The 72,089-nt window shown below is 40.9% G+C and overlaps 1 protein-coding gene across 1 annotated transcript; it reads right to left on the bottom strand.

The window, feature by feature from the left end:
• Positions 1–22,318: 22,318 nt before the first annotated feature.
• On the bottom strand, positions 22,319–55,885 carry triqk (triple QxxK/R motif containing). The gene is made up of 4 exons (XM_033636351.2): positions 55,689–55,885; positions 48,824–48,898; positions 34,912–34,997; positions 22,319–24,816 (listed from the first exon to the last, which is right to left on the bottom strand). Exons 2-4 carry the CDS (start codon positions 48,882–48,884, stop codon positions 24,709–24,711), a joined length of 255 nt encoding a protein of 84 aa, XP_033492242.1. The 5' UTR covers positions 48,885–48,898; positions 55,689–55,885; the 3' UTR covers positions 22,319–24,708.
• Between the last annotated feature and the right edge of the window lie 16,204 nt (positions 55,886–72,089).

Below are 72,089 nucleotides of genomic sequence, written 5' to 3' on the forward strand. Positions count from 1 at the left end.
CTGTCCTCCTGTTACACTATATTTGTCTCATCAAATACAGGCAAAAAGCCCCAAAATATCTTAAATTAACAGTTTGTTTACTGCATTCAAATCATTAAAAAACGACATGTTCAGATGCTGATTTAATGCTTCACACAAAGAGGAATACAACTGATTTGCTACAGCCTTCAGCTGCATACAGGCTTGTGCAACTGGCAAACACCGGCAAAGAATTACGTCAGCATGTATTGTGCTTTCATGAAAAGCGTGGTTCCTGTCCACATTTTTTCATGAAGTTTAGCATTGCAGCCCCCTGGCAGACAGGGAGGATCTCTTGGCATGGCTCTGCACCACTCTCAGTCTCCCCTCTCTTGTTTACAGTACAAACACATCTGCCTTTCACGCATAAGTGGCTCCTCAGAGTTGTGCAATGGTAAACGATATCCCCCTGCTCCCAGATAGAGGGGTGTGTATATCGCAGAATAATGTCCCCAAAGCTGAGAGGACTTGGCAAAAACACACAGGTTGTTTTAATGAGCTGCTTATCATTGGGCGGGTGCCTGGTGTGCGTGTGTGTGTGTGTGTGTGTGTGTCCAATAGACATAAACTGTCACACAAATGCAGGCAAGACTTTTAGCGTATGTGGCTTCCGTGACTGGACGTTTTTTTAAACCAGGTGTCTACAATCAGCTAATTCTATTAACATCTGATTTTAGCTATTTTCAGTGTAAACAATAAACTACAAGGTCAGATTAAATAAATGATGCAAAAACTTAATTTAATAAAATGATGAAAACTGAGAAAATACCTCAGTTGGTGACAGAAATGGACTTTAAAATGCCAACAATATCAGTGATGTGAAAGTGAGACAAAGGCTCCGAATGTGTGATATATCGTCACTGCCCAGTGAAAATCACGCATCACCTAGTTTTGTGATTTTGAATTTTTCCATGAACTGAAAACACATTCCCACTTTAAACTCATCAAATACTGAGGCTTGGTCAGCTGCCCTAAACGTTAAACTATGATGCTCTGGGTGCCCTTCTACGTTGATTTTTGAAGTGCAGGGACAGCACGTGAATTTATGCTCATTACATGCATTGTGTGTTTTCAAAATATTTTTTTTTAACTATATTTTTCACAGGATATATTATAAATCTTATACACACAGACACACTGACAGTACATACATAGTGTTTGCAGAAACATTAATTCCATACAAACCAGGCATTTATCTCCTGAATCACTGCTGATGCACAGTGCACACACAACACTGCCTGTAACCTTTGTGAAACTTCTTGCTGCCCAGACTCTCATTAGAGCTGAATCAGTATGCCACAGAATGGGACACCTCTGAGAGAAATCTTGATGAGGGAAATTATGTGCCATTACCAGGCAAATGCCTTTTGCGTAATTATTACGTGCTGGACGTGGTTACAAGCCATTATATAAATGCCCCATTCATACTGTGCATGCATATTGATGCAGCTATACAGGCTGCATCAATATGCTGCAACATTTCACTTTGTTGTTGACGGGCAGGTGGCCGCACTTTAAGTTGTTTTCTGTTGGGAAAATACTGACTAAATGCAGCATGCACTATATAGTATAGTTATACTGCGTACTGTACATACATGATGTGAAGTCCTGCAAAGATGTCAGATAATTACAGCAAAATGTCTGGGTCATAGCTACATAATTAAACAGTTTAACACTTCAACTGAAGATGACTGGAGACTGTACCCAATGAACCACTGTAGATACTGAGCAGGCCATGCTATTTCTGCTTAACTGCAATATGCCTTTATTAGGAATAGAGAAATAAAATCAGAACTTGGTCCTATAAATGCACCAGTCCTCAGTATTCTGTGAAATTGATTCTCAGTTTTCGTATGCGTCTCTTTAGTAAGTTCTACAACCAGAATTCTTGATCAGCTATATGTCCAAATTACATCTGAACAGTCTGCTCTCTTACACCAAGCTGTGACCCCCAGCTACGCCCTCCTCCTCTAACTCACCTCGCTGTGAACCTCACTTTGGTCCAATGCACCAGAATCTGTCCACAGTGTGTGTGATCAAAGCCTTTAAGTTTTTCCAGGGTTTACTGATGGTAAAAAGTTATGCTATAGCCAAGTTTTCTTATCTGACAGGCTACAAGCTGCTCACAGTGTGCAGGCACTTTCAATTTATGAACCTAAATGCATTAAAGTACCCTCCCACCATATGCAATAAGTATTATTTAATAAGCACATGAACTCCTTTAACCCATTGCACTTATTCATTGCAACATTTCTGTTCATCAAGAAAAATAACCAGGGCAACAATATTTCATATGCTTCGACCATTTTCAAACAAATGCATTTAACTCAGTCTGCACAGTACAACAACAACTAAAGAGCATCACTCTCAAGTTACACATCTCTTTAATTTGCCTGAACACTGGCATGCTGGGAAACTGGGTTTGAGGTTTTGATGGTCGGACCAGATACAAAAACTCTTTCTCCTCCTCTTTCCTAAACTCCCTGTCACTCCCTTCCTCTCCGTTAAGTGCCTCAATGCGTGGCATGAGCTGAGCTGGCCAGAGGCATGTAGAGAACACAGCCAAACTGTAAGGCAACTCCCCAACAATCCAACTAACCAGATAGTCAGTCAAGTAGCGGACCTCGGAGCCAACCAGCCAGCCAGCCAGCCAGCCAATGCAGCCGAGTGCCTCCTTCACGCTGCCAGCTCTTCGTTTCCTCCCAGTAGCTACAATGTGGGATTGTTTACAGCTCTTTTTATAGTCCAGTGAATAAGCCCTTATTTTCTCCCAATCTACCCCTGCTGGGAGAGCCAGGCCCGACAGTGGGAAGTGGCCCTGGAAAGTCGTAATTATATTTGGCAATGTGTGCAATGCCGCACACACAAACACACACACACACACACACACACACACACACACACACGCACACACACACACACACACACACACACACACACACACACACACACAGAGCAGTTTTCAAACACCATCACTTGCACTTATGCAAAGATACATGTGAAGAAAAGGTGTACCTACACAGTACTGAATGCTTGTCTGCAGTTAATGCACATCATACAATCACATTCAATTTCACTCTTGTAAGAACAGCACACACAGAAGGCACAACACCACACACACCCCCGCAGAAAAGCCAACATGCACATCCATAAATGACCGGAGACTTTCTCTTGAACTTGCTTCACGTCTGCCTGAAACATATGTTTAACAAGCACTCTCGCTCATTTGGCTGACTCTCTCCAAGGCATGAAGGGACAGTGGAAGATCATGGGATGCATGATGGCTATATATGCACTGCCTGATTTGGCGTGTTGCCTTTGCATCAACTAAACTGCTTCACAACAAAACACACCACAGATGACAGTCAGTGCTTTGAAAACAGAGACTTTCTGAAGCTGCCTGCACAGTCCAGTAAAACACACCTGATGTTTTTGGAATACACAGTAAAATGGTGTATGTTGTGCACTTCCCTGCTCGCATGCTGAGATAATGTCATGTTTTAAGGACAATAAATGTAACGTAGGGAAGTGTATTTGTTTCTGATCTGCCATTTCTTTGGGGAGCAACAATGTACATGTGAATACAATTAATAGTTAAGTGGCGATGGCAGCATCTGCATATATGCTCCCACAGAATCTATGTTACCATGACTGCAGATTAAACTGATTTGTAAGAAGTAATCTGGGTGCCAAGCGAGGGTCATAGCGAAATAATGGGAACAGTGGGTGTAATTGTTTTGCCTTTTCCTCCAGCAGCAGTTCCAGGGGTCCTCTTAAGTGCTCTTTGCGTCTGTGCAACATGTGTGAATATGTCCTAATCCATCCCTTTTCACAAATGCAATTCAGCCTTTCAGCGTAACAACATTAAATGAGATGAATAAGCCGTCAATTGTGCCACAGAAAAATTGCAGCGGAGGGCAACACATGGCTCCAGTTGAAAATTGTACTGAACTTCAACTGGTTTATATTCTCCTACATCTCACCTTCCCTTGTTTGCACTTGTATTTTTTTAACAAAGAGGCTATGGTTAATGCTAAGCCATTGTAAATAAAATGCTGGAAGCTACAAATTCAAAGAATCTTTTCATATTCCGCTGATGCTTTGACAACACAATCGGTATGGGCGGAGGATGAATTGGATCATAGCTCTGCAAAGAAACCACTGGAGCGCTATGGGAATCCCATTTATCTATGTGTGGTACTCAGATTTTGTTATCAAAGCAATGGCTTTCTCTGCAAATCTGAACAACCGAGGTTTATTTATTGTTTTTTTACACTGTCAGTGCTTCAACAACAGGTCACGGTGCAGAGGAGGAAAAAAAGCAGCATTAGAAGCTACTTTTCCAAATGCAGTATGCTGGTTAAGGTGGACGCTTTAATACGTACATCCGTACATCCACAGATCACTTAATAGTACTTGTGGTGGATTGCAAAGAGTATTTATGCAGCTGTGTATGCATGAAGCTTAGGTTTCTGTGTGGTGTTTACCTCGTTATAAGTAACATATCCTTTAAAATAATGAATATAAGTAACATTGAGACTTTTACATTGGAATGCCAATAAACTGGCTTAATCCAGACAGATATCCATGAAAGGCAAGCATGAAAACACCCACTGTCTGCTCTGTTTGCATCCCCTCCACTGTTGCCAAGATTGCCAGTTACCATCAATCAGAGCAACAAAGGGTCAAGCTAATTGGTGTCCTATCTGTGTTAATTGATTATTTCCTGATTTCAGTGTGATGGGGATAGATTTCACATGACATGCTCAGCTTGGTAGCTCCTGTAGATCTCTATCCTGCTACTATGTGACTGAAGCAATGATCTAAAGACATGCTGTACCGTATTACTTAGTTTCTGTTTGAGTTTCAAATATTATTTTGCTTAAAACAAGTGCAAAAAATGCTAAGTCAGATCAGTCTGTCCTGTTTTCATTCCAGGTCATCAAATACAGATGAATTTTCACAACCCTCAGAGTCTCATAGTGCCACACAGGCTGCACAGCTGAAACACACTCTAACACTTTTAGGCGATAAAATACTTGGTTTGGTTTAGAAAAAATGTTTTGGGTTAAAAAAGGTACATTTGTTATGTAAGGTTATGTGACGCAACTTAAATATGCCATGTGAGTGACATCAGTGCACAACGATCGTGTCTAAATGGCTTAACTTTATGTTAAAACATCACTGACTTCTGGTTTCACACTGGACACAAACTGCGGTCTCCTGGATGACAGTCCTGTTTTTGTTTGACCAAACCATCATCATCTTATGCAGACTTTCTAGCGCTTTAAACCAAGACAGTTACTCTCAGCGTCAAGCATCACCACGGATGGGTTTACTTCAGAGTTACTTGAAAGCATGGTGCATCTCAAGTGACAGTACTTGACACCCTGGGAATGAGAATGGGTCGGTCTACAGTATTTATCTTTCTACAAATCTCTGTCGGGCAAGCTGGAAATTGGTCAAGATATTTGTATTTATGAAAAATATTTTTTTAAGACCAAATACAGAGCTGTGTAAAATGGGGTTTATTTTCCAATTTACTGGACATTAAACAGCTTTGACTGTTCCCTTTATTAATGCATTACTATGGGCTAATTCTAATTACAAGACAATGAGGCACAGACCTTAGCTCTGACACATATTTGTGATGAGTTTATGAATGAAGTGTATTCATTTTTTTCTTCATTTCATTGGGCAAGAGCAGAATATTTTATCCTTTGAAGAAATATGTAAGAGCAGGGTGACACTGCAAAGATGGCAATCATAAGAAAAGGGGTTGAACCAGGAAATTTGTTGCAGTTTTGCATCCTGTTGTTATTTAGAAAAAAATATGAAAAACTTAAAAGCAAGAAAAAAAGATTTAGGTCATACCAAAGCTAACAAAGAGTGTGGTGTGATGACAGAACACCAACAAAATGACTGAAAGCAAAGACAGTAAAAAGACTAACAATAAGTAAAAGGAAAGAGAGGAGAGACACTCAAAGGTAACAAAGATGAGTGAGCGAGGAGGGCAGGGTGCGTGGGAGATGGGGATGGGGGAGCTGGATGAGCTCACCCCTGGCTCGCGGGTGAGTCAGGGGGCAAGTATGCAGGGGATGCTCCCTGATTCACCCTGGTACTGGCTAGTGTCGAGGTCTGGGATCCGTCTGGCTCACCCCCATTTTACACTATCTGTGGTTGAGGGAGGAGAGGTTGGGTCAAGGCTAGGTGTGTGTGTGTGTGTGCGTTGAAGGCAGTTTGTGTTATGACTAAGGGGTGTGGAGGTGGGGAAAGCTTGGAAGTGAGAGGGAATATAATGGCAAATAGTTTGTATGTGCAGGTTTAGAGGGGCGGGGCAGAGGCAGGAGAGATGACCTGGGAAACTCGGACTGAAGCAACAGAAAAAAAAAACCACAAGCTTGTGCTTTAGTAAGTCACAGGTGGCAGAAATGCATGTACACACACCAGCCAAGTCTATTTAGACACCAGGCTGGCACCTGTGAATGATTTACAGGGACCTCTCCATTCCTTATTTTTCTCTGGTCAAGGTGATAGGATAATGAAGAGAAGGTGTGATGAAGGTCATTCTTTAGCTACAGCTTATACTTCTATATTGTTCAGATGGTGAAAGCTTACTGCGGGAGACATTTCATGTTAAATCTGAAAACACCAGTTGGCTTTCACTTGAACATAGTGATTTATAAGGCTCCGAGCAGCTTTGTTTATTTTCGGGAAGGAGAGTGGAGGGGTGACAATAAAAACAAGCTGTGAGCTGGTCTGGAGGAAAATATTTTGAATGCTCTGCTTCAGCCTGCTAAGCTGCAATAAGCACTTTTGATGCAATATCAATAAATATATGGTTATTCTACCGAATTCAAGGAAAAGTGTGTTGGATTTAGTGGCATCAAGCAGTAGGGATTGCCGAGTGTAACCAGCTGAAACTTCTTCCATGTGCCAAGTGTGAACTCTTAGTAGGGATTCTCTCAGTGGAGTTTTTACCGGGAGCCGAATTATCTGCAGAGTTCTCCTCCTCTGCAAAACAATCTGTTTATTCCAGTAAAAACATTGAATAAAGCAGTTACACGTTTTATGTTTCTCCAACTATGTTCGACTCAACACGAAGAGGCTGCTAACTAAGGTTGCCAACACAAAAACAAAAAATCCTGAAGCCCTATTTAAAGCCAGTATTTGGTTTGTCCTTTCTGGGCTACTGTAGAAACATGGCAATGCAACACAGGACGCATTCACACTGGCACTTTTTGGTCTGCTTTAAACGAACCCTGGTCCGCTTCCACAGATAGTTCAGTTCATTTGGAGTGGTGTGAACACTCGTTCGAACTCTGGTGCAGACCAAACGAGCGAACCCTGGTCCGCTTGTAAACTGGGGGTCACGGTTCACTTGCAAGTGAACCCTGGTGCGGTTCGTTTACAGTGGGAAATGCAAACTCACTATCCAGTGAACCAAAGAGAGGAAGTGAACCAAAGCGAGGAAGTGACGTCGTGTGTAGCGCAGAGCAACATGCTGGATAGCTCGCTGCCTTGCCTGCTGCTCATACTGGGCAGCTTCTTGTGAAAAAACAATTAAGTTTGAACACCATAGTAAAAACAGAAACCCCAAGACTGCATAAATTTGGTGTTGCTCCATTGTGTTTGTGGCGACCCAGCCAGCTGAGGGGGATAGATTTCCGTTCTCGGTCCTGGCCAATCGATGAGCCGGGTTTTCTTCTTCCTCATGCTTTTTTTCTTCCTGGTCAGTGGTCGTTTCGGGCAATACCGCCCCCAAACAAGCAGCTGTTGTAACTGCGTGACGTTGTCCAGGCGGTTTGGTCCGCTCTAAAAAGTGCAGTGTGAAAGTGAACCGAACCAAATGAAGGTGTGAAATTTTTTGGCATTCCCTGCCCAATCGAACCGAGTCCCATGGACTACCCTGGTGTGAATGCGCCCCTAGTGATCTCCATCGACGAGGACCCGCTCCCTATAAAGATATATAAAGATAAGCTACTCATTCTGAAGTAACAAAGAGAAAGAGAAATAAGATTCTTATATTTGGGGATCATACACTAAAGAAAACATTACATTTTATTCCATTTCTACCAAAATATCTCCCTAAATCCAACACACTGGACCTTTAAGTATTGTTGCAAAGCCTGTTGTAACAGTTTGCAGTAATCTCCTAAATGATTAAACCTGATGAGTAAAGATTTTTTTGACAATATATTAAAAAATGTAGTATGCAACTTTATGCACAATGAAGTGAATTAACAGGAAATGCTTGTGATGGACACTGTCACTTTGTTTGTCCTGGTTTGCCTGCAATTTTCGACACACACAGGGAATATTCCTATAAACACAGGTTAGCAGCAACAATGCTAAATTTCAAATAACAAAAGTAGCTAAAGGGCAGCACGGTGGTGTGGTGGTTAGCACTCTCGCCTCACAGCAAGAGGGTTGCCGGTTTGATCCCGGGCGTGGGAGCCCTTCTGTGCGGAGTTTGCATGTTCTCCCCATGTCAGCGTGGGTTCTCTCCGGGCACTCCGGCTTCCTCCCACAGTCCAAAGACATGCAGATTGGGGACTAGGTTAATTGGTAACTCTAAATTGTCCATAGGTGTGAATGTGAGTGTGAATGGTTGTTTGTCTCTATGTGTCAGCCCTGCGATAGTCTGGCGACCTGTCCAGGGTGTACCCTGCCTCTCGCCCGATGTCAGCTGGGATAGGCTCCAGCCCCCCCGCGACCCTCAAGAGGATGAAGCGGTTAGAAGATGAATGAATGAATGAAAAGTAGCTAAAGCTAAAAAGATAAACTGTTGTAGGCTGATGACAGATTTCACTATTTGTAAATTCCGTCTGTGTTGAAATTATTTGGATTTGTATTCTGCTAAAACTGGAGGAAGGTATGTTTTGTTGTTTTGTTCTACTTTGTTTTTTATTGTTGACAATCCCAATGTTTGGATATTGATGCATTAAAGAATATAATAACAGTATAACAACAACTGTCAAACAAAAAGCTTTAATTCATGCAGCTGTCAAACCCACATTTTCCTTTTAATGACATTCACGCTGGCTCATTGTTTGTCATCTGAAATGGATTGTTATTATTGTTGCGGTTTGACAACAACAATAAAAAGAGATATATTCACTACTTTGCTCAAGGAAGTTCTATTTCTCATGCCGGATGATTTTCATAGCATATTTAAATAATGGAAACCATCGGCTGCTGCGAAAATGTGGTTTCAATCTGAAAATCACAGGAGATGTGATTTGCAGTGGACTGTAACTTTCCTTAGAGGCTTTCATTTTCAAACAATTATTATCAGATTTGGGAGCAACAAATATTTATATAAAGTACATTATTTGTCCTCGACAGAATGCCATATTGGGATCCAGGAACATTCTCAGTCTTTTCTGAGGGTTTGTTATGGAAGCCAGCTGCGTTATTCTTGGTAGACGGATAATTAAGATGAGTGAAGTGTTTGGGAGCAAACCAGACTGAGAGGGAGGGAGACATGCTGTAGCTGCACATTGTAGTTTTAAAAGGAAGCATCCAAACATACAGCGTGTGCTTGTACATATGTGACGGTGAGCAACAATTCTGTGGCAGCAGACAAGCATAAGTCAGGTGGGGGTAGGGCTGAAAAAAACAATATGATACCAGTACCAGTACTTTTAAAGTGATACTGATACAAATACAGTACTTCATTTCATACCTTTTTTCCCCACTTCATTCGACACCCATACTGTGAATGGTTTTGTGTGTAGTATGGTCATTTCACATGTGTTAGTGGCATCTCAACTTGCTAAACTGCCAACTCCATCAAATACACTGTGCTCAACTTCACCACACCACAAACTGTATGGGCTGTAGCCGCTGTGTGAGCTCTGTGCCTGGGACAGTTGTGAGAGTCTGCCCAGTGATAGGGTTAAATACGGTGGCCGAGAGAGGTCACACCACACGCAAACTCCACAACACCCACAAATCCACACAACACACGCACATTAAGAAAACACCCCCACATTCATCGATTTCGCGACACATACGCTGCAAATCCTCACAACACAAGCAAATGAGATAACGCGATGCAAATGCTCACAACACAGGCAAGAAGCTGTACACTCTGCAAAAATGAAAACACGCGAAAATGAAGACGACAACAGAAATGTTTCCGGGAGGGGGGGGGGCGGTAATCAGTGATGAACTTACTGGTTGCTGACATTTCCAGACTTTCCTCAAGACGCTGGTCGAATTTTAACATTTGTTTTAGCTGGAAGAGTGCAAATAACTTGATCCTCTATAATGTTAGCATTAATAAACAGTTACCTGTTGGAGCACATCAACATGTCGTCGATTCTGGTCCGAGCATCTAAGTTGTTTTTGGCGGCCAAAAGCAGGTCCGTGAGTGGTTACGGTCCCCCTGGAAACATTTCCGTTGTCATCTTCAATTTGGCGTGTGTTTTCATTTTTGCGGAGCGTTCAGCTTCTTGCTTGTGTTGTGAGGATTTGCAGCGTATGTGTTGCGAAATCGATTAGTCTGTTTTCTGAATTTTTTCTTAATGTGCGGGTGTTGTGGAGTTTGCATGTGTTGTGACCTCTCTTGGCCACCGTAGCTAAAGGTTAGAATCACACGGCTAACGTTACCTAACAGCTATTAACAGGTTTAATGACAGAGTCAAGCTGTTGGTGTTGGTGTGAGTTTGTTGTGAACGGCTCCATGTTGGATGTTAGCTGCTGCTGTGTTAGCTCGCGTTAACCAAGCAGATTTTGAACTGACCTTTCGCCGTAGGAGAGCGGCTCTGGAGACGGCAGCAACAGAAAGTTTGTTTATACGGCAGCAAGTCGGGACGGTGTGAGATCAGACCCCGACTTCAAAAACTGTTGAATGTTATTTCAGTCAATACCTTAAAGGTATCGAGTAAAGATACACAGCCCTAGCTGGGGGTGAGGATGGACATTATGGAGGCAAACACAGGATCCGCTCAATGTGTGTGTGTGTGTGTGTGTGTGTGTGTGTGTGTGTTTCTGTGTGTGGGGGAAAATAATGAGAAGGCCACAGGTGAGTATTATCTAATCCCATCATTAAAAACTGGTCTAGTACAGAAAGGTGTCACACACACACACACACACACACACACACAGTGCCCTCTGATGTGTATTAAATTTAATGGCACATACCCATGTGGTGCTGCAGTTGTCCTTCAGAAAGGTATTGGTATTAGACCTGTCTGTGTAAATTTCACTTTAGCCCCAAGGCCTGTCAGCTCGCTGTCTCTCTCTCTCTCACTCACTGATAGTGTGTGTGTGTGTGTGTGTCTGTGTGTGTTTTTTGGACGAGGATATTTAGAAGTCAAATGCAAATATCACAGGAAGTTTTTTTCTCCCAGAGAGTGGACACCTGTGTAAACTGCCATGTCACTCGCTGTGACACTGTGTGTGCAGACAGCCCAGACAGCCGCTTGTCAGGTGATGCTGATTCTGTGATAACTTTGAGCTTTTTGTAAACAATCACTTCAAGGCACATCTTGATGACATAAGCAGCTCGGCTTTGTAGGGTTTAACCTTACTGGGGCTTTAAGTGTCCCGCCAGTAACAATTCAGAATTTATAATCTCTAAAGGACGACCATAAACTATTTACCACTATAATAATAATTTTGCTCCACTGAAGCTCGTATGAAGTTGTTGTTTTTTTTTTTTGCTGGGGTTGTTAAAGCATCACAAAAGTGCCTTGAAAATCACAAATCAACATAACAAGTTCTTAGAGTGTGCTTTCAGAACAGTGCTTTCACTGTCTGTTCACATAAAGAAGAAATCAGCTGGACCTGAGTAAGTAGGGGTGTCACAATACCAGAATTTGGACTTCTTTACGACACTAGCATAAAAAAACAAGACTTGATGCCTCTTTCGATACCACAACAAAAAGAAAAAAAAGAAAGATATTTTTAAAATTAACAACCTGCACACAGTGCTGATGCAGAACAAGTCACTGAACACATGCCTCCAGTCATGTGGGGGTTCGTTGCATTTCATCTGTGCAGCCTTGAGTTAAACATCTGATTGTAGATCTGTTTTTTTAACTACCGTGGTTTCAGTTCTATTAAATGTATAATTAACAGAGATCTATTGTTTTTAACACGTGGCATCGAAAAAGTATCTAAGAATCAATACTTATGACAACGTTAGAAGAGTGAGTATTACTTTGAGATGGAACAATGTCAGAAAAATGAATTACAGGAATTGTGTTCAGAATCATTTTTATCAATACGGTTTGTTCAGACAAAATCCAAAAGCTAAATTTTGCCTTGTGTCAATCATGCAAATTTGACCACGCAACCATTTGTGTTTATTCACCCCTACTACTCAATGTATGCACTGTATGGGTATTAGCTGGGTAGGGCAAGCTAGCTAGCAATGGAGTGTGCATATGTGTTTATGTGATAGCTTGAGCCAAGTTCAAACCAAAGATTCGCTACAAGACGAAACCATTTTAGAAGCCATCTGAGCTCGAGTCAAACCGGCTGATGGTGTCACCTGCAACTCCGCTGGTCAAATTGCTGGTAATTGGTTTTAGAACGTAAAGAACATCACCTGTTTCTACTGCCAATCGTCTTGTGGTAAAGTCCGCTGGTCAAGTCAAAATGACTGCAGATGGTGTGTTCGCTTGTGCTTTGTCCCTGCCAAGCCCTCTGTTTCAGCTGCTGCTCGCTGTATGCACTTATGCCCCCCCATTCTCATTGACTGATTAATTGACGCTGGTTATATACGTTATTGTGGTGTAATGGTTATGAATACAGTCCATCTGATGCACACTGTCTTTGTTTTTTGCTGTTATATTACTACTACAAATGCAACTGTAGCCAGTATCTCACTGTCACTATCCTCATTCATATTTTAAGGAGCTACAAATTATGTGCAGCCACAAAATAAAGTGAGTCTGATAAGCTGGAAATCAGAACAGAAGAACAGAGACTCCAGTTCTTCATTACCTTTGAGTACCAACCTTGCAATAATAACTGCAAATCTTTTTCTTAAATGAAGTATTTTCAATTGCTATGAAAATGCTAATGTGCTGATGTTCAACAGGAATGTTGTTTATCATGCACACCATTCACAGTTCATCCTGAGGGGGACATAATTATCTGTACATGTCTGTACATTTCATGGCAATCCATCCAATAGTTGTCAAACAAGTCCAGTCAAAAAACACAAATGTAAATCTCATGGAGCTGGAGGCGAAAAGTCATAGGACCACGAAAGTCATTATAAGAATATATGCTCACAATTTCATGGCAGTCCCTCTAATAGTTGAAATACTTAAGTCCAGACCAAAGTGGTTGTTTGAGCAACCAACTGACCAACGCAGCCTTCACTAGGATGGCTAAAAACATTACATAACTTGTTCCTTCCTCCAACATCTACACATCAAAGACACAGGTCATAAAACAAAAGATCTATTCACAAACCATAATGATACTACAAAAATGATATAATGCGCATCAAAGTGTCACGGCAGGACAAAACCCAAAGTCAACCCTCATCCAGGCTCAATAAATCCAGCATCTGGCTGCCATGAAAACATCTTTGAACACTGACCATTGCCCGTTGTCTGACTACCCTTTGACAGAGGATTTTCTGGTGCCAAATATCTAGAACGACAGAGGTGCAGAGATGAAAAAAATGAAACAAGAGAAAAGTTCTCTCTGAATGGCACTCTTTCTTCCTCTTAAGTCCCTCTGACTGAATGATATCTGCTCTGACCCCTGGTGACCTGCGGCTTAAAGGGGCAAAAAAGAAAGAGAGTGGACAGTGGTGTGTAGATAGAGAGGGCAGTGTGTGCATTTGTGGGACACAGAAAGAGAAGAGGAAAAGGGAGAAAGAAAGAGCATGTGTGTGGGTGCCTGCTCTCCTTTGGCCCCCAGGGTATGAGTCCTGTGGATGTGACTCTTCTAAATCAAAGACAGTGCACAACCAAGATCTCTGAGAGACGCTCTCACGTTCCCTGAAGGAAACCATTGAGAGTCCTCACCCAGGTAAAGAACAGAAAGTAAAATGATGAGCAAGCAGACTTTGACACATTCACAAACCAAAATGGATTGATGCTCACAGAAAGACACAGACACACAACTGCAACATACAGGTTATGTCCACACGGGGCCCTGAAACACTGAGAGTGCGTTCTGGCTCATTACCCGATGCGTCATATGATACCTGTTCAGGCTTGTTTCACCCACAAAGAGGGAACAAGTGAACAAGATGGAGAGGTGAACAGAAAGATTGATAGCCACTATCTTCTTGGTCCATGTATCATCTGCCATTGTCGCTGTTGCCAAAACAGTGACTGCTGCTTCAGCCTGTTAAAATGTCACCGCTAATGATGTGGGGTACGCTGCTAATGTAACTAATGTGTTGTTCCTCTGGGGTTTGGTATGCTGCCCAGGTCAACACGGTGTCTGTAAAACCTGAGAATGAAAGAACGGCTGATTGTTCATCATCTGCTATCATGGAAAGGTTCAGAGAAGAGAAAACATTTTGAATTGAGGTTGAAATCAATTGAAGTGTAAATGCCACTTAAGAATTTTATTTAAAGTGGCACTCATCAATGTTTTTATGTTAATATTCAATCAAAATATAAAGAACCCAGTAGGGGGCGTAGAAAAAATAAACACATTAATTGAGGACATTATTTGCGCTGGCTGAATTTGAAATGCCTGCTCTCTTCCTAGCAAAGTATCCTTGCTGCAGGAAGTAAGCCAGAGGGACTACCGGCACTGGAACAAGAAAAGGTGGGACAATGAGACTTTCTGTCCCCCCTCTTTCAGGTGTTATGGTATGGTAACTCTGTTATTGTAGTGGTGCAGCCAGATTGCTGTCAGGTACATCCTGCTGGATATTGTTTTAATCATACCAGTACCAATACCTTGAAAATGATACTGATACCAATAGAATACTTCATTCAATACTTTTTCTATATTTCATTTAACACCCATCATGTGAATAGAAGCATTCAGTTCAGTAAAGTGTCCACCAGATGCCACACAAATAGTTATTCTTTTAAAATCTGAGTGCAAAAAGGATCAGATGCAGGTATGTTTGACTGGAGAAGTTTTGATACTACCTGGTCCTGGCTGATGTTGGTTGATACCTTTGAAGAATACCGATACCCAGTCCTTGTCCTACCCAGGGCATCGGGAGTGTGCTAAACACACTGGTGGTAGTTTTGTGGCCAGGCTCCATTGGCACACCTGTGGTGCACTTGAACATAGATTGAAAGGGCATTATTATAGGTGGGTGCATATAAGGCTACTACTTTCCCCCCCCCGTAATCACAGAGTTTTCCCCAGAGGAATCTTTATTGTTGTTTGGAAATTATTTTTAAACTTTAGTTTTGAAACCAAACAACCAATCACATCATTTTGCTTACTACAGCCATTTATGTACCTGTTAGCAGACGACTATAATTAACAATGTAGACCTCCAGAAACATTTTGGCCAGCCTCATTTTTTTTTAAAAAAAAAGATGCCGCCGCACCTGTCAACTCAGTTACCCAGTGTTAAGGATGGAGACAGTGTAAGAAAGACTGGCACAAAAGCACGGTCATGAAAGAATTATAAGCTGAGCAAGAAGTTTTCAGCAATTTCCAATTTTTCGTGGAGCTGTGTGAACTGTTTTCAATATGTCAGTCTCCAACACACCTACTGATGAAGAAACTATGAAGACCAAATTAATCAAAATGACACATTTGATATAAAGGCCTTCAGCATAGCACAAAGACGCACCCGAGAACCTACGTGTTGATATTTAGCTTACATGATAAAAAGGACCCTTCCCAGTGCCTGCAAGCTATTAGAGAAAAAAACTACCAAGAGCAGCTCAAACTCAGTTGGATTTGAACTAATTGTGATGGCTTGCAGTATATACACATCCTATCTTGTGTGCACACATTAACCAAAACATGGGAATGATCTAATTTCATTAAGGTAACGAATTATACGACTGCACACAAATTAACCAAAACCTTGCCTCAGTTTATATATTTTTCCTCTCTGTGGCCACTCTCAGACTCCCTAAAAAAAAACAAAAAAACTACTTGTCATGTGAGAGGAATCGTTTGCAGTGATTTCCACTCACTATGCAGCTTCCCTCAGCTTTAAGCCTGATTTATGGTCCTGCGTTAAATCAACGACGTCGCTACATCGTAGGGTACGTGGCTACGCAGAAGGCTCGCCGTAGCCCCCGGCGTAGCCTGACTTGCACCTCCCCAAAAATGTAACTACACGTCGAGGCGACGCAGACCCAGCGCAGACCGAGAGGGCTGTGATTGGTTTGCTTGGTAGCATTGCATTTCCGGTTCCGTATTTCCAGACTGCGCCATCCCCGCCATCTTTAAACATCTTCTGTTGTGATGTAGATGTTGCAGTATTAAGGCCCATTTATGCTCAACGTTCAATACGGATGCGGATACGGACGGAGCCGTCTGTCCGTGCTCCGCGTTCATTTCTCTGTGACCTGAAAAGCCGGAAGCTAAACAAAGAATCAACTAGAGATGACGATAACCATTCAGGAAAGGAACGCAGCCTCCTACCGCTCTGGTGGTGAATTGCATCGCGACGAAATGGAGTGATGGAGAAGTTCGAAGGGTTCACGACGGTGTCACGGCAACGACGTAGATACGTCGTAGGTACGCCGCAGGAACATAAATCAGGCTTTAGCTGTATAGCGTCCTTCAGCTCAGCGTCCTGGTTGTATGGCTCGCAACTTCACTGATTCAGTTCAGTCTCAACATTCTCAGCTGCTTTCAGTGAAAAAGCTCTTGATACTCCCACTGTACAATAACTGCTCAGCACCAAATGGCAGACGAACAAAGCTAGTGACTAGCTGGTGAATAAAGCGGAGCATTTAGCAACTAAAGAGACAGATATTAGCCTATCAAGAATTGGTGGAGACCAAAACAGAGCTAAAAGACGGTGAATATTGACGTTGCATTCATCAGGTGGCTTACATAATAGCAACAACTTTGTAAGGTGATAGTAAGTAGATATTGTGTTTACATCTTGTTCTGCCACCCCTAAGCGGTTAAAAAATATCATCACTGCAGCTTCACATACATTTAAATAAAATACTCGAAGTGTAAGGCAACCCCTGCATCACTTCAACGATCAAATTTCTTAACTTTTTTTAAACTAGGCAGTGATTGGAGAGAGAGCTTGACGGTTGAGAAACAATCAAGTGAGCCACTAAGCTACTTGAATACACTCATCAGTGCTTGCCTACTCTCTGGAACAGTGACTCACGGAGAGACGGGGGGGAGCTGAGATCTCCTTACTTATTCCAGCAACAAACCACAACAAGTCAAAAGAACTGGAGACAACCTGTTTGTGTGATTCCCTGAGGTAATCCCACGCTCACTAGTGCATGGCCGAGCAGACCATTGTGAGGAACACAGTAACTCTGCTCTGTTTCTTGGAGGCCTCTTTTCTCACTGGGTATGACTTTGTCTTCGTCTCCTGCACACTAAAGTTCGGTCATTGATCAATACTGAATCAATCAAATCAATCAAACCTTGTGTCAAACACTGGAACTATTTTGCAAGTTTGCTCTCATTGTCTTTGACACTTTAAAGACTTGAACACGAGACATTACAAGCGAAGGGTTGCTCATGTCTATTGCTTATTTAAAATATAGTGGTCTCTGTTTCCTGGAAAGGTACGCTGATCTAAACAGACAAGCCATGGCCGAGTTTGGCACCTGCCACTGAAGCTTATTCGCTGGAATTTAGCTCTGAAATCTCTGATGCTTACTGCAGCTTTTGTTGGCATGATAAACCACACTTGAAAGGCAAAACAAATGGATGCCCAAAACAATCAGCCTTAGAAAATCCAACAGAAGTACCAGATACTTGTTAGCTTAATGCGCTAACAGAGCCTTCAGTGCTCTCCTTTTCCATTTAACTGTTGTGTTCAAGAGACCCGAATCTCAGGTGGGCTGGTCTCAAGTGGGTCGGACTTGGATGGTTCACTCAGTGTGTTGGGTCTCCTGGGAACTGAAGGATAGGATGTCAGCTGCTGCTTCCTGCTTTAGCCAGTAACAGGAACTGGCTGTGTTCCAGTGTGTGTGTGTGTGTGTGTGTGTGTGTGTGTGTGTGCGCGCCTTGTCAGACAGAGGACTGGGCAACAAGCCCAGGTACAGCAGAGCCCAGGTGTTCCTCTATGAAGAACACAATGAGCGTGTGCAAACATGGAGAGACAGACAGGCAAATGGAGAGGGACTGGTATCAGAGAGCACACCTGTTGAGCACCTGCCCTATCCACTCATGACACACTGATTGTGGATGCAGCATTTGTAAACACACACACACACACAAAAGACAAAAATACACGTGCACATTTTCTTCAAATCAAAAATATTGTAACACCATAGACAAAGATCAGGGACCTTTTTAGTATCAGTCATTAAGAGTAAGTAATACTTTTCTATCAGACCTCAAACTACTTTTGAGTCTTCTCAACTTTTCTGTCACTTTCCCCACGCCCTCCCTGCCTTTCTAAGCTCACCCGCTGAGTTCTTCGGTCTCTGTGTCATTAGGCAGCGCATCAGGGATTAAGAAGGCGATGGGAGGATGTGATTCGCAGCAGAATCCGCTAAGTCTGGCATTACCACACACCTCACAAAGCACAGGGGAGTTTCTAATCCACCGCACAGCGCAATCCTGCTAATGCATTCATATCAGGCACACAGGCAACAGAGGTCGGCGGAGAATTAAACACCAAAGTATTACTGTCAAGTTCAGCGTTGACATGGTCATGTTTGTTTCTCACATTAGAGTCTGCAGATGGTACCTGCATTTTGGTAACGTGGTAGATAGGAAGGATGATCATGTATAGAACACAGAACAGCCTCATATTTGTTCTACACAATATACTACATCAGTCACTGCATTAACTTGAAAGCTAGTTACAGCTTTCAAATATGCAACACACCACTCAGAGTCAAAGAGAAATTTAAGCTTTTATGCCTTCTGTCGTTATAACCCTCTGACTCTGGATGTATGCACCAAAGTCCCTTACATGATATAAATCTCCATATTTTAATTTTTAAGCAGAAGCTGTGAAAGAAATGCTGCAAATCAACAAGATGGAGAAGGGAAAAAAAGGGCGGAAGGTGGGGAGTGAGATAGAGGGAGGAGACATTATGTGTGAGACTAGCAGTAGTACTTTGTGACATGCATCATCAGTCCTGTCTTCTCACTATATCTCCCTAATGGGAGCACAGCAGTGTGTGTTTGTGTGCACAAGTGTGTGTATGAGGGAGAGAGGGAGCCATGAGTCTCCCTGTCAGGGAGACTAGTAGAGACTGTGTGTGTGTGTGTGTGTGTGTGTGTGTGTGTGTGTGTGAGAGTGTGTGTGTGATAGAGATAGGGACTAAATGAGCTCCTGGCGGGACTGACCCTCCTCACTTCTCACCGGTCCGTCAGAGAGACTGAGCGCTCCACTGGAGCATGGCCAAAGGCACGGTGCTGAATACTGAAAATACACACATACACACACACATACACAGAAGAAAGGCAGCCGCACAAGCCCCTCTGTACACTGTCTCTCTCTCTTTCACACACACACACACACACAAAAAAATGGCACCATAACAGAGGTGAACGCCATCTTCGAAACTAAACAGAAAATACGCTGAGGTCAACGTGCATTTATGTTCACATAACGTCATGGTAAGGACAAAAACTGTGACAAAATGCAAATGTTTGTTTATGTCTAAAGCAAATACCATGAGAGCCAAACCTAGCATGCTCCGAATGTGCAGTGTCGGGTTCGCCAGCAGTCATAATTATGATTCATGTCTCGGAAAAAAGCCATACATGTATGAGAATGTTTCCTACTGGCTTAAGTGTGGGAAAGTGCAGCAACATTACATATTGTGTGTGGGTGTTGTTGCATTTGCAAGTTTGGGGCTAAGTATAATTACTCTTGGTGACATACCTCACATGACTAATGAGTAGGATTTGGGCGCGTGGCGTCTAGCTCATTTGTCACAGGATGGTAGGTAAAGCTTCAGCGCGTTCAACTCCTGTGGAACGCTGTTAAGGTCGCGCTAAACGCTCATACAGTGCTACTGCCTGATTAATTCCACGCGTTTGACTTGCAGTGAGCAGAAGTCAGTGAAACACTCTCAATTAGCAGAGATAATGTCACATGCTGAATGCTGACATCACACCCATGTCCTTTTGTCATTGATGTGGATTAACTCTGCTGTGTGTACCTCCAAATCTACTGTAGCATCTCACTGAGGAAATCCTGAGTCAACATCCTCACAGCTACACTTGTTGACACACCAGCAGCCTGCTGTTACTGAGAAAAGGTCATGACATGACATGTGCGCCAATGCAGACACTACTATAGTCAATTCAATATAATATCCCATTACTGATAGAACACTGTTGTTTATAGCTTGGAATTGAAGCCATCTAAAAGAAATAATGGGAAGTTTATACCCCATAAAAGTGAATTGACAATGGGATTTTTTTTATTCATTAACTTTTAGGACTCAAAGTAATGACTGCACCTGCATTTAACGGCTATATATAAACCTTCACGGATAAAGAAATATAAAATATTACTGGTAGTTAAGATAATGTCAAGGTGTTAACTAAAGTATACAGTGCCTGATTGGCTGCTATTGTGTTTAAATGCAACTCTTACTTTATATTACTTAATATTTGCCATTACACTTATAACGTTGCAGTGTAAATGGGCTAAGTAGATATGTTCAAGCATCTGAAGAATCTCGATACTTCTGTTATTTGTGCTCATGACACCTTTTCTGTCTGTATTCTAATGTATTTTTCTGGGTAATTTGAAAGGTTGAAAGGCCAGAAAGTAAGAAGCTGTAACATATCTTGGTTTACACTTAAAGGGGACCTCCTATGCTCATTTTCAGATTCATACTTGTATTTTGTTTTTTTGCTAGAACATGTTTACACGCTTTAATTGTCAAAAAAAAAGAAAAAAAAATTCTTGGGGAATGCCTCTAATAGACCCTTTTCGGGCTGATGTCATGATGGCATCATTTTATTAGCTGGAGGCAAAACACGACTCACCACCACAGGGCCGTACGCTACATAGGAGTCTTAAAATGTTGTCATGTTGTTATTAGGAGCCAGAACAGAAGGAGTCATGGCTCAAAAAAAATTTTTCATCGCATATCAGATGCCACTGGACGGAGGCAATCATTAAAAATGCTCACATGTGCAGTGCAAACTTCATATAAGGTTAGGGAAAAGTATTTCCTGCTGTAGGGATGAATAACGTTATGTGTATTAAGGGTTATCATGCCCACCTAATCAGAAACTGGGAAGGTATTTAGAGGAATATGTGATTTCTACATAACGCTAACTTTGACACATTAGCTAACGCTAACTAGCTAGCTTCAATAGCAAAACAAACTGGAAGAAACCGTTCAAGTGTCGCCCTCCTCTTTAAGCTTGGCGTTGTAATCAACCACAAAGCTTCCTGTGACATCATCCATCCACTGAGTGAGAGCATATGGTTCGACCAGTCTGGTCTCATTGGTCATTGTTTACTTATTCAAGTAACACTCATGGTCCCGCGTCTGACGCTAAAATGAGAGCCCTGTTGGTTGAAGAAACTGAGCGTTAAGTATCTGTTTAATTTAACGAACGATTAAGATAATAACACATTCACTCCGTTTGGTGCTCTGCTGCTCCGTCTCCCCAAACAGAGTGCTTAGAGCGTGCTCTGCCACTCTGAGAGTGTGGTGCTCTGGGTAGCTGAACTGTACATTCCAGCAATGCTCTGAATTTACAAACGGTCCAGTTTGTGCGCTCCAGCACTCGGATTGAGTATTTCTGAATGCACCACTCGCATCATCTTCCATTGTCAGTTACAAGCCAACAGAACTCACTAGCCAGCACTGGCTAATGTCTGAGGAGAACTGTTTTGCCTCCACCTAAGCCCCGCCCACAAAAAATGTCATGCTGTTTACTAACAGTAAAAGGATCTATGGAGAATAGCGGTATTTTCTACCATGAAAAGTCACCAATAAAAGCTTTTAAACCAAAATCTTCACAACAGGATATGTTCCAGTAGAATTATGATCTGAAATAGAAATTAACAAAATCGGCAATCAAGATTACATGTATCCCTGACGTTAGCATGTGGTTTCATGTAGCAATGTAGGTTATGTAATGGAAACACTTGCAGTAGCTTGCCTGGAGCACATAATGTTGTTCAGCCCTCTGCTTCTTGTTTGGCCAACATAAAACAGTTACTGAGTATGGAAATATTAATGCTATCGACACATTCCAATTCAAACCATTTTTATTAACATATTCATAAGGCATTCATGAGGTATTCTTACAAAGAAATAGAACTTCATTGCTACCTACACAGTGCAAGGCAGTTGCTATGCAGCAGTAGCCTCTTTTCTTTTTAAAAAACAAAACAAAATGGATTTCATTATATGGCTATTTATTTATATTGATTTGTATGTTGCCATTTATTGTACGACCACTGAAAAACTGTCAAGCATCAATAGGATGACTCTGAAAACTGCAGCAGATTTTTTTCCCCAGAAATATGCACTCCTTAATCCAATCCCCCGTAGTTAGCTTAGCTCACCTCAGACATCCAAGTTGACCTAAAATGTATACACATTGTAGCAGTTTCTTTGCTACCTAGTTGCCTAGCTAGCTAATGAGGTTTGTTAGCAGATTCTATGGTTATGAGGCTACAGGAAGTGATACTGAACTGTGTAAAGAAATTATATGACAGAAAATAAGGAAAAGCATAAAAAGTCCCCTTTAAGACATAATTAAAATTCATACAAATAAATGAATTGAAATCTGAAAAGGTACATTATAGTACATTATTTATATTTTCTTAAAAAGAAATACACACTGTTGATTTTATAGGTAATTTAACAAAATATATATCAGAGTAAGATAGTTCATAATGTATCACACAGCATCCCCCAACCGAATCATAATGATGAAGTAAACTGTAAAATGTTAACATACCATACAAACAATAAGACTATTGTGAAAAATCGCCCAGACCTCATCTTGTCAAATGTGTGTGTGAATAAATAGGTTGTGCTGCCAGATCCTTTCCATTGTGCTGATGTCAAAGCTCTTGTGGTTGGTATTGGTGACCTTTTAGATAACAGGTGTCACGTATGAAGGTCTGTCAGGTCGAGCTATCTATTGTTACACATGTGAGTGACTCACAGAGGCGGGTGAGGGTACGGGTGCATGCGCTTATCATAATGGTTTCTTGGACATGTCGTCTTTTACTAGAGGTCGGGAGGTCATGGGAGAAAAGAGGGGAAAAACTGAAAGCTCTGAAATCAGTCTCAGATTTCATCTCGGCCATGGAACACAATCAGGCACAGACACAAGACTTGTTTTTAAAAGAGGCTCAGTGAAAAAAGGAAACATGTCAGGCATGAGAGAAGTCACAGGGTCTCGTGACTATTTGGTATTGACCTTTTATGCATCACTCTACTATAAAAGAGTCGTGTCCATAATAATGCATTAATTGCCTTTTAGAGAGCAATATTGCTACTGATAGTTCGTGTTGATGTGTACTGAGAAAAATGGAAAGGAAACATGAAATAAATGTGTAATTAAAAAAAGCAAATGGACTAAATAAAACCTCCTGACTCTGTGCATCATTGCTAACAAGGAATTTCTCAAACAGTGGAAGCACTTGGACTGAAATGGTTAATGGAAGGCCAGTCCTTGCACCTCGCAGTGCTGGTACACAAAGACTCGGGATAAAGAGGCTTTGACAGATATTCATATTCACATAGACACATCATATCCTTAAGGGGACAACAATACATGCATTTGACAAGATGGAAAATGATCAAGGTGTTCCTTATGAGAAACATATAGGCTCTCCTCTATTCAGTCATCATTCATCTCTGTAATTTCCATTCAAATGAAAGAACAGGATCATATTTGTAATGCTAATCCCGAGGATGTCTGTCTCAGTGCAGCATGTGTATGTGCGGCAGGTAGAATGTGTTGTTCTGTATTCCGCACACACATTCAATCAGGGCGAGGGCTTTGTGGATTCTAATCTCACACTTTGTGATCTCCAGATATCCGGGAGGAGAGGTTTGTGCACTGGAATGTGAGGCAAGTGTTTGTCTCGATGTGACGAGAGGTTCGGCAGGAGATTTACATTTTTCTATTAGTGGAGAAAACAGTGGGACGTGACTCCGCAGAATATGATTAACAGATGCTTGGTCTCGACTGTGGTTTGGAAGACTTGTGTTAAAAAAAAAAAAAAAAAGAAGAGGAGGCTCATTTTCTTTGCTGTGTAGATTTTGCAGCAGAGTGTTACACAAGCAAGAGGTCACTGATTCTTTTCAGGGAAAGGGAATCAAAGCTTTCAGATCTAGACTCAGAAGAGAAGATATTTACATTTGTGGATGTAAAACCATAGTGTTGATAAAACAATGATTACACGTGAATTGCGTGCTCCCGTGCATAAAAGGCAAAGAAGAAATTTAACATCTAGATACAAAATGATGCAAAAAACACAACCTGAAACTTCAGTTTTTGGGTTCATTTCTCCAAAAGAGGCAGTTCATTGTCACCGTGCCACCACAAGTGTGTTAAAAAAATGCTGACAGACTGTGTCCCATCCTCGTGTGACGTTGTCAGCCGACTGTCCACCGCTTATCAATCCACATCCACATCCAGGTTAATCTCTGTACTCAGGTTGAGGTAGAAGAAGGCGTAGACACACAGGACGAAGAACAGGATTGCTGCGATGACCAGGAATGCATCCTGAGAAGGAGAAAAAACAGAAGGTTTTAAGACTCTGTGTTCGTCTGTTAAACTATTTATAAATCTATCTGCCTCCTCCCTTGTCTGTCTTAACACACAGGAGCGGCTCCACTTTGTTTGCATGGTTTTGTAATTATTGTGCTTATCTGTTAGTGTTTTTATGTCTATATTTGCCAAGTCCCTATTGTCTTTCTTTTCATCTAAATTCCCCGCATTCCTAATGCGCTTTTTACCAGTCTGACTTTGTGTCTAAGAGCATGTTGTTTATTAGCTTGTTTTGAAAAGTTAAAACTAAATATTAAATATTTAAACTGTCATTTGTGAGTGCGCTTTTAAAGACAAATGTAATTATAGGACTGTCAATCATCACGCTTTCATTTAAGCCATTAAAGCGAAAATCTGGTTTAATATGAAGATGTAAACTGTTCAAATAAAAGCAAGCCTGGCCCACACTGCTGCAGGTAAATAGGAAAACATTGTGTTAAGCATTTTCTTACATTAGAGCTGATCACATTATATGTTTCTGTGTCATGGGTTAGATGACTGCTGTAATTGTAATTCTTGAAATGCGGCATTGAGACTTCAATCAATCCTTAAATCCTAATATTTTATACCATCACTATACACAGAGTAAAATTTGTGTATTGTACATAATACACGAAAAAAGCGTGCAGAGAAGTGACAGCCATGTTTGTTTCGTTTTAAGAGGTTGACAATTTCATATATGTCAGTCGCCTGATATTTGACAGAACCGTTGACTCGTTTCACTCCGTTCCCACTGTCAGACTGACTTTGCATCCACTCTAACCAATTTCGGAAAGGGGCGAGGGGATGTGATCTCCCATAACCAATCACTGGAGACGAACGTATCCACCTGAATCTATAGCCATTTTAAGTTGACAGTGATGCGTAGCCATGCCAACCTACTTGTTTGCCCAGGGTTTAAGAGTGGAACGGAGTGAAGTAAAAACAAACTACGATGTTGGGCAATTTTTAAAATACTAACAACTTAGTGGAGCCTAAATGGCAGCTTCTATCTTATCTATCCACCTTATTTTCAAACACGGAAGTAAATAGTGATCAACTTCCGTTTTTTTGTGCGTGACTTCCAGTCAGCCGCTTTCCCTCATGCTTTCCCTTACCGGAGCTAACGGTGCAAGCTAATTTTTTTTTCATTTTTCAGTTGTTTATGTTAGTCAATCAGTTAGTTAGTTAGTTAGTTAGTCTGTGTATTTTGTATAGATAACTGTGCCCACGTTTCCGTTATAATGGAAATTTATTCCCTCTAAACGCGAATAAATCGCACGTCAATCATAAACTATGAACCAAAAAACAGTCTATCCCGAGTGAGACAAACTGCTTGATCCCCGTCTCCAGTGTACCAGCAGAGAACCTGCAGAACCGAATCAGCAAAAAAACAGACCGGGCTACACAGCCTCTCTACATGAGCAGCTGAAGCTGCGGCTCGCACCCTCGACACACAGACACACAGACGGTGCTTCTGCATGCCAGCCACACGTGTGCGCAACTGTGAGAAATAAATATGTGAGGTGTACGCTGCGTTCCTATCTTTTTTTTCCCTTTTCTTTCTTTCTTTCTTTCTTTCTTTCTGTCAGTGACATACACTCCTAACACAGGACGGGTTGTTTTAATTGACTGAGTTGATGCGCGGATCGGCTCTGATAGCACCTGAATCAGCATGTACGCATCAACCATCCAGCTGTTACAACATGATTGAGCTAGCAAAGCAGTTTTGTGTTGCTATGTGTAGTATTATTCAGTTTTGGGAAATCACAATGTCTAGAAAGCATCAGTGGCTGCAGCTGACAGGGACAGCTAACACTAGCAGCAAAGCTAACATCAGGATCGTCATCTGTTAAAAGCCTCCCGTTGTCGGATACGACATGAGACTACTCCAGTTAGCTCAATCATGTTGTAACTAAGACATCCGCTGGCGAAAATATTCTTTCACGGGCCACTTTGTGAGTTTAGTGAGTTATTACAGACACAGCTAAGGGCTACCAGCTAACGGTTAGCCCAGCTAATCTACGATAACCATGTTATTAATTACACACAGAGAAAATACTAATGCTTATTCAGTCATTGTGTTTATAGACTTTACAAACATCAGATTAGTCTAAACGGTGATAAAGTGATGTGAAAAATGTGATATATACATATATATAGCTAAACTCAGCAAGGTAAACAACAAGGCGATTCCCATTTACACAGTGGTAAGAGTGCTGGACCGGAAGTGTCGCACAAAAAAACAGAAGCTGGCTGTGTTCTGTTTTGCCTCCGTGTTTCCGTGAAAAATAAGGTGGATAGTACTCACTATTGTTGTTATTACTCCTCATTGGTTTCAGAGCATTGAATGAAGGACTTTAGTTCGAACCAAAAATTAAAAAAAAAACAAACAAACAAACAAACAACATATCAAAAACCAACAAGACAAAGATAACAGTTCCCGAAAAGGAGTAGATAGAAGTAAAACTTATGTGTCCCTGCCCCTTTCTTACATTTCTTCTTTTAACTCATGTTATTTCAACAAATTACCAAATTTATTTACAAGTAATATACAACTGTCCCCAGTCTATTTACCACCCAATTAAATAAATAATAAACCCAGTTTATTAAAGTACCACCCAGTGTTACAAAATAAATATGCACTCCCCTAACAACTTTTCCTCTTCTATGTATCTGCCAAAAATATCTTTTTTGTACAGTTTTTTTAAATTGATTTATAATTATGCTCCACAAGTCCACTCCATACACGGAAATACAGACTCTTCTTATTTGTACGAACATATATATATATTTTTAAATTAAATTCTCCTCTAAAATTATAACCCCCTCCCTGCATTGCTTCATAACCACTTGAAAACAGCTTGACAATGGAGTTATGGCTGAAATAGATGGGGCACAAACATGGCGGAGCAGGGTTTTTAACCTGCTGCACAGACTCTGTCTTTGCAGCATGTGGTTGCTGCCAGCATCACTGTGTTTTATCAAGTGATATTGCAGTTGGTTATGCAGGGTTTGGAAGTGTAGGCTATCGTTTTACCAACAGGATCGATTTGATTGATGTATCTTAATGTGAAATGAACAAGAACACACAACGTTGCTCTGATGCTTCACATTGCCTCTGGAACAATGAGGTTTACTTTTTTTTTTCAATCATTTTTAAACAGATTGTATTTGTTTTCACACAGTTCTGTGCAGCTTCAGTTGATTATAATGGATGCACTGTGCTGCAGGTATGCTGCAGCAGACAGTCGCACCACATCCGTGTCCCATGTATTTTGGTTGTTAGTCCCACCCATGGCACCGATTAACACAGCAGGAACCCACACTGCCCTCATCACTCATTTTTTATTTTAACTGAGAAACTGCTGTTTCATGTCATGGTGCCAGACAAATCAGGCAACCCAAACTTAGTGGAGTGGGCACATTTAAAGGTCTGGACCCAGGCATTGTCGGTGTTTCCTTAAAAATCCATCCACACTGAAGAACAGTTGTTTGAAAGTTTGGTTACAGCCATGGAAAACACCAACCTACTGCTGAAGGCTAAAAAAGACAAACAGATGTGTTTTCAAATTTGCCTGTGTGCATTTTAAAATGGTTTCAGATTCTTTAAAAGTAAACCAGGTCCCCACAGTAAGTGTTCTAACTCTGATGACACAAACACTCTCATCTGCTTTGAGAGACTCACAGTTGGAAATAGTTACCTTATAAAAGTAAAGTTAAAGTTAAATTACGTAATATATAACAGCATAAATGTCATATTTCATCAAGCTAACGCAAAAGCACAACATGATGTTAGTTATGGTGCATGAGAAAGCTGCAGTAGCTCCCCTACACACACTGTGCCAGGGCTAATGTTAGGTTCAGGTGCCAGCTTTGGGACATTTTTTCCAAAAACAATAAAAAAATGGAGAAACTATTTATTTGGGGTTTGTACAGTTTAGTTTGAGGAAAGTGTGACAGCACATCGCATAGCTCTGAAAAATGAATCATTGATTTGTTTCAGGTTTTCTCTTGATGCAAAGAGATTAAGTGGAAACACATTGTGGAGTAAAACTGGAGCCAAGGACCAAAAAAAAAAAAAACGTACAGTATAACATTTCAGAAACCGAGCATTGAGTGACCACAGTATTATAATCTATTCTATCTGCAATCAGTCTCCACTGTTCCCCTGCCATTTGTACAGAGAAGTTTAACTTTCTTTCTTCAACAAAATGGCCTAATTTTTGGGGGGGATTTTTTTTTCTATTGGTTAATTGTCAAACAAATTGAGGCTTTCCAGAGGAGTGGCATTCAACTTGAAAATGGGAATTTGGAGCGCTTGTTCATTATGTGGCGCTCACACGATTACAATCTTCATCAGCTGGAGTTTCATTAGGGCCACTCAGAGTATTGAACAATGCCAGTTATTCTTTATCAAGAGAACTCATTAGCAGCAAACTTTCTAATCAACACTGGAGAGCTTGGAGGGCTTTAAAAGGGTGCGGAGTACAGTCTGATTGGGGGTTATTCAAAAAGAAATATTTGATTTGAACATGGAAATTAGTTGTTGCATGCAAACTGGGCCACGACAACAAAGGTGACATGACAAGTAAATTCAAAACCACATGACTGAAGTCCAACACAATTTCTTTGACAGATATGTATAATGTTATTCTTCTAATTATGGACTCAATAAGACACTTGGAAAAAAATCTACCTGAATCATGAAAAACTAAATCCCATTGTGCCATTTATTCATGACAATGACAAACAGGAAGGCAGCAAACAAGACAGATTAAAAAAATAAATAAATAAATGAACAGAAGCAAACAAAAAAATCTGAATTACATTTTAAGAAAACATCAGTTTAGTAATTGCCATAAGTAGCACGCTCACACAGAGAGAGCTGCAAATTCAACCCACTGGCCAAACTGCAGAGAGGGATGACAGAATGAAAAACAAGAGCGAGAACGAGAGAGAAAACAAGTGAGAGATAAGGCTTGGTGCAAACGAGGGGTGGTGGGGGGCTAATAATAATTCCTCTCTGACGAAGGGGTGTGGGGGGTGAAAATTAAAAGGCGTCACGGCATCCACAGCTATCTGTGTACATGTTGTAGTGCCTAGTCATCAGCGGCATTGGTCTTCATTAGCCTCAGCCCACATTTATCTCCATCCCGGCAGCCTCCAAACAGCTTTAAGTCCTTGCTTAATTGGAAAACTTTTAAATTTCATGCACTTTAGTTTCATATATTAACCGCCAGGCTCCCACTGCTTGATTTACTTTTCTATTTTGCCTAGGCCTCGGAGAAAAGAGAACTGTTATCAAATCACGGGGGCTTGATTGTTTTCCGCTTTTTCTTGTGTTCTCTCGCAGCTTTGAAAAACATGACAAAGGGAGGCGTTTGTAATTCTGCCGACAATATCGCAAAGAAAATGTTGAGCTTGTGACGCAGGTAAGCATTTCGCTAAATTGCCGCTGAAACAAAAGCACCAACGAAATCGCAATCCAGGTTTCTCTTTCCTTCCTCTGCCTCAGGTTTCAGAGAGAAAGAGAACAGCTGGTTATAGTGACTTGTCTATGAAAACAAGCTGGAAGGGTTTTTGGTGAAAACACTTGAGTTGTAGGAAGCACCTGCACTTGATTGAGATCATTGTTTTCGAGGAGAGTGGCCCACTGTGTTGACTCTTGCCTTGTCTCACAAACACATTTATGCGCGCCCACTCACATATCCACACATACTCAGACACAAACACACAGCCTCTCTGCCCACATTCTGATGGAGACCCCTGGATGGGGCCCAAGCATCATCATCTTCATCATGTGGCTCTCTCAGCACCGGCGGCAGCTGCAGCACACTCGGCATGCTGGGAGCTGGGTCCCTGTCACCCTGGCGACAAGCCACAGCTCAGCAGACATCCCCTCATCTGGTCCGCCTTTTATTCTCCTCCTGGGTTTGTTTGTGTGCGCAAGTGTGTGCATGTGCATGTGTGTGTGTGTCAGTCTGTATGTGCCTACGTGCTAAGCAAGAGAGATTCGGTGTGTCTGTGGCTGTATGTGGGTGGCAGATAGACACGAGCTACAAACAACTGTTGGTGCATTTGGGCTGCGGTTGGTAAGCAGGTCTCATCTGTACAAGTCGCAGCGACAGATAACCAGCCATTAGGTTGTATTTATGACTTGTTAAATGAAAGTTGCTGATGATTTTAGTTTTTATTGGTGGCTTGATGGCTGTAAAAGGTGACTTAACATACTTGTAAACAGAAATCAGCAAATACATCTATCCTTCATACTTTCACACTCATTTATTTGATATCCTAATGATTATTTTTCAATATCAGTTCATTAATCTATTGATTTTTTTCCAGATAAATTATTATGGCTACGTCAGAAAATAGTGGAAAATGCCTATCACCATTTTCCCAGAGCGAAAGGTTAAAAAACTGGTTGTTTTATATCACCAATGGTCAAAAAGTCAACTCAATACGATTACTTGGTTTCAATTTTCTTACATTCAACTGATCAAATATTTGACAAATCATTACAGCACTAGTGTTTCATATCATATCATTAGCTGCTATCACACTCCTACAATAAAAGAACTAACATAATGTATGAAAAAAAAAAATAGCTACATGCCGTAACCTACATCCACTTTTTGCTGGCTGATTATGTTATCTGAAACAAACGTGCCTTTTACATACACCCCTTTTTTAAATACAACCCTTCCCTTTCCGCATGCTTTAAGGATGCTTAAAGAGCAGAAAAGGTCTTATTACCACTATCACAACTCACAGAGTATTTTCACAAAGCTTACTGTAAATTAAATGCCATAAAAGGCCATAAAATCTACAAATTCCCCTGTGCTATCTGTCAACGCTCCAAACCAACTAAAAAGAGTGAATAAGCCTCATAAAGCTAATGGCCAGAACAGATAACAGATCCAGTCTGCCTCAACGAGAGTCTGAAGCAGATGCTACAGTTTGGCAGTTTTCAGCGCAGCATCCCTCACAGTTTATACTGATACTTTTTGACTGGAGAGTTTATTAGCAATGATGACACTGCTAAATAATTACTGTAGTGGTTTATCAGAAATGCTCCTTCCAAACTAGGGATGTCAATGGTTATCCGTTAGGAGTATTTTTGACCCGTTATGCATGCATGTTAGGTTAATTTTGCTATTCTTCAGTTTGCTGCAAGTGGCTGGCTAGTGGTGCCACTAACTCACCGTCCAGACCCAACAGCATTGCTATGGAAACAGTGTGCCCACCCTCCAGTCTCCCCCCAGCCACAAACCCCCTTTAGCAATTTTAACTATATTAACAATGTTAGCACTGTTAGATGTGTCAGCAAGGCTCAAAATGAAGCCGTTTACTTACTGAGGCTACCTGGGGGGAGACCAGAGGGTGACCACTATGTTCCCGCTAGTAGACCCCAGAGGGTGCGCAGTGGACACATGTTAATGCAGCTAGCAGGCTGTCAGTAAGCAAAGCCAACCAAAAGTCAAGACATTTACGTCCCCAGACATTAAAAATTCACCACCTCTAAGTGGATCGTGCTGAAATGTGGCGCTAAAGCTCACTGAGTCAGTGGAGCACTATTTTTTTTTTATGCCATCTTGCAATTTTCTGTCTTCAAAATTAACTGCTTAGTAAATGAGCTAGTTATCGCAAGCAAAACCAGCCTAAACTAAATCTCTATTCCAGACCAAACTAGCAGCTTCATGACACAAGTCATATTTGTAAGAACCCATGTTTATCTCCATCTCGCAAAAACTGAATTGTACAAATTGGGTGAAATTACAAAAGACAAAAAAATATGCAACATTAAAAAAATAACATTCTTTACAGTCAACATTCACACAACATACATTCACAAATGACAGCTGGTAGTTACCCAGAGTCATTATCTGTAGCCTCCATCCTCCGCCAATTCCAGAAGCAATTTTTTCCCCAACTTTTAGGCTCAGCAGTTACTGTAAATAAGACCGAGGGAAAACAGTGCAGGACTGAACAGAAGGCTAGTGTGCCAATTAGACAAGGCAGCAGGCTTGTTTCCTGTGCTGCAAGCTAGTGTGCTGGAGCTACTTCGAAGGCGCTTCCTCTTCTCTGGGCAAACTGACGACTTCCTGCCAGTTTCTTCATCTCTGCTATCGTGACCCCATGCAATCCAGGGTTTAAATGAGCGGGACAGAAAATATGTCCATGCTTGCATTCAGGCAGTAACAAGGTACTTCTGTAAACACACCGTGACGACACGTGTGATTAAGAACACACACAGATACAACAAGTGGCTGGTTTACGCCACTTCTGAGGTCAGTGTTTCATGCAGCCCGACAACTGATCGCTGTTGTGGGAACAGACGTTCTCCCTCTCCCTCTCTCACTTTTTCTCTCTGAGTCTCTCCATCCTTTTCTCTGCCAACTTACCCAGACTGCCCTGCTACTAGGACAGCCCCAAGGCAGCCTGCCCTGGCAGCTGCCAGATTCTCTGTGCCCACATGTCTGCTGGTCCTTCTGAGATGCCAGCTGCATCTGAGACCAGCATCTCAACCAGGGACGTTGTGAGAGAGGGAGAAAGAGAAGAGACTTAATGCGCATAGCAACATGTCTACAAAAACTGCAGCCAAATCATTGCTGTCAACCAAAGGTTCAGAGACAAAGAGGGGGGTTTTCTACTGTCGCCACAGAGAGTGTAAAAATCACAACTTTATATAACGCTAAAAGGACTCGATGGGAAAGCAAGCGTGACCAAATATCCATTACATTTGGGCTGAATTTCAATCAAACTCGGGGCCAAAGGGTCTAAGTCAGTTTAATATCCTCGTCCCAGAGGTATTTTTAATCCGACCTCTGAAAATTCCCCTCATCTTGGGCGTGAAAAACCTGAATTATTCATAAGCAATATCAATATTTCAAGATATGGACTAATCTAATTGGATTAAAGACGTGCTTAATGAGGCCTTGCGTGTCTAAGAGATGCATATTTTAAAACCTGACCATTTCACCCAGTGTTTAATCCTCACTATGATTTTGTTCATCTCTGTGTACTACGTGCCAACTGAGGCTTAATGAGGAAGTGAAGCCTTTTGGCTTTTGATTTACTGTAAACACAACCAATTCTCAACGCCACGAAGGGAAAATCAACAGAAAAAAAGAAAATGTATCTGAATTATGTTTGAAAATGATTTTTATTTTTAACAGCTATAAAAAAAAAAACACTTGAGGACCTGATTTCATGTGATGGTATCTGCAATTTCAAAGAGGATTTAAGAACCTATGACGGTAGATTCACAAGCTATTTCCCTGGCATGGGCTTACTCTATATGAGGAGACCTTGAAATAGTAAAAGTGTTTATTGGTAAGCCAGCTGAATACGGAAAAGCATAAACAGCAGTGGCACATTTGCTAGAGTGATAAACGTGGAGTCATCCATCTTTGCCTGCCCAACAGCTCCTAATCGCTGCAGTGTGACAAAGCAACAGAGAGAGACACACTTTTCTATCCTAGCAACACCCTCACCTCCCTTTACTTCCACTTCACCTACCTCCATCTTATCACCTTCTTATTCCTTCTTGCTCTTTATATTTCCCACTTCTCACTCACCGTCTCTCTTCCAGTGCTTCTTCACCATTAAAAGAATAAGGAAACCCTTGATTTTCAATCCTTCTAGGAATTCACTGTGTGTTAAAAAGCTGCCTTCTTCTTTTTTTGTAGACATGACAGAGTATTGTAAACTTTATTCTATGGAGGACTCTCCCATTCTTTCCTTTTCCAAACAATGGTTTTCAATACTAGAGCGGATCTTTAAAGGCTAGGCAGGGGGCCACATCACATTATTTCAGGTGGATATATATTATTTTCCCCAAAGACATACTGTAGGTTGTAAGAGAGCTAAGAGTCTGGGATATGAAAAGTGATCTAGTGAGACGCACTCTCAAACAGGCAGCCAGACACACAAACGGAAAGATGGTTGGCAGACGGAAAGACAAGGAAAAAAATCACAGATGAGCCAAGACAGACAGGCAAGCAGAGATAGTTGAAGACATGTAGATACAGACTTCAGAAGTCATACAGAGAAAGTATTTCCTACCCTGAATCCAGAGGAATTCTTCTTTGCTTCAGCTTTCAGTCGTGTGAGCTTCAAGGCTGTCTTTGTCTTTTTGTAGTCCTGCTTACCTGAAAGAGAGAAAACAAGGCACGCAAATAAATGACTGGAAATTTGTCTCGTTATTTCATTCGCTGTTGCCGGGCAAGCACAGACGCCAGAAGGTTGTTGCAAGAAACAGTCCCTAATCACGCTTCCTGGGAAGTTGTCATTTTTAAACTTCAGTTTTTGTAAAGATTAAATACACGAGGTATAAAGAGTTTTTTGGTGAGTTTATCTCTATGTCTCTATGTTATGCTAAGCTAAGCTAACTGAACCACCACCTGGCTGTAGCAACACATCTAACAAATATTAGAGCAGTGTTAATCTCCTCAAACGCCATGTGTTTTTCCCACAATGTTAAAATATTCTTGCAAGATCTGCTGCAGTCCCACATGGTGTCAGGTATCAGACACGTTAACACTTAAAGACCTTTTTAAGATCACACTGAGCCAAATGTAAGACTGATTTTTAGGTTCAGTGGTGGATTTTTTTAATATCAGAAATGTGGAATTTAATGCAGCAGAGCTTGACTCAATTTGATAAAAAAGATATTAAAAAATAGATAAATCAATTGAGACCTCACAAATTCAAATTTAACTTGACTATTAATTGACTTTTAAGGCCTAATACTTATATAATATAAAACACCATTTTCAGAGTTTTTAAACAGACACTCTGTTCCACAGCCAACCATTAATAGATATAATGACACAAGTGAGAAAAATAAAACTAAATATAGCATTGAAATTTCACAGTAACTACAATTAAAGAAACCTTTACACGTTGCGTTTTGCACATGCATCAAAAATTCATCGCATCTTTCCTTGCCCGAGCTGCACACAGTTCACCTGTGCTTGCTCGACTTCCCACGGGCTCAGCTCTCAAGGGTGAGTGTTGTGGGCAAACCGGCCACCTGGCAAAGCATGTGTGTTTGTGTGAGTGTGTGCAAGCGTGCTTCACATGAGGCAGAGCCGGCTGTCTTGGTCTAATTAGAAACAACACACTGCAGGAAAAGGAACTTTGCTAACAATAGGGTGGAAAGGCAACAGCTTGCTGAACAGTGTGTGTGTGTGTGTGTGTGTGTGTGTGTGTGTGTGTATGTATGTGCTCGAGTGCTTCTATCTTTGTGAGAACCAGTTTATGAGCTAGAATTGTGGACATATTAACAAGTCCTAAAAGATGTTGTTTTAAAGGAAAATTACTACTAGTTATATTTTGAATTAGGATTCGGTTAAAGCTAGGTTGAGAGTTGAGGTTAAGAATGACGTTCAGATGGTCAACATTTAATTTATGAGCTGGGGAATCCATGGATGGTCCTCACAAAGAGAGAGGTACAACAGAGGAATATGTGTGTGTGAGATGGAGCCCAAGCCCCCGGGTCAGCTTCAAGGTTTTCTCGGTTGGTGATGTGACACACACGGGCCACTTGGTGTTTTTACCCCCAGCCAATTAAGCCTCATTTACATGGAAAGAGGGAACAAGAGAAGGAGGAAGGAGAGGGAGGAAAGCGACCATATCCATCTGGAAATGTTGTGGGAAAGAGAAGAGTGAAAATGAGCTGTTTTGTAATTTCTGAAAACAAACAGAGCTCCATACAACTAAGTATCATGTCTCTTGGGGAGCAGAGGTACTCTTCTTCAGGGAACAGCCATGGAGGAGAGAGGAGATGACCATTAGCATGGCGTTAAGCAGCTGCACTGTCTCAACACACACACACACACTTTGTCTATTTCAACCTTCTCACCCCCGCCTACTTCTTTTTCAGGGATCTTGCAGTCAATTCCTCTCTCCTCTCTCCCGGTCGTAGACTCCTCCTAAACCTCCCCCTGACTCAGTGGACGGCTAATAGAAATGGGGAGCATGTTGCCAGAAGCAGACAGTGAGCTTGTGGGAATTCATTAGGAGGGCCACTGGATGTCTCCTCCACTTGTCAGAAAGAGGAGAGGGGGAAATTTGATTGGAGGGCACCTCAGGTTGCTCACCATTCACAGAAATTGTGCAGGGATTTTTCAGACTGCAAATGGCTGGGTGTGATAATGCAAGGCTAGTGGAAGCTACATCAAGTGCTACAAATACCATATAAAAAGGAAAAAATACAGAAAGTGAGAAAGATTGTGAAATGTGTAAAACATGCAGAGGACTGCTGAATCCACTGGTCAAAAAAATCCATTGAAATTAATTGAATTCATAGTTTTTTATGCTTGAGTGACTGGGCCTTTATGCTTTTAAACATCAACATTTACCAGTCAGCCCCAATGCTATCTCAAAGGTCAGCTCGGAAACGATCAGGGAATTATTTACCTGATTGGCTACACTGAGCTATAATGAGGCACCTTCATACAGGTGCTGCCGTCAACTCTCCGTCTCTCCTCCACTGCACACCCCACCTGCTGCCAAACACCACACACCATAAACAACAGCAAAATGTCGTATGAGACAGTTTATTATGTTATTTACCGAAGTTACGAGCACTTGTTTCATTTCATCTTATTGTAAAAGTGCATTTTGTTGTCAGCTATGGCGCATGGTGTTTCACCACCCAGCTCAGAAGAGAGACGGGCTGAGCAGGAGCAGCCACGAGAACCACACTCACCACACCTCAACAAAGTGTAACAAAAGCCCTGCAAGCAAAAGGCCAGTAAGAATAATTTCTTGATGTGGACTACCCCACCCAAAAGATGTACAGATGACAAAAACAAACACACAACGGAATACAGTTTGCTCAGGGAGGCTAACTTGGGCAAGGCTGTACTGAAGCAACAAAAACTTAGAAATACTCCCTTGACAAGGCCAAAAAGATTAAGGAGAAGGTTTATTATTTTGAAAACAAAATCTTTAAAGTCCTTGAAGTGTGTACTGTGTGGCTGTATTATCTGGGAAAATAGAAGTCTAGGATCATGACTCAGTATCAGCAGATACTTACAATTTAATGACTGGGATCAGGGGCAAAAACTGGATTGAGACATCATCACATTTACCTACCCAGAATATCTGGGAGATGGCATTCCCCAAATACCGTAACAATAATCAAATGTGCAAACCACATTACCCTGGGGGAAAACTGTGGAAATCCATGATCTCTGTTGTGCAACCAGTCCTGTACGCAGTAAAGAAAAAATGTTGCACACTTTGATTTAAAATTGAAGCCCACAACATGAACAATCTGTACTTTCTGTTTTTAAAACTAGTTTGCTTTGTCTGCCTATGTGTGTCCTCAGGGTACCTTCTCTGCACCAAAATGCCCAAGGATACTCAAAGACAGAACAATATCAGAACTTAAGCGAGCTGGGGTTTAAATTTCAAAGGCAGGAGTTTTTTCCCAGCATTTACAACATCTCCCACAAACCGCTTCCAAAACACGCACCTGTGCCGTTTCTTTTTCATTTGTGGGGCTGAAATTGTTCTACATGAGTGAAATTGCGTTTATATGCAAAAATTCATCACAACCCTATACACCCATAACCATCTGCTAAGAATCAATACTTAATTGGAGCAAAAGCTGAATAATTACACCATGTTGGATTATGAATTGTTGATATGGAGGAAAAATGCCAGAGAATTACATCAGGCTGTGAAAGCTATTGTAATGTTGTTGTATTACAGTGGTGTGCTTCCTAAAGTCTCATGTTCCTTTCTCTTGTGGTTTGCATGGGTCTCTCTCTCACACACACACACACACACACACACACACACACACACACACACACACACACACACACACACACACACAGTCCTGATGATATTGCATTGGGCTTATGAGCACTCCTATTTGTCATTGCTGTTCCCCTTGCTGCACCGGCTCTGCAGACACTTTCTGTCACCAATTATCTACCTACACTGGGCGACACGCCGTCCTCCCATCCCTCCCCACTTCTGCCTGCCACACTGAAAAGGCATCACTGTCCTCCTGTACAGCCAACGACAATGCCATGTCTCAGAGGAACATTAGCCCTTGTAAGTCGGCCTAGAGTGCCTGCTGAGAGGCTTTCCTGAGTGTGCCTTTCATTGAAGTCATCACTGATTTCATGTCAAGAGGACAAGAGAAAAATGAAAGTGGCCTTCTCCCCCTCACCCACCCCCCTCACACCACTTACTGTACATTCCCTTAGATGTGTCTTTCATGGTTTTTCCTGGCTTGTTTGTCGTTGCTTTTACCTGTAAATGCTGTCTGATTAAGACTGGGGAGAAATTATTTTTATCTGGAGCTATTGTTCTGCTTAGCATAACGAGACAGGTAGGGGGTATTAGCTAAAATTAGTCACAACTGATTGAGCACTCAAGGGAAGGGGGGGGGGGGGGGGGTATGTGATTTGTGTGTCACACAAATTGGCCATTTAAGTGAAGCTAGAAGAGACGCAGACATCTAAGAGTGTCACCGTTTGTGTGAATGAAAAGTCTGTCTGTAGTAAAAAGGTAAAAACAAAAAACACTCTGACCATACCAGTAATGATACCTATGTCAACATGACAACCTATGCCAACTTGAACTTCAGCAGTGGACTACTCCAAAGTGGTGCAGAGTGAAATGACAACATGGTCGATAAATTGCTTACTGTTGCCAATCTTCTTTGGTCTGAGCTGTGTGAAATTGTGTCGCACCATGAAATATTTAGGAAACTTTAGGAAACAAATTTTTAACATAAAAACATCTGCATATACAAATTGAGATGCTGTCATTGTTCACAGATAAAATGGTGACACTTTAAAATCCAGTACACATAAATGTGAGTAGTTACTGAGGAATGTGTGAGGAAAAACATGATCATGAATAATTAATTAATATAAGTATATAAGTAATAAGTAATTAGTAATGTCAATAGACAGATATCTGTATATGTATGCAGAATTTGGAGGAAATGGTACAAGGTTTTTGTATTAAGCATTTAATAGTTCATATGGAGTGCCAAAGTACTGGGCACATTGGCTAAAATGCAATCCCTGAACCTATCAGCTATTATGCAACAATGGGTGCGGTTACATGATGGCTTCTCAGTCAGAATTAAATAAATCTGAATGAAATCATTCGGAATTAAAGTCTTTCCAGGTAGTTTACATGAGAAACATTCATTTCCAATGAGGGTTTACACGGGAGATCAGTTTAATCACCTTTTAATCACCTGTATTCAGGTCCGTGCAAGGTTTGGGGCAGGGAAGGTTTCTGATTGGATAGGGGGCGAGGCAGATGTTATGTGTTTACGTTTACTAGAAGAAAACACTGTAGTCCTCGCTCTGGATAACAAGATGCTTGACGACGCCGTTCTTAGTGCCTTTTTCGGGCTTGTTTTGCTTATATTCTTGAAACAGCAGTACGACAACAACCTTGTTCTGCTAATGCTTCATCTGTTGAGGAGGAGAAGGAGGTAGAAGGTCGAAGAAGGGAGATAGAAGACCGTGCTTTGGCAAATGGAAACCGGTGAGTGCAACGAGTCCGACTGTTCTATCTCAGCCCGTTGCTATGCGCGCTATATACGTCATCGCGCCAGAAGGGCAAGGAAACGAGCATGCGCAGAAAGACCGGAATGAACTTAAAGAGGAATGAGTGTATACAAGTGCAAGAAATTATTTCATTCAGAATTAGAAACGGAATATTCCAGCCCCTTACATCATATTGAATTTTCAAACGCATTGACCATTTTCATTCTGAATTACGTGTTTACAAGATCACTTTTAATAGGAATGAACTTTCATTCCGAATGAAAAGGGAATTAAACTGTCCATGTAAACGTACTCAATGATTTAGCTTATTTCTAATTTAGCTACCTTTATATGCAGATATCTGTTTATGGAGATTAGCAGAAATGTTGTTGGACCTGTTAAAGTTGCTAATCGAACTGTAACAATGACCGTCACACAGAAGAGGAAGTCTTGGCCCAGATATCTAGAGGCTGAACTGGATCTTCTGAGATATTAGCGGTTGCCCAGACTTTATTGTCATTAGTCAATAGCCGATGGATTACAAGAGTAGTTAATTCATTCAACATCCATCCATTTTGTAACCAAATCACTTCAAAATTTGGCTTAGTATATATAAGCTATATACAGTTGTTTTTGAAATGCTGTCTATTGATACAGTTTTAAAACTGTATCAAGATTAATTAGGTGAAATCTGGGGAACTGGACCACCTTTGTCTGATTTTGAGGAAAAACCCTGCATTAATGGGTTATATTATACAGATTCAAGCATCTGTTCACGCAATGTTAATATTCTGATGAGCCTGACATGCAGGAAACCATTTTTAACAGTGTCATGACAGAACCAAAGCTTTCCTCGTGCCAACCTATGATTCTGACTTGAACAATGCATCTATTTGTGCTAAAAAGGAAGTCATATCTTGCCCAATTTCAAGTAACCTCATGATACTTACTTTATACAGCTGGCTACTGCATTTAAATTTGAGTCATGCATCATGAGACAGCTGCATCATCATCTGAACTAAAAACCAGGAAATAAGGAGCTGGCCCACCAGAATCACATTTCAAAGACCCATGATAGAATGAACTGTTTGCCAAGTTGCTGCGTTCTTGTTTATATCTCTGTTGACGTTTCCATAATGTCAATTAACTGTGCTTATCCAAAAAGTTGCTTCTCAAAGCTGCATTACCAACCCAGAAAACTACATCCTGAAAAACACCTCTGGCAGTATTGGTCTAACATATGCAGTAAATTTAAAATTCTAAACAACATGAATCAACATTAGATTTCATCCCTAAATAAAAATCACTGAAAACATACAACCTTGACTTCTGTATGTCAAGTCTTTAATAATGCTGGCTTGAAAAATAAAAGTTACAGGAAGCTGTTTGTTTTTAATGTTTAAAAAGCTCATGAGTGTGTGAAGAGAAACACAAACATACCTGAGTGATTCAGTGTGTGTTTGTTTGTGTCTGTGGGGACTGGCTGTCTTGCATATGTACTACATGTAGAGTGATGGGGTGATTTGGACAGACAGACCACTGTCCAGTACTCTCTGAGAGCCCTGGGACGGGCAACACACTGACAGCGTGTCTGACAGTTCCTCATGCTTTGCTTTGCTTCTGTGTCTACGTGGCATGGCGGCCAAATAGTCAGTGACCACATGGTGCGGATCGCTGGCATCTGCCAGGATGCATGGTCGTGGAACTGGAGGGCTGATGTCAGACACATGGGAGATATTCATGTCTTGTACTTTGGCATCATGTGCAGCAAGGAGAGCGGAGGCAAACTATTTTAGACCTTTAGCTGCATTGAATAATAATAATAATAATAACAACAATGTGATAATAACAATGTGAGTAGTATGAGCAAATGAACTGTCAGAAACTCCCCTCTGTCTTACCAGTGCCCAGATCTCCCTGCTCATATCTCAGCTAAAATCTGGTGCGAACGCGTCGTCCAGTGGATTATCACTGGCTTTAGGGCTGTTGCTCACACTATAATTTGTACTTCCACATTTTTATATCCCCGCCACCACAGACACAAAGAGTATAGAAGTGGATTGAGAGACAAAGACATCCCAGTCTTTCTCAAACACAGACGAAAACTCAGATCAAACGGTAAAACACGGCAGCACTGAGCAAATACAAACCAAGATCCTGTTACTGTATTGCCTATTTCTAAAATGTCTTCAGAATCATATTTAAGTACCCTGTTTGGCTGTGATACAATAATTTGTGAACAGGAAGGGGGTTCTAATTGTTTCATGTTTCATTATAAAAATAAAGTGCGGCAGTGTTGATCAAATATGAACCAAAATGCTGTTACTGTGTTGCCTAAAATGTTTTCAGAAACACATTTTACCTTACTGTTTAACTATAATTTCAGATAATTTGTTAGCAGCTGACTGCCATGCTGTTTCCTGCAGTAAAATGGCCAAGCTCACGTTATGTCACTCACCAGTGGGGGCTTTTATTGGTCTGGTGCAGCACAGTGCGTTCTGGTAGTTGTAGGTTTTCTACCACTTGACCAGAGGCTAACTCCACAGCCCTTTTGCTTTGTTTTCTCTGGTCATATAGCACCAATTTCCAAAGTATGTGCATCTTTCTACTGCCTACTTGTATAAGACGACCATCTTTCCAGCAGTGAAATAATTCTTAAATTGAAAGAAGTACAACTTCATAAGTTTGACCTTCTTTACGACATGAAGTCGCACCCTCTTACACCAATAACTTCCGATTTACTGTAATTGATATCTTGGGTGAGTCTATGTGTGTAGAGAATTTGTTCTTGTTTGCTCAGCAGGCAAGAGCAATCATTACAAGAACAGAGTGACCACCAACACGATTTGCCCCTTCTGACAGCATCTTGGCACAGTCAATTACAACAGGCTTAATAATGGTATTTTAAGAGAACGTCAACAGCGGCCCCTTGATGGCCATTTGACATGACAAAAGCACTCCAGCCGAGATGATGGTACAGCTCAACACCTGGCCTGGACTACTGCTGATGCTCCATGAATAAGCCATTCTTTAAAAAAAAAAAAAAAAAAAAAAGGAAAAACAGTAGCAATTGAGGGGTTGGAAGGAAGTGGAGGAGGACAGAGCTGTTACATAGTTTTGAATTGATCAGACATGCTGAGAAAAAGAAACACTAATGGAAAGGAAAAAATGACAAAACAAGGTTTTCTGCACCGCTGGTAAGGGATGTGACAGTGGGAGATGAGCTTGTTATGTTGCTGGGTTTGATACAATAGCACACGTTAAGGGATATCTGCACGCTAAAAAGCCTTCTTCTGTCCCACTTTGAAAATATATAGGCAACAACTGTCACGCTGTTTCATGAGATCTCAGCTCTTTCAATTTCAATTTTAATTCAATTTCAATTTATTTATAAAACCCAGTATCACAAATCACAATTTACCTCAGGGGGCTTTACAGCATATGATATCCCTCTGTCCTTAGGACCTCACAGCGGATAAGTAAAACTCCCCAAAAAATAACTTAAACTCTGGAAAAGAAATGGTAGAAACTTCAGGAAGCGCAACTGAGGAAGGATACCTCTTCCAGAAGGGACAGATGTGCAATAAATGTCAAACAGATCAACATAATAAATTTGCAGTAATCCCAATGATAAAGTTATACAAAAAGAGACGGAGAGACAGAGACAGAGACAGATATGATAACACAGTAGAGTTAACAAGACAAAGACATTTCTCAACAGACTATCACATGCCTGAGAAACACAAAAGTTGTTATTCCTGCCAGAATGACGATGACTTCATGAAGAGGAAAGAACTCAAAAAGGTTACAAAAGGTACAAGAGACAAAATGGTTCATACACTAAAACATGCATCAACAGCAATAATTTAGCATAAGAGACCAAGTCACGAGTCCTGTTAGCTCAAAGTAACACCAGGAAATATTAAATCTGGAATAAACAGAGGATGTGAATCACCAGGGGCCAACAAACGACCATCCACTGGGAGGAAGGTGACCAGAACAATGCCACAGTAATCACAATCTTCAGGAGAGGAGGAGGAGGAGGGGGGGTCTGATTTACCCATCTGTCCACATCAACTTGCAAATTGACAAATTGCTGAAAAGTGATAAAACCAAAATATAAATTCTACGAAGACTAAGAACGCATGATGTTGTATTTTTTGCTGACATCTGATACGGCAATATTTTTTCCACTAATTTTGGTTAGCCTGCATTAGCTCTGAGGGCTAACTTGGCTTGTTTACTACATCACGTGAAAGTCACTGTTACCCTGAAGGGGTAGGTTACCTATAAAAACATGCAAGATTACTTTTTATGTGCCATTTACATTTTCAAACAAAACTGTAAATTTCATCCTACTTTAAGCAGGCTGGGGTGATGCTCTCCTTGAGACAATCCTGACAATAGCCACATCCAGAGCAAATATACCGAGTAATTAAAGTCGCACTACTTAAAGCTACTCTTAACTTTCTTGCATTTCACACAGCACTTACAAAAAATATGAACATCCACAACTCCTGCCTCCCTCTAAAGTCCCACCCCCCTCCTCCTGCAACTCCAACTCCCTCCAAAGGCCTACTCCCCCCTCCTCCATTACGTCCTCATTACGTCTATGATAGACGTAGGCATTGGCATTGTAACGTTAGATACACAGAAGAGGAGAGCGAGTGTAACGTTACAACCAAGACAGTCAAACGCAACCCCGGAGTTTTAAAACTCAACCGGAGTCAGTGATGACTGATGAGTTTTAGAATAAGGTTACAGTGCTAACGTCAGATAGTAGTGTTAACGTCACTAGTAAGTGGAAACGCACAAGGAAGATAACGTCAATGTTTCAGAGAATACGCTATAGTAGGTAAACGTTAGCCATTAGCAACTGGATGCTGTGTTGTCATATAACATCATATGTTATATTAGAAGTAAACTAAACATAACGTTACCTGTCCTGCACAGTCAAATGCAACCCCGGAGTTTTGAAACTTATCAGGGGTCAGTGATGACCGATGAGTTTTATAATATAACATAAACACTAACGTTAGATAGTACTGGTGACTGGCAACAAACAAGGAAGACAATACAGAGGCTCAGGCAACATTAGGCTACATTAGGCTAACGTTAGCCATTAGCAACTGATGCTGGGGTCATTGCATTCATTGCAATGCAACACTCGGTCCGAATGCAATGATTGGTCGGAGTTTTCTTAGAATCATATGAGAATGGTATAATTATGAGTTTTTATCTCTGGAGGAATTCACTTACATTTTAGTGTGCCATCAGCTTATTAATAGAATTTTAACCTAAACAAAGAAAAGCGTAAAATTTCCAGAAAGGTAAGTGTTGCTTTAAGCATCAGCTTATCGGCCTGTCATAGTGGCAGAAATGTTCATTTTGGGCCAATACCCATATTTCATTTTACAGCCTTAATCTGCGATACCGATAGTGTGCTGATGTTGTAATGTATCCCTAAAGAGGACATCAATTGTAACGAACCTGCTTATTGGACTTGTGCGTCTTGTGTGGAGACATTATTGATATATTTGGTCATCCAAGGTAATTGTGTCACTCTTGAGCTCATCCTCTAAAGCTGTGATTGTTACCATTTCTGTGAAGGAACTCATTCCCACCTTTGTCTCAGACATTTCATTATTAGTAAAGATATGAGGTCACAGAGTATCAGTCCATTTAGTGCAAAAATCTTTTATCTTGGGTCCCAAAAGTGGGAGCCTTTTGCGTCTAATAAGACTATTTAGTCTCATTTTATGCACACAATATGCCGCTCCTTGGATTTTCAGTGAAAACCTTAAGCCTATAAGGAGAACAGAGCTTCCCTTTGTGTTTACGTCAGTCGTAGCTGCTGACAATTATCCAGCTTTGCCACTAGCGACCTTTTGGTTTTGCTTCACAAGAGGAAAACAAAAACAAAAAGACATGATATGAGCTGTGATCTTCAAGTAACCACAGCTGGCATGCTAAAGGGGACCAAACTTTTGATTGATACCCTCCATATTGCCTTAGTTAGGCCTTTGTGATGTAAGGGGAAAGACGAGGAAACAAAATACCGCAGGATTAAAGTGGTATTAAACTTTGACAAAACAGCTTGTGACATATCAAAGGGGGAGCTTTTTAAGTGTGGAATTCACTGTCTGTCAGTAATGTGACCTTAGATGCTGCGTGTTCATCTCTAAGTGTAATTACTTCCACAGCTTTTATACTGGTTCTACTCCAGCAAGTCTGGTTAAAGTTTCTCTTCAATCCAATACAAATTGGAAAAGTTTCCCGAACTGTGCAAAGAGATTATGCTAATTTCTGCATAGCCATCATTGATAAAGGTCTTCAAAAGAGTTGGACTGTTAGGCGGTTTGAGATATATCTGAAACTACCACAAAATTGCTCCCTGTAACGCAGCATCATGTGTGATTTATTGAGTGTGACATTAGCGTGTTTCTATGAGAGAATGCTGACTTGATTACTGAGTTGTGGTAAAACGGCCCACATCAAGCACTGAGTTATGATTTGTGTTGAAATTGAGCTGCACAACAAGCTGAAGACCAATCTCAACTGTCAAAAAGCATCATGAACTAATCTACAGACCTATTGTTTTAATTGTCAGTAAATATATTGATTATCTTTTTGATTAAACTATCAATCATTTAGGACAGAAAATGTGACATTAATGAGCCCAAATAATTCTATTTTATGTTATAAAAAGGAAGAAAAGCAGTGTGATCATTTACTTAAAGCTGGAATAGGCAGAAATATAGAAAAGGCAAAGGTCATGGGCATACGTACATGTTTCACACAGTAACTCCAGTTTCTGATACATTGATTTATTTAATTTTCATTTCACTGTAGAAATACGTGCAACGCTTTTCCTTAGCCCCTCCATGCCTACCCTTTCTCTGTCTTTCAAACCAAAAATGAGACAAGCATTAGCTAGTTAGCCATCCCCTGGTCCCCCCGCCTTGTTCCCCGCCACTGTAACTGCTTGACTCAGAGAGCAGGCAACAGCTCAGGAGACAGGCCTCTGGTTAGTGGCCAGTGCTAAACCCTCCAGCTCAGGGTGTCACAGCAGAGAGTTTGCTAATGTGGCACTGGCTGTTTTTGGGATTCTGCAGTCAGTCTTCAGAGCTGTTGCTCATTCTCCTACCGGCGATGTGGGAGACACATAAGCCCCTTTTACACTGCCAGATTTTCCGCCAATGTTGGGCCGTTTTGCTGGCAAGCTGCAAGCTGCAAGCGTTTAGGCATCCGAGGTGCCCAATTTTCCACCTCGTAGGGTAGTCATATTGGCGGAACCTTTTCAGTTTAAAAAGAACAAGACGGCCCTCCGCCACAGGAGGGGTTGTTGAAGACTTGTGGGAGGAGCTATTGATGACGCCGCATCTGCGAGCCACTGGCGGTGGATAAACAGGAAACAGCTGATAGCAGGAATTAGCAAGCAGCTAGGAGCAAGAGGGAAACTCAAACCTGACAAACACTGTAAAGATGAGCAACTGGGGAGACAAGGAATTGTGCGCCCTCCTTGTCCTCGCAAACAAAAAGGCCATTAACCATCAGGTGACGGGGACGGTGAAGAACAGGCCAGCTTATTATTGTTATTAGAGAATCGCCGAAGGACTGACCAGCCGCGGCTTCCCTCCCACGTCACTGTTTATGTCACATGCTATGCTACACGTTTTGTTACTTGCTCACGCCTCCCACTGCCCCGAAAAGGCGCATTCTGTATAAACAAAAGTAGGTAGGTGGCATTTTGCCTCACTTCCCGATTTTGTTTTTATACTGCCAATGCTGAAAAAAGACTGATTGGGCTTTCCTGCAAATTTGCACAATTCCTATCTAAAAAGGAGTGTTGTAATTTAAGGCTCTAGCTAACGTTAGCTGCATAAACAGAAACCTCAAGAGGCAGCTGCGAACCTTTAGCTCCGATTAGCAGAAAGCTAAACTATTAGCAACATTTTCTTTCCATCTCTGAAACACTTTGCTGATATTAACGTGTTTTATTTTTGTTTGTTGTCAAACTCTCTTGTAGACTCTCTGATTCTGATACCTCCATCTTCTTTTTTGGGGATTACTTTGCAATGTAGACAGTTGTTGCAAATGCTGGAATATTAACTGTCTCTGCAGGAGTAGTAACGCCATCTCTCTGAAATAACCTGTGACTGGCTAAAGTCTCCCCTCTGGGCTAGATTTTCTAAAGCCTGAGAACAGAGCCAAGAGGAGGTGCAGAAGTCTAGTGTTCTTTCGGTCCACTTGAATTACAATATGCTCAAAGTTTATTGCCCAATGACGCCAAAATTTTACTGCATACCCCAGCTTTAACTCTGTTTCTTAACACTGTCAAAATATTCAATCAACTGACAATACTAATTATTTTCACATTTGGTTCACTGATGATCAACAAATTGATTAACCAGCCAGCTCTAGGATGAATGAAGACTCACCAATCTGTTTTCGGTACTGATCAACTGGTAAGTTGGTCGCACTGGCATCCTTCCTCCCCATTCTCCTTCCTCAGCCTGACAACAAAACAAGAAGAAGAAAAAAAAAATCTTTAGAGCGAGAACATCACAGCTGGGTCTCAATGTAACACCTGATCATTTAGCTTAATCAAATACGGATATAGCTCCATTCCTGTTACTGTAGCCCGATATAACTTGTGAAATTTGCAGAAAGGATTCAAGTTAATACACAATCATATATAGAGAGGAGTTGTCAGTTTTGATCAGGCAGATGGTTTATCTTTCACATACATCTGCTAGACATAATTAAATTAATTCACACCACCTTCCATGTGTGTTATGTTCACAGTGTGCGCACTTCCTATCCATCTCATTTAGTCTAACACCATTTCCCTTCACACCACGAGCTCTCTTTGATTACCCTGACAGCTCAAAGAGAAGATATAAAAAGCTTGGAGTAATACAAATAGTATTCTTTGGCTCCACATGTAACTATGCGAGTGTGTGACAGAATAAATGTCAGTTTGCGCCAGGGTTGTGCATTAATGTGTATTGATGTGCGATCACCACAGATAACTACGCCTGTATAATAATTTTCTTTACAAAGCGCTAAAATTCTGTGCGTTTCATGCATCCATCCAACATACTTGTTTCTCAGTAAGCACTCTGCTCTAAATTCCAGACAGGTTCCCTCACAACACACTGCATCAATCAATATTGTAGCCTTTTGTTTAAAATAGTGGAAAAAGCAAGTATGAGTCGAGGGGCAGACCTGTGCTGTTCTGATGATACCAAGGTCCCTCAAACCTGGTCTCTCGCGGAAAGATTTGAGCACAATTTGAAAGATATGCCTGATATGTTCTGACAAATAAAACTCAATATCTGTCAAGTCCTGCTAGTATAGTAATAACTGATTATCTTTCTTTTTAAAGCATGTTTAAGTGTGATGGGGAGAGAAGTGTGTAAGCAGGTGTGCACAGGGGAGAACAGAGAGGCGAATAGAAAAGGAAAAAAAAAAAGTATCTATGCGCATCCAAGAAGAACAGGAGTGGTGAAGAGTCTAGCGGTGCAGCAGGGGAATAGAGGAAAGAGACTGAATTAGCATGTTCAAGGAGCGTGGCTGGCTGCCTGTGCTGACTGATGCCTTCTCATGGGAGACTGCTGCTTTGGGAGACCTGAATTTTACCTTACACTAAAAACACTGTTTTCAGCTACATTTCAAACACCGTTAGTGCCAGCAGAGGAGGAGGATGTATGCACAGCTATTGTTCTCCAGTGGGCGGAAGCCAGAGTCAGCAAATTAAAGGACACGAGAGGCGGACAAAAGGAAGAGAGGAAATTGCCCAAATGTAATGTTTACAGTCGGACACAGCGGGCTCGCAGATTTCCAAGCTATGTTGTACTGTGCAGCAACATTCATTCATTCATTTCATGTTTATTTGATAGGGACAGATACATATACATAGAGAATTGCACAGCAATTAACCAATGCAATGTATCACAGCATTTATAGCTACTGCTAATTTCCAATGCCCGTCCCTAGAAGGGCCTTTAAAAAAGAAAACATACAAAACAACATACACAACAACAACAAATACACATATTTACATACAGATACACATCATGCATATTTTATACCTACCCTACCTCCCACCCACCTACCCGCTCCTACACATGACTACATAACTGATTACCTTTAAAAAATTCCTTCAGTTTAATCTTAAAATGTTGACAGTTTTGTTCTGTTTTAAGTTGGATAGGCAATCCATTCCATATATTAGCTCCCTTTATGACAAAGGATGTCTGGCCAAAGGAAGTCTTCCGGTACGGCACTTTACAGTTCCCTGCAGTGGTATTCCTAGTGACCAGTCCCACGGCTTGTAACGGTCGCACCATGTCACTGAGAACCTGAGGAGCCTGGCCATGTAAACACCTGCGTATAAGATTGGCATTTGCAAATGCAATATAGTTGTCAAAGCTGAGCATGTTCAGGTCCCTCAGGACATGACAGTGGTGCGATCTTATCGGCCTTTTGCCTAAAATTTTTATTGCATGATTGTATAGCCTCTCCAGAGGTTTAATCACTGATGGGCTGGCCTGAGACCAGGAAGTGACACAGTAGCTGAGGTATGAAAAGATCATTGAATGCATATGCATGTTTTGGCTGCATCAAATGTCAGACAGTCTCGGATTAGTCTAAATGTGTACAGATTAATTTTAACCGTTCTGCACATTTTTTTAACATGTTTGTCGAATTTCAGGTGAGTGTCCAGCATTAGACCTAAATCTTTTACCTCAGAAACTTGACTGATTGGCTGTCCATTGACCTTAATGTCTAGTTCAGTTGATGTGGGCCATCTTCCAGAAGAAAAGGAAATGGATACCGTTTTTTTTTCATCACAATGTTATATCCAAACTGCTAAGAGCAACACATTTGAAGCCTCTGTTTTTGCTTGTGATCATTCCACTTAGAAATTTCTACAGATGTGTTACAGTACATTTGCAGCAGTGGGTACAACAGTAAACAGTGGCGTACTGACTCATGAGAAAATATCTAAGCAGACTGACTGTCCATTTTGCAACTAATATGCATCGACAACAAGGCTGATATTACCTTCTAGTCATTAACAGTGTTGTGGCACCAAAAAGTGTAATAATTTCCTGAAGTTGTAATAATTATGGAAAATGTAATAAAACATTGACCACTAATATAATAAAATGTCCTGACTGATATTGTAATATCATTTTTATTGATCAGGTGATTCTTTTTTCCATTATTGGGAATTTATTATATTTTCAGATGGGTCATTTTAGTCTGTGCGCACACATGTTTGACAGTTCTCAAAGCAAAGTGATGCTAACTTTGCCTTCCCAGGAAATAAATCATCAGGGGTATAAAAAGTACACAGAAAGTATACTTAAGTTAAAGCAGTGGTTCGACAACTTTTTAGGTCAGGCCTCCCTTTAAAACTAGAAAATCTGTGACTGGATCCTTCCTGTCGTAATCCGTGTAGGTGCTACTGAGCTGAAGTCAAAAGGTTTCTATTTCTATGACATTTTTCATTAATTTCATATTCAATTTGAAATCCCATTTTGAATGCAGAAATTTCATGAGATCAAACAAGGCAAAGGCAAAGACTGTTTTGCATTCAGCGCTCACTTGTGTAATACCCTTCTCTGCAGCTTTTGTCATCTTCTGATGGTGTCTAATACAAGATCCTCTCTGGTCTAATGCACAATCATTGCACAATGACCAATCAACATGAGTATGGGCAGGTTTATTTACCATTGATGGGGATTTTAGTTATATCCATCTTTGCCTGATAACAACGTACCACTTGCCATCTGCGAGTTTACAATTTAAACATATGAAATGTGTCAAACAGTGTCAAATGTGTGTGTTTTCAGAATGTTAAAATGACACTCGCTGAATCCCTTATTAGCCTGTCTGACTGACATTAAGCTTTGGATGAGCAAAAGCCACCTTAATTTGAACGATAAGAAAACTGAGGTTATTGTGTTTGGACATGCAGAATGTTCTACTTACTTTTTTGATAATTTGAACACCCCTACCAAAAATATCAGTGGGTCGATCAAAAGCCTTGGTGTGACTCTGGACACTGATCTAAATCTTCAAAAACAAATTGGCTCGGTTGTGAAAGGTTCTTTTCACCAGCTTCGATTGCTAGCTAAAGTTAAGCCCTATTTATCTTCCAAGGATTTGGAGAGGGTCATTCATGTCTTCATATCATCAAGACTTGATTACTGTAATTCTCTTTATGTTGGTTTAGATCAGTGCTCCCTTCGTCGCCTGCAGCTAGTCCAAAATACAGCGGCTCGCCTCCTGACTGGCACCAAGAAGCAGGACCATATTACACCTGTTCTGATGTCCATACACTGGCTTCCTGTTCATTTTAGAATACATTTTAAAATGTTGTTGTTTGTTTTTAAAATCTTACATGGAATGGCCCCTCAGTATCTGTTAAAAGCTCACAATCCAGTCAGAGCCCTTAGGTCTTCAGGTGTTCCGCTGCTTGAAGTGCCCAGATCAAGGCTTAAAACCAAGGGCGACCAAGCATTTTCAGTGGCTGCTCCCAAGCTCTGGAATAGCCTGCCGTTGCATGTTAGACATGCAGAATCCCTGGAAAGGTTTAAATCATCTCTAAAAACTCACCTTTTCTCGTTGGCTTTTGAACCTGCTGTGAGCCAGACTTGACTTTGTGTGATATACGTATGCTCTGTCTCAGGTTTTTCTATGTGTAATTGATGTTGTTGTTTTTGGTATTTTGTATCTGTTTTTATATTTTTGGTATTTATCATTCTATTTGTGTAGTATTGTAATTTTCACAATGTTCTTGTAAAGCACTTTGGTGACTTCCGTCTTTTTAAATGTGCTATAGAAATAAATGTGACCTTGACTAACAGTATTACAAATTATATATACTTACACACTCAAAGAAGAACTCAAAGTCATAACTTTACTTAGATTACATTACATGGGGGATGTTACATTTCCAAGCACTATTACATTTTCAGGTGCAACATAGTGAACAGTGTTTATCATAACCTGAATTTAGTGGAAACCTAAACTATGCCTGGTAGGCAAGTCTAGCATTTTTTTTAATATGGCTTTTAGAGATAAGTTGTTTCCCTGAGTCTGAGGGTCTGCTTTCTATCTCTGGTACTGTAAAACTTATTTACATCACAACATCGTAGCCCCTGAACAAGTTGCATTGTGCCATACAGGTAAATTAAAGGCGTAATTTTCCCTCTCACCACAAAGTTTAAAGGTAAAGTGTTACAAAGTGTGGGATTTGGTGGCGTTTCGAGGTGAATTGCAGATTGCAACCAGCTAAAACTTCTCCCGGCTATAATTCCATCAGTGTTTATTATTCAGGAGGTTTCTAACAGAAGCCAAATTATCCGCAGAGGTCTCCTTTCCAAAACACACAAAACAGGTGATTTATACTGGTAGAAACACTGCTGTGATGCTGTTTGGCATGTTGGTGCAGGCGGTTAGTCCACCACCTGCTAATGTGTGCTCACTATTTTTCTCTGATAACTTAAAGGTGCTGTATGTAAGAATGTGGCCAAAACGGTTACTGCACTCAAATTCAAAATACTGCCGTGAGTCGTGTCCGCCCCCCCTCCCCTACAGATTCGAGGTTGCTGGACAGCGGCACGCTGGAGACTGATTTGTTTGCCCACGGGCGGCTGCCGTGGCAGGGCCACGTAGCCGTGTCCTTGATCTTCGGTTTTCCAGCGGACCGTTCGAGCAAGTCCGGCTTCTCTGCTGCTAACACTGCTGCTGGGATACAGCTGAGGAGACTGCTAATGCTATGTACTGGGACACTGCTAATGCTGCTTGCCGTGCTGCTGTAGCTCAGTCGTAACTGTAACTGATGCTGAGACTCTACTGACTGTGTGACTGGTAGACGGCGGTGGGTGGCGCAACAGGCCAAAACACAAATTCAAAACATAAATATGATTTGCGGACCGTAAAAAAATGTTTTAAATGCGAATATTCTGGCTGTAATATTGTCGGTGAGATCAGTATGTTATATGAACATTATTCCTTAGTCTCTGTGACATATTAGGAGGATTTTACGACTATTTGCTTTAGATTTATTACATATAGCTCCTTTAAGATGCAGACTTTTAGGAGGTTTTTAGCAGGTGTCGAATCATCAGCAGAGGTCTCTTCCTCTCTAAAACAAACAGACCTGATGATTTAAACCAGTAAAAACACTAAATAAAGCAGTTTCAGGTGAAAAATCTGACACAAGTTCGATGCCATACATTGCAGATGGGCTTCTTACTATGGTGGTCACGAAAAATACAAAAACGTGTAATATAAATGGCCCTATCTGGGGCCAGTTTTTGGGTTGTCCATTCTGGGCCACTGTAGTAACATGGCAGTGCAACATAGCGACATTCATAAACGAGAACCCACTCTCGATGTAGCTATAATCAGCTCATTATAAGGTAATGAAAACACAAAAAATGTTATTTGCAGGTGATTACACACTACAGAAAACATAATTTTAATATTATATTCTAAGTCCGCCAATATATCCACATATATGTAACACACTGGAACTTTAAATTTATAAAATACTGCAAGTATCTTAACACCCACACGCAGACTAAATTAAAAGAATATAAATGAAGTGAATTCAGACGGGATGGTGACAAACAAGAGCATGACCATGGAGTATTGCTGGATGAAATTGCACTCAGTTGCCAGTTTATTACATACACCTTTGTATAAGTAATGAAGAAGTGTAATAAACCCTCATGAAGGTTAAAATGTTCAGTTTTGTAGAAACTATTTTGGAGAGGTGTTGAGGGATGAACAAAATTTTTGTGACACTTCTTCATATAAAAATAAAAAAAAAGTACATGCTAACTTTTATTATGGTGGTATTTATTATAGGTCAGATGTATTTACCTGCATTAGTTATAGCTGGGTGGACCTGATAAAATGTGAACTGAGTATAAGGAGACACATGGAACTCTTAGAGCACAGCTTGGTGTTTTAAGGTATTGCAGCTCTGGAATTAAGAGGTGTGTCTTTCTATCTGTCAGTAGTGTGAAATATTACCGTCACACTTTGATATTAACGGGCTATAAAGTTTCTAAAAGCCAACAATGCACACATTTGCATTTTATTTGCCTCTGCAGTCCAGAACACGGAGAGGAAACTCTTGGTGCATGCAGGACTCTCTGCAGAACATATATATATATTTGTTTCTGAGTAAATTAACTCTACAAAACGTCAAACATAAAATGGAGATGTAACTGGCAACAGAAAGCTCTCATTCATTGCATTGACAGAGATACTTACAGTGCTCGTGTTTCTCGGGAGAATATGTCGCTCAGCAGAGGTGCGTCTGCATCACAGGTCGTCTGGCTGCTGTCTGTGAACCTGAGGACACGCGGGACGACAGAAGTCACAGTTTTATTGTACTTTGATCCAAATTTCTCCAGAATGCCAACACACCACTTCTCCTGAGTCAAGTTCCTGGTTTACACGTCAACACCGACGACAGACAGCCATTTTGTCCAATCAGAGACGGGTGTTTGTGCTGTTGACCAATAGCGTGAGTGCGGGGCGGGGCGTCCAGACAAAAACACTGGTGGAGCATGTGACGAGTTGATAGTCACACACTCCCATTAATTCAAGATAACAAAGCTCCTAGTGTATTGCATATAATATATATATATATATATATATATATATATATATATATATATATATATATATATATATATATATTTATTTATTTATTTATTAAACAGTTGTATAAATATGCATAATTGTGAAACTAGGGTGTAGCCTGCCTATGTAAAGCACAAAAGATCAGTGGTGAAAAATGAATTTACTCACATACTATAGCCTACAACTCTGAGATACCCTAATTGTTGCTCCTTACAACACTGATCAGACAGCCTACTTTGCAGATCAGTATTTTCAACACAAAACATATGATCAGTTAATAAGATATGATTTATTATTATAAATAACAGTAGCAAATGCATAATTAGCTCAATCTAAAGCGACCACAACATTAAAGCACCGTTTGTGTATGAATTCATGAATATTAACAATATAATGATAATATAACACTGACTGCTCTGCATAATGAGTACTCAAGACCATCTAAACCGAATCAAAGTAGTGACCAAGACCAACACCAAGACTTTGAGGGGCTGTAACCAAGTCAGGACCAAAGCAGGGCAAGACCGAGTCATGACCAACAGAGGACCAGAGTGCATGATACGCTTAATGATAAAATGTAGAACATGCAAACCACATTGCCATAAAAACACTCACATATACATATAAATATATGTGTGTATGTATCTGTGTACCAGGAGGAATGTCATGGTAAAGTATTCAAAAGGCATTGCGGAATTGAATTTTATGTGGGGATCTTCCTTTATTTTCTTATGAGCACACAAATACAAACAGAAACTAAGGAGCTGAAATCAACTTCACCATCTTTATTCAACACCCCTTTTTTGCTCTGGTGATTTAGTGATATCCCTTCAGTTGTGCTCTTGATTAGTCTTGAAAAAAAATCCAGAAGTACGAGAGGAGGCCCAGACTGGTTTTGAGTGGTCTTGAGACTAAGGACGCATTCACACTGGCCCTATTTGGTCCGCTTTAAACGAACCCTGGTCCACTTCCATGGATAGTTCGGTTTGTTTGGAGTGGTGTGAACGCTCATTTGAACTCTGGTGTGGACCAAACGAGCGAACCCTGGTCCGCTTGAAAATTGGGGCTCTCGGTTCACTTGCAAGTGAACCCTGGTGCAGTTTGCTTACAGTGGGAAATGCAAACGGACTATCCAGCGAACCAAAGAGAGGAAGTGACGTAGAGCGCAGTCCATTTTTGGTAGAAAAAAAACAAAGCCAACAGCGCAAACTGGGAGAAGCAAAAGGAAAAAGTTGGAAAATGTCTCGTGGGCAGACGTGGAGTAGTGAGGAGGTGCAGACGCTTATTGATATATGTATTATTGGTATAGTCAGAGGACTATATAGTCAGAGGACTATATATCTCAGTTGCTTGTGGCTACCCACAATGGATTTCCGTTCTCGGACCTGGCCAACCAATGAGCCATTTCTTATTCTTTGTCATGCTTTTTTTGGTCAGTGGTCGTTTTGGGCAATACCACCCCAAACGAGCAGCTGTTGTAACTGTGTGATGTTGTCCAGGCAGAGTGGTCCGCTTTAAAAAGTGCAGTGTGAAAATGAACCGAACCAAATGAAGGTGTGAAATATTTCGGCATTCCTCGCCCAATCAAACCGAGTCCCCCGGACTATCTTGGTGTGAATGCGCCCTCTACCCAAGATCTTGAGTACTACAACACTGCTTAATGTACATCATGTCACAAATGCTTGTATTCATACATAATTTTGAATGCAGGACTTTTACTTATAATTTAGTTATTTTCATAGTGTGCTATTGCTACTTTTTTAAGTAAAAGATTTGAATATTTTTTCCTCCACTGTAAAGCATCATCACGAAAGACCTTGTGCATGCCTCAATGTTTGATGCTAGGATGCCTGCACTTTGCATCTTTCAAAAACTGAAACGTTATTATTCCTAGTGACAAAAACATGTCTTCTGTTATATAAAAAGTCATATTAGTTTGACATGTTGGCCTTAAGTCATCCTTGCCCTGTCAGATTACAACAAATGGCGTACTTATCCTTGTTGAAAACAGTAGCATTATGCTGTGACAATTAAAGAAAGCAACAGCCGACCTCATCAAAGACGAGGCAATCTCACTCCACAATGTTCGTTCCTCTTTCATCAGTCTTTTTACATTTTTTCTTTGTTTACTGTGCAGAATTTTATTTCCCCCCTAATTGCATCCAGCCTCATTGCTGCCTGGGGCATTGTGCAGATTATGTGTAGACTTGCCATCGCTTGTAACTTATTGAAGTTTAAAATGATTTTCAGCTCTCCCATGGGCATGCCTTTTGCATGTGGCACAGCAGTAACTAATAGATGTAATCTGCCTATAATGTCCCTGCATTATGCTGTACTATATAATAAGCTGCCACTGATGGCGAGTACCTCAACACAGTTCCTGAGTGGAAGTATCTGAACGACATTGATCAGTAATGATATTTTCATAGAGAAATATTGCTCAGAAAACAGGAAGATGTGCTGCATATTCACATGAAAGGCTTTCATGAGTGTGACACTGAAATTACGTGAAAGTAGTACACTGAAGGCCTGTATGGTACCTTAACTTTTATGTACTATAATTTTATTCCATATATACGCATACGATTTACATATGTGTGAGCCTAAAAGCTGCTGTAACAGTTAAGTTGGAACTGTTAACAAATAGCCTCAATACGAAGCCTGAAACTGTTATCTTAATATGGCCATCAAAACCAGCATGAGTGTAGTTAATGCAGAACTCAAATGTTCGCTTGTTATACTAAATGTGTGTGATTAATTTCTCCTGTTGAGTGAAACAAACCAACGTGCTGTGCCTGTCACAGTGATAGATATGGAAAGCATTAGCATCAACTGCTAGTGTGAATGAAAACTAGGCAGGATGGATTTGCCCGATGAACAGTTGTAGTGTGTGGACTGTGCACATCACTGTAATGTATAGATAACGTTTTAGAGGAGATGAGAGGGTTTCCCTCAGGGGTGTGACGAGAAAAATTTCACCAGCGATTGAGTACCCGTTGTTGAATTAAATAGAATTTCAGTTGCACAAATGGCTGCTGTTTTAAGTGACCACAGTGACAATATTAAATAGAGTTAAGCCTCGGAAGTTCTCCTAACATGATCATCTAGCTTTTGAGATCTATTTGGGTGTGTGCCTATCTTTGTGTGTTTCTCTCATTTCTTTTCTGTCTCTTCCTCACCGTCTCTCTCTCTTTGAACATCACTCTTTTTACACTCAGTCACACTCCCTCTATTGCTCTCCCTCTCTCCATCACTCCTTCTCTCAGGCAGTTAGACGGCCTTTAATTGCCAGACATTAAAAAGAATGCTAGAGAAGAAGAATCCCCTGGGGCCATTGGCAGGCTAAATGGCAGCTCTGCTGCCATCGCCTCCTCCTACATGCAGCAATGAAGACGTGTCAACATAATCTTGGGCAATTTGCAGTCATCATCAGGGGGACTGATTAATTTTCTGACTGAGTGTCAGTTGTAAACAGCAAGATTGTCTTTCTGCATTTTCATGTCTTACTTTAAAGGCAACCTATTATGCTCATTATAGTGTTCTACTTGTATTTTCAGTTTCTGTTAGAATATGTTTACATGCTTTAATTTTCAAAACACTATTTTTCTCACACTGTCTGTGCTGGAACATCTGTATTCACCCTCTGTCTGAGACACTACATTTTGGCACCTGTCTCTTTAAGTCCTCCTCCTGAAAAAGCCCAGTCTGCTCCAACTGGTAGGTGTTTTTTGGGAACTCCGTATCACTAGCACTTTATACACAGAAATCACACTCTAGGGCCGCTAAAAAGTCCCTTCTTTATACCTCCTTTGCATTTTTACACAGAACTAAACAATGGTGGCATCATTCCACTCTAATGTGTAATCATACATTACATCCCGCAATCAAAAGAGGCAAATCATTTACCTTTTCTGTTATATCTGCTCGGAGGGTGAGGAGCATTTTTTTCCCAATTAGCGGACATTTACTGCCGCCGTTCTTCTTCTCTGAGTTAGGAACTAATTGCTAACAGCTGCATTTTAAATCTCCCATGCTGTGGTCGCCAACATGTTATGGTAAATGGTAAGCTTGTATAATGCCTTTCTAGTCTTCAGAAAGGTCTTTGGTCACACACACACACATTCATACACCGGTGGCTGAGGCTACCATTCATGGCACCACCTGCTACTCAGTTTTTAACACACTCACACACCAATGGAACAGCTATCGGGAGCAATTTGGCGTTCAGTATCCTGGTCAAGGATACTTCGAAACACAGACTGGAGGAGTAAAGGATGGAACCACCGATCTTCTGATTAGTGGACAACCCGATGTACATTCTGAGCCACTGCCGCCCAAGGTGTCACACTGGCTTTATGTTCTACAGAGACCTTCTTTGGGGCTGTTACTACCTCAGTTCCCGGCTCAGAGGCGAGACAACTCTGTCCCCCTGATCGTACCTTATATAAGGAACAGCACGATGGCATAACAGCTTGATATTATCGCCTTGAACAAGCAGTGTAAAAGTGGCCACCGTGTCTCTGCACTCATCGCAGCTGGGAAATGACTGTGAAAAACCACTAATAATAGCTTCTAAACCAAAGTCTTTACAAGCGGACATGTTCCAGCAGGAAAACTGTGACAAAATTCACCTGCAACCAATATTACATGTTTCCCTGACGTTAGCATGTCGCTACATGTAGCAGTGTATGTAATGTGAATACTTGCAGTAACATGCCTGGAGATGACCAGTAAGGGAATTCCATCATGAGCTGATGTCTTAAAAGTAGAAAAAAAAAAACTTAAAGTATTCAGAATGGTCTGAAGTCTGAGGTTTTTGGAATAGCATACGTTTACCTCATATGTATTCAGAGACAATTCAACAAGTCATGTAATTGCCCTGCGTTGCTCTCACATTTTGAAAATGAAGCCCATTTATTGTGCAACATTTGATGCCTTTTTTAGATCGATTGGTTTATCTGAATTGCAGAGGAAGTTATTTTGAGAATTAAGTCATACATTTCTGACAGTGCCAAAACTGTGATGTAGACTGTCATTGGATGCCGAAGCTCTAAAATGGCCGAAGGTGGACATGTCTCACAGTGCATCTAGGACCACATTGGACAGCCCAGCGATCCAAATTGCTCACTTTAGACCAACGTGAATCTTAAAGTCTGATGTAATAGTTAGAGCTTTCATAATAAAAATGAAATAGCTTTCACTAAAACAATGTTTTACAAATCACTGTCCTATGACACAAGCTCAGACAGAAATACACACAAATACACTTTATCCTCTAAAATTTGACACATGAATTCTTAGAGACCGAAGTTGAGTGTTCACTTTTTATTTCCTTCCTCAGTCATATTATTGGTTTGGAGGAGAAGACACAATTCTTTCTCCTGTTTAATATTCTTATCTCGGCTTTCCCGCTATGCCTGCAGTGTGCGGCGAATTCTCTCCCCCTCTCTATCTCCCAGCCCCAGAGTTCCCTCTCATTGACGGGGAAACTGTATCAGCACAGATACAGAGTGAAATGAATTTGGGGTTTATGAAACGCAAGGCCTCATATAAGAAAAAAAAAAAAAAAGAAGTCCCACAGACCTAGAGAGATAAGTTATCGTACAATGGATTTAGTCCCGTTTCGCTCCAGTCATTATCCTGTATCGGAGCACAGCGACTCTGATGGCTGGGAGTTATCCTCCAGTGTGTGGGGGGGGCTTGGATGTGTCAGGACTATCACGGCAGACGTCCCTTTGTGATCTGCAGCAGTTGGCAAAGACTTGAAAAGAATGCTATGCAGTGAAGTCCCAGGTAGGAAACAAAGCTGAGCATAAAACACAAAACAGAAAATCCATACTTTACTCAGCTTGTCTTCATCTGTTTTTGCCAAAAGTATATTACAGGAGAAAATATATGCAGATTTCTTTGCCTAGGACATGCAGCTTTAGATTCAGTCTTTTCGTACAATATTACATATGAAGCCATCAAGAGTACATTTACATCACTTTTATAGAGTTCCAATTTTAAAATGAGTGAATCTGAAACAAACAGAGACAGCATTCCTAACCAACTCGTAAATAACAGTTTAATTAGCTCGCTAGCTAAAGCTAAGTTTTTATTTCACTAAGTTGTTATTGGTCTAGAAATTAGAAGCCTGCTTTTGTTTTGCTCTGTCTGCAATCAAGGATCCATTGTTTCAGAAGTACTAACAAGTTGAAAAGGTAAATCAGCCTCTGTTATTGCTGCTGTTGTGAAATTAGTTATCAAGGGGGAACAATTAACATTGTATTGCCAGAGAGAGAAATGGGTTTTCCCATTGACTTCACTACAAGTTATATGACTTCCACACTGGCTTTAACATTCAGCTTTATTTTTATTCTTTATCTGGATACCTATTATCCTCCACAATGTGATGGCCAGCAACCCAATCACCAGATATGTTACATTTGTACATTTCATTTGTTAAATTTGTACATTCCACATGTAGTAGATTACATTTCAATTTTTAATTTCATGCTGTGACATTGCTATGGTTACATGTGGTTATGCCGAGGCACAAAAGTCACTTGGTTATAGTTAGGAAAGCATTTGTTTGTTTTTTAATTTAAAATATTTTTCCAGTTTTTTGCCTTCTTAGACAGTACAGAGATAGACATGAAAGGGGAAAGAGAAAGAGGGGACAACATGCTGCAATGCACAAACCTGAGCCACTGCTAAGGACTCAGCCTATATTAGGTGCATGCTCTACCAGGTGAGCTACTACGGTGCTCCAAGAAAAGATCATGTTTTGGCCTAAAATTCCCGGTTTGGTTGCCACAAACATGGCTGGAAATGTAACAAAATGCTGTTTAAAACACCTGCTTTTGTTATTTGTTGGTTTAAACATACAAATGTAACATATCCATGGTTTGCAGAAATGTACAATGCCAACATTTTATTCTGGCGACTGCCTCCAGGGCTCCATGTGTGCTGTGACGGCTGCTGCCAACACCAGGGATGATATGTTGCCTTGCTATTCCCGTCTCCCTCATCCACAGTTAGTTAAATGACAATACCCGCCCTATTGGATATAAATGGTGCATCAGCTATCCACAACAAACTCCGATTGGAGAGCAGTGTTTACTTCATTCTTCCAAACACAGTGCCTGAGTATGTCCCCAGCCGTGCGTGGTGGCTGCCCACACTGAGTTTTAGTGTTTATGCAGGTGCTGCAGCTGGATCTCTGCTATAGGTCCCCCCATGGACACACTGCAGACCGGCTTCTTTTCACTGTTTACTCTGGCAAGTCAAATCTGGGCCCTGCTGAGAGCTATTCTTGAGGTGCTTAATTTTTGTCACTTTGACTCATGTGGTGATCCACACCAGGACTGACACATAAGCACTCATTCTTTCTCTATTTATCTCAAACACACACACACACACACACACACACACATGCGCAGACTCACAATAACTGGCTGACTCACTTGGTAAAATACCTGTAATAATCCACATGACATACACACACACACACACACACACACACACACAACCATCCACATAATCCTACGCTACCCTGCCAACTAAATTTGGTATACCCCGCCACTACCTCGCCTAGTTGTCACGAGACAGCTGCAGAGTTCTGACATGTTAATTTCAGCCCTGAGTTGACCCCAAGCTAATTATCCTTCAACTCTGTAAACACTAGTAGCACCAGTTAACACCAATTAATGGCCACTAATCATTGCCAGATGCTGCACCTTGAGTAATTTGCCCCAGTTCCTACACTTGCACTTACGATTTCACACATTCACTTGATTCTGGATTTCTAGAATGTGTTGAACCCTTGCAAAGATTGCCACTGATTTCCTGCACTGAAATTGTTTCACATACCATTCTATACACACCTATATGGCTAGTTTCTCTTTCATTTTTATGATCAAACTTAAAGGTCTTCTTTAACCTGAAAGTAGTCTAACTTTGGCCATACCATAGCTATTACAATATCAAGTTAAAGGAGCAGTATGTAAAATTAAGGGGGATTTAGTGGCACCCAGTGGTGAGGTCTGCAGACTGCAAACACCTGACACTTCTCCTGTTAGAATTCCCTCAGTCTTTATCATTCAGGATGTTTTAACCAGGAGCTGAATTATCTGTAGAGGTCCAGGAGATTACAGCCAGTAAAAACACTGAATATGCAACTATAGTGGCTGATGCACAAACACAAACAGTCCCATCTATAACCAGTGTTTGATTTGTCCATTCTGGGCTACTGTAGAAACATGGCAGTTCAACATGGCGGACTCTATGGACAAGGACTCGCTCCCTATGTAAGTATAAACGGTTCAGAGATTGCATACAAAGTCAATGTAAAGACACGAATGGATGCAAAATATCGCCGGGTGATGTGAATGTAGCAATGCGAATGACACAAAATTCACGTATTTGTGTAAGTTAAAATTAAACCATTAAAATAAAAACCAGTGCGCTCCTTACATTTAGGCCTTGGAGCATTCTCGGAACCCATCGGCTGTATTCGGCGTCTGACTTCCAGCAGACAGCGAATACAGCCTCTGGGGGCAGACCCCCGATTTTTTGGCATTCCGGTTTGATTTGGGCGGAGGAGGCAAATTTCTGTTTCCGACTTCCGTTTATATATAAGTAAATATGCTGAACCATTGTGATGGATTCAGAGTTTGCAGTGACGCCAATTATGTTCCGCCTCGTTAGTTCACCACACCGACCATTTAACCTGGCAACAACTGCAGCCGGCTCAAACGTGATTGGTCAATATCACACGGACTACAAACAGCCTACAACTGGAAACCAGGGCTCTTCCGCTCTTCTTCCGGAGGCAAGATCTCCGGGGTTTGCCTACAGACTCTACATTCACTGAATGCAGAGTCTGTATATAGAGACTAGCCTTGGAGTAGATATGTCCGTAAGTACAGATGTGAAATATTGTTTAAATGAATGAAATAGTTATGTGGCAGGAAGACTTCGTTCTGTTGATGAATGTACCCTACACATGCTAGTCATTTGCTACAGCTTAGGTTGCTAACTAACTGAAAGAAGCATGCCAGCATGTCTATGGAGGTCGACGCTAAGCTAATAACTGTACAGTTCATATTTTGATATTTACCTGCAATGTTAGCTGGGAAAAGAAAGTTAAATTCATCCATATTAAAGGGAAGTTTGCTTTATTACAATAAGTTAATGAGCATTTTGTAGTTGTAGTTCTTCACAGTCATTTTGTGTCACACACACACACACACACACACACAAAACATATTTATTATATCATATTCCATTGCTGCCAGTTGGACCTTTAATGTAAGTGAATTTACCTAGATATGCAGATTATGATTGTTGTAATATAGGATTTAGAGGTATTATTGCCATAAAGACAAACAAGAGAATCAGATTTCCCCACACTTACCAAATACAGACGAGAGACACATCTGAGAATCATTTATCATGCATGCATAGTTCGTATTCCTTTAAAACACAAACAGAGGAAGAATAGTTAAGCATTATGAAAACACATTTTACCACATCCCACAACAAAATCATTTCTGAGCAGCAAATAATCAAAAGCTTTATTCTCTCCCTCATTTCTGTCTGCTCTAACATTATTCTTGATTTGCTGCTTCATTGTTTGTATTGATTAGTCGAGTGCGTACTGCTTGCTGTCTTGCCTGCCAACTGTACTGTTGCCAAGGGAAAGCGTGAACAAACCTCTGCCAGCACCAGCCTCCTCCGGCAACAGCTGTGCCACATATGCTGCCGATCAATATAAACAAACATGGCCTCCCTGCACCAGGGATACAGATTGACAGGTATGATTCATCTTCTCTGCCACTGGTGGGAGGTGCAAGTAATAATAAGCAGAGACAGATCTTTTCCCGTTGCGGTACGACCACTGGGGTTAGTAGGGGTAGGTCGGAGAGATCATTCACCCCCCAAGGTAACTGGCAGGGTGCCCCACATAACCCCTCACAGTTTTGCTAAGGATTAGAGCAGCATGAATCCACCAGGGCTGTAATTTGTGGCGTTCCGTACACAGAGCGAGCAGCGAAGATGAATGGGGAACGGGCATGGATCATTGGTGCTGTGCCAGTCACACTGCAACTGAGCATATTCAACACAGACAGTGGGGAAGATCACAGTATCCAAGTGATTCACGACACTCTGCCTTTTAATAAGCACTTTGTAGGCTGCACCATTTCAGCATATGAACATCTCATCAAGTGAATGGCGTTTGATGCATTTCACTCCCTAAATAATGATGAAATTTCTATGCAAGCGCCATTTAAGGATTTTGATCATTGCGCTGTGGTCCTTTGTGGTTACATGACAGGAGTTCAGCAGCTTGTACATCACGTATGCCATTGTCTCAGGGGCACAGCTGAAGACACGGGCCATGGAGGACAATAGCTGCATAGAGTGGGTATGACGTCCTCTTGATGAAGAGTAATGGCTTGAAACAATATTTCCCCAAGGAGTAGAATTGAAATCTGAACACTGTGATATGGTTTCATCGCCATGTAATTTGGAGATGTCAGATCAGTTTTGCTGGGGCCACCACTGTATGGAGAAGCAGAGCACAACCACAGGAGGAATGGATGATATACAGATAGCAATGCTGTTTTCATCAGCTGCACCAAACCTGGGGTATCTCATGGTGAAGGGTGAACAAATATAGTATCTCAGAGTAAGCATAAAAAAGTCAAGATGGCTTCACAGACCTGTTTGGTGTAAAGATTTCTAATGGAACGTGTTTACTGACTTCCTCTGGGTTCTGTTTCTTTGTAAATCTTTCTTAAAATGAATTAAAGGCAATTGAATGTTAAAAATTGATAGCTATTTAATAAAGGTCCAATCTGGGGGCATCTATTGGCAGAAATGGTTTCTCACAGGGTCTTCAATGATTTTCAGGCTAAGGACACCTTGGCTGAAAGACAGATGAGCAGGGACCCCCTACTACATATATTGTATATAACTGAGTAGCACTTGAGATAATTCTCTGAATATCCTTGGGTCTTTGTTTGTGTTTAGCTATAGCTGCTAAGTCAGCAGCAGTTGCAGCATGGCTAGGTGCGTTAGTCTCACCGTCTGCATGTTCGTCAGTGGTTTCTGAGGTGGATGTTGTGCCAGAGTCTCTTGCTCAAAACTTGGAATAATTATTCAGGCCAATATGTTTCAATAGTGCATGACTATTGGCTAACTAGTTCTCCTTGCTGTTGTGGATAGGTACTGCACAGGGATTTGGCGTCGGCTAGCTCACATGATTGCATAAGTATTCCTGGGCAACAGTTAACCTATCATTAATGCTGTGTACTGTAAATTCTGGGGCTGTGCCCAACTCTGAATTATGTCAGTTGAATCAGATTTGGTCGTTATATATGAATATTCAAGCTTAATATGCTAACGGCGCTGATGGCAGCTCGGAAATGTACAACATTTTTAACCAACACCAGATTTCAAAAAGAAAGCTAGAGACTGTGTCATATTAAAGTATCTGTGAGCTGTAAATTCACCACTACCAAGCAGAAGAGAGAAGATAATATCATCTCAGAGCCACTATATCACGTCCGCAGCTGTCTGTACCAAAGAGTAGCAGTGCGCTCACTCCCCAGCAAAATCTGGGGACCAAAACATCCCCAGAGGTACACTGCACAGTACACTTACAACTTAAGTTATCTTCACTTATAATATGTATAACATTTACATTTATTTAATATCAAAAACAATGTTCTTCTAGTTTATAATCACCTAAAAATACAAAAAATAATGTTTTTGCTACCTTAGGATTATCTGTTTATATCTACGTATGGAGCGGGTCCCTTTCCATGGAGACCGCCATGTTGTTTCTACAGTAGCTCAGAATGCAGAAATCAAACACTGGCTCTCGATAGAGCCATTTGTGTTCTTTCATTGGCCACTGTAGTTCTACACTGCATTACACTGGTACACAGAATAAGTTTCAGTTCTGCATCTCCACAAGTAGATGCCACTTAATCCTAGACACTATACCTTTAACCTTACCCTAGTAATGTATGGTCTTTTTGATCAACTGTCCTTATTAGTGAATTTTTAAAAAGCTAAAACACAGCTTTGCCTTATATCTTTGTACACAACACACTGTTCCTATTTGAGTTTAAAGTATTGTCATTGAGTATTGCAGGCGATCATATTTCAGTTTTATGTCTCTCATTCAATATTTTAAACTGCACCACATCCTAGACACACAATAGACCGACCTTAAATATAAATGCTCACAAAAACTCAAACAGTCCTTCCTTTTGATGACTTTTGCCCAAGGTGATGTTCCCTTTTTAGCCCTACTGCCAAATGGTAATTAACCAAACTTTAATTAAATTCCATGCAATAATTTGATACTCTTAAAACCAGATATTTTGAAACACAATCTCTCCCTGAGCTAAAATTATTGGAATAATTAATAATAAAATGTCTTCAATCAGTGCTACTGATATGGAGCTACTTAATAATCAGGGTTGATATTTAGATAAGGGTTGATTGGTGCATTTAAATCAGGCCCATTGTGTGGTGCAGTCATTAACAAGACCATGACTCTGTTGGAGACCTCCATCACGCAGGCTGTCAGAAGTCACTACTGACGGTTTCCTCTGGCAACCTTCGTGCTTCACACACAGACATCACCACTCGTTACAGCAGCGAGGGATGAAGTTAAGAGAAGTTGCGGTGCTATTAGTTAACTGATGGCTTCAGTCACTCAGCTTAATGGGCCAAAAAAAAGAAAAACAGAAAGAGGTAGCAATTATTGCAATGTTAACAAGAAATGCTCAGAAGAAAAGAAAGTATACTGCTGAATCTAAAACAAGCATCAAAATCGAATACTAATGCATCTGCAGTCAAGGCCATAGCAACAGCCTTTTTCTTGCTTATTCTTTGAATACTGCCGCACAGCTGTGGAGATAATTTATTTGTTTACTTTATTTACCAGTCAATTACATTTTAATGTGACTTGCCTAATGTCCACATTCTGTCTTCAGATGTGGCCCATGTAATGACTGTGATAGATAAAAGACAGTTTAATTACACGAGACCCTAATTGTCTGCATGCAAAGCCTTCCATTACAGCCGCCTCGAATCTATACCATCATCGAGAGAGAATGAGGATAATGTGAAGGCTTTGTCTGATGGCTGATATTATAGCTTCCTAAAAACGTGAGGTAAATGTTGCCCGTGGGGCCACAGACAATGACAAAAGATTTGTAGGTAGCTACCAAAGCTGGAAATTGGTAGAGGGAATGTCTGAGCGAGTCCCTGCACCTCAAAACAAAACAGCCAAGATAAAAGATGATGAAGATGTAATGTACGTTTTATGGCAACAACAGCTGCACTCCTTTCTTTCTCCCAGTGACATACGCGGCAACCGCCCACGCAGTTATCATTCTGTCTCTGTGAGAAGTTGTTAAGAGGAAATAGAATATTCTGGTCATTCCTCGTCGTTTGCTGGGTGTATTTTAGTCCCAGTGTGGTGCCATTCATTACTGCCCTGTCAGAGCTCTCACGACTCGGGGCTCAACAACTAATTGAGATGACATTTTCAAATACACACACAATGCCCACGCTGCTATGAGCTACGAGCGGTTACAGCCAGCCACACACACACACACACACACACACACACACACACACACACACATGGAGCCCTATATGCTCAAACAATGACATAAAACCTTCATTAGAGGTTATGTCAACAGAGTGGACTCCTGGTGCTGCAGTGCCTGCATTATTTTCCACTGTTTTCCTCTGCACCCAACGCATGAACACTCCTCTTATTTTTGAAACTTTTAATATTTCTCTTTATCTTTTTAGCCCTTTTGGTGCCGTACTGATACAAAAATCCAAAGTGTTTTGAAATGAGAGTTTAGACAAAAGAGAATAAAGAGCTAGGAGTGAAACAACGACGGGAGATTAATTTATTTTGCCACAGAATAGCGCCATTAATACAGCTGCCATTGTTTTCTCGAGTACATGGCAGTGCTGTCTTTATTACTGCCTACAGCTCAAGCTACACCTTCAAATCCTCACACATCACACAACAGCTTTATAGGAAAGGCTGTGTGAATTCTGTATTTATATATTATATTTCTATCATATGTAGATGGACTGTATATAGAGTACAGCATTAATTAGCACTGAAAATACATTTTCCCATCCAAATTTGCTCTATTTTCATTTTCTTTATTATCACTTTGTAATTGCTTTTGTAATTCTTCAAAGCTATAGTTAGTAACTTTTATTAAAACTCCACAGCACAGCACTAAAAAAAATCATATCACTCTTCCCACTGTATTGCCTTGTGCCGCTTTTAATGGCTTTTTCGCACGTGAACTAAAACAACCAGAGTCTCTAACACAGCTGTCAATCATGTCGATCACTGCTGGTGAACTGCAGTCAAACTGTCACACTAGGCAGCTACGATCAAAAATGAATCGAGTTCCTGTTACTGCATTGCCTATTTATTGCCCCAAATGTTCCCTCAGAAGGCTATTTCAGTGTTAAGCTGTAAAATAAGCTGGTGGGTGGTGCGAAGTTCTCAGTACAACTGTAGCCAACATGGCAGCTGGGTCACAAACGTTCTCATTTTACAGCTAAACAGTACACTAAAATATGTTTCTGAAAACAGAATAGAACGGAATCTTGATTCATATTTGATCAGCGCTGCCTAGTTTGACAGTTTGACCGCAGTTTACGAGCAGTGGTTGACAGCTGTGTTAGAGACTCCTCGGCTCTGATTGGTTGTTCTCACAGCACTGCAGTAGATTCAAATGTCATCAGACGCAATAGGAAGAGGAGGCGGGACTTAATTTTTCAGATTATTTGACTCACGTACGTCTTTCAGAATATAGTGACAGTTTAAGCAAATATACCAAAACATTTCTTTTCATAAAAGTTACCATCTACAGCTTAAAGGGCCAGTGTGTAATATTTGGCATGGTTTATTGTCAATCTGAATCTGAATCTGAATATTCTACCCATTAATATGTTTATACAAGTGTATAATCACTATAAAATAAAATTCGTTTGGTTTTCGTAGACTTATAATTATGCTTTTATATATATATATATATATATATATATATATATATATATATATATAGCAAGGGCCTTGCTTTAGAGAGGTCGCCACCTTGCGCCGCCATGTATGTAAGGCAGACCGAGCGGACAATCCAGCCAGCCAGAGAACGCGTTTTGCGTGTATAAATGAACCAACGAAGACAGCGAAAGGAAGGAAGAAGGAGGAGGAAACAGCAGAGAGTGTTAGTAGTTCGTCGATAGAGAGTAGTGAAAAGTTTTTTTTAGTTATAAAGTTTGCGAATGGACCACACTTACCACGCAACAGGAGAGAATGAACCCGAACCGTCATCTGTGAGGAAAAGAAGACGCAACTTCACTCCTTGTGATGCACTCTCTGTGGCGCTTTTCTTCCTGATGATATATCTCCCCAACGATGGCAGCACCGAATCCCATTCTGTGCATTCAGCCTCTCTTCTCGCCCGCTCAGCATCAAACACATGGAGTTCCTCATCTGTATGCTCCGGCTCAAACAGGTATGGCTCTGGGTCTGTGTCCGCTACAAGAAACTCTTCAAAATCGCGTTCAAAGTCGTCCATTGCAGCTGCTATAGAGCGAGTGAGCCCTGCAATCTAGAATTTGACCACTGATGTCACTGTTTTCAACCCATTTTACACACTGGCCCTTTAAAATGAACATTAATCAATTTGTGAATTGACTGCAGATCCATTAATGGGAACCTGCCCAATGGTGACAAATACGGCAGGTCGGTATAGTGCTGATAAGACTACATGATTTACTTTACAGACCCACATTTTCCTAATAAATTCCCACTGTTTCATTTTATTTTCATTTATTTATTTAAGATGTATTTAACCAGGTAAAGCCTCATTGAGATTCGAGATCTCCTTTACAAGAGTAAACAGGGGTAAATAGCTCAGTCGAAGCATCCTCAACCTGATGTACCTTCCTCTAATTCCATAAAAAAAAATTTTT

Source organism: Epinephelus lanceolatus, chromosome 16 (genome assembly GCF_041903045.1).
Source record: "Epinephelus lanceolatus isolate andai-2023 chromosome 16, ASM4190304v1, whole genome shotgun sequence".
NCBI classification, from domain to species: Eukaryota; Metazoa; Chordata; class Actinopteri; order Perciformes; family Serranidae; genus Epinephelus; species Epinephelus lanceolatus.

Excerpts from the sequence above, each read along its gene's own strand:
- triqk (XM_033636351.2), bottom strand. The coding sequence starts at position 48,884 with ATGGGGAGGAAGGATGCCAGTGCGACCAACTTACCAGTTGATCAGTAC. Across the intron at positions 34,998-48,823 it reads TCAGTACCGAAAACAGATTG|GTAAGCAGGACTACAAAAAG; the intron begins GTGAGTCTTCAT and ends TCTCTCTTTCAG. Across the intron at positions 24,817-34,911 it reads AGAATTCCTCTGGATTCAGG|GATGCATTCCTGGTCATCGC; the intron begins GTAGGAAATACT and ends TCTCCTTCTCAG.